Raw genomic sequence first — 72089 nt, forward strand, 5'->3', positions numbered from 1 at the left:
TATTTGTTCATATGTACTGACTATTGTATTTTATAACTGTGCTTATCTGTAATGTGACATTTTGTAATGTGATATTTTGTATGTGTTATTGTTTAATGTGATACTTTGTAATGTGATATTTTGTAATAACTTGTAAGTCGCCCTGGATAAGGGCATCTGCTAATAAATAAATACTAAGAATAATGTTGTATCTCACAGGCGTCATGCTTCACATCCGACTCGCTGCCGTGACTGATGCCACATTCTTTGTAACACAATTTAAAAAACGCCGCATAGAGGCAAACAATTCAATCAAAGAACACGCCCTAAACTAGTAGAGTATGCTGTTGCACCGCAAGACAGTACACCAACAATATACAGAATTCCCTAACTAGAAAATCAAAATCTCATATTTTACGCCGGGTTTGTCAACGTTTACTCTAAAAATCAGGACAACTGGGGTCCCGACAGTATCGCGATCAGGACGCGGGACAAAGCCCCTAATATCGTCACGATCCTTATTTTATCTGGTCACCCTACCTGAAATACAAGTCAATCAATCATTCCTTTTCCTTAATCAAATACAACCCTTGAGCAGTGGTACTCGAAAGTGGGGGTGCTGAAAGCCATTGAACAAAATTGTAACCCCTGCATATGATGGAAGCCATGCAAAGACAAGGGGGTGCTACTGCAGTTCCAACGCCCCTGCCCTTGAGAATAAATTCTTGTTTGCACTAACGCCTGTTACCAGACTGTGCCTTGTAGAAAGTGCTAAATTTGTAGCCCAGTACGCTACCCATAATGGAATATACGTCATATGTACATATATCTTAGTATTTTGCTTTAAAATATCGTTAAATGCACAGATGCCCAATCTGGCAACACTGCCAGGCAGTTACGGTGCCATATGTAATCTTAAGAGCAATACTCAATACGCACAAATAATGATCCGCAATTATGACATTGAGGGTCTCGAGGAGCGCATTGGTCTATTTAGCGTCCACAGAGAGCAGTCGTGGCTATGTATGACATTTGTGGAGCACAAAAATTTAAAGCAAAAAATATATATATATGTCAAAGGCAGAAGGAAAAAAAAATAAACGTTTTTTGAGAAGGAGCTGAGAGTCCTTATGGCTGAGGTCACTCAGCATGAAGTGGAATTGTTTGGAAAAGCCTCAGCCAACATCAGTTATGTGAGTATCCTTAGGAAACGATATGTATTGGCCTGCCCTTTACAGAAATTTCCATAGCACTCTGGAAAAAGGTGGATTTGGCTATCCCTCCAGACATTCCAACTGTGGTCTGAAAGGAACCAGAGGATAATTAGTGCAGAGAGCACAGCACTTTCACATGTGCAGGGATAGCGGTCCCTAGCTTAATGCAGGGGTCTAGCTCATCCATCAATTCAGCTATTAGGTCTACGATGACCTGTAGTGTAAGACAATAATGCATTAGCACAGCATCCTCCGGCATCCCAAACCAAGTGGTCCTGGGATTGAATATGCAGGATCTTCTTCATCTTGCCCTTCTCCTCCGAACGTGTTCCTCCCTTTCATCAACAAGAGCCAGATGTCGCAGCATCAGGAAGTGTACCACAGCAGCCATCCTGAAGCCAATAATAGGTCTCTGAAGGTGTGTGCTTTTATACAGCTTTTAATTACTTGCTTCTACAATGGTTTGCACCTTGTGAGAAGAGGTGTAAAGTTTTTGGAAGGCAAAATCCTTACATCACATTATAATGTTTGCACCTGCTTAGTATCCAGATCCTGCCCAATTCCATGCTCTTTTCTTCATTTGAATGCCTTTCAACATAATTTTATAATAGATTAATGATGGCAAAGTGCAAATGATAGCAGGTGCAGAATGCCAGGTGAACACTATTATTTACATATGCAGCATTTGCAACCGGTCAAATCAGACTTTACATCTGCTAAACACGATTTACAGCAGCACTATGGGGTTTTGCATCCGTAAATCAATTTGTAAGTATCCTTACATCACCCCCAAAGTGCGCAGGCATTTTCAAAATGCAGCTGTTTTAGGTAGCCTAGGACAGTGACTAGGTGTTGACTTTCCTTGTCATGAATAAATATAATAAACCAATATATTGATACTTCAGTGCAATAGGCTATATGTATATGAAGTATTTGTGACCTGATTTCCATGTACCAGTAAAATGATATTGCCATCCAGACCATATCCATATACTACTGCTGAAGGGAATGATGTAATATTAACTAAATATTAGGCTATATTAAAAGGTTGTTAAATTTGTGGAAAATAGAGGCGGTTGGTAAAGATTAATAAATGGGAATTACACAAAAATGTGATTGCAGCGTCCAATTACAGATTAGATTGCAGATGAAAATGGCAGCCCAGACCATTTGGAACAAGATGATCATCCAGGTTTACTTTGGCTTCACAAATTAAAATGTATTCAAATTCCAAAGTTCACATAAGCCCCTACAAATGAGATGAATGAGAAATATACTCTTGTCCAAATCGCAATCACAATATTGGAATTCCAACAAGAATATTAAATTGAATGTTACATTTTGTCATCACGAGAACCATCAGGGAAAGGGTTGTCTACCACATCTTCAATAAAAAATTTTTTTTTAAAAAAGACCGAAATCAGTTTAATCAAAACTAAAATGATGTAAACAACAGCACAAGTGCATTTAGAGATTCATTTCAAACTGTAATATATTTAGAATCAGAAAGTGATTAATTGGATCCTGCATCCTGCTCTAAAACAGCATAAACACTGTCACAAAACTAGCCAATATTTAAGAACATAAGAACATAAGAAAGTTTACAAACGAGAGGAGGCCATTCGGCCCATCTTGCTCGTTTGGTTGTTAGTAGCTTATTGATCCCAAAATCTCATCAAGCAGCTTCTTGAAGGATCCCAGGGTGTCAGCTTCAACAACATTACTGGGGAGTTGATTCCAGACCCTCACAATTCTCTGTGTAAAAAAGTGTCTCCTATTTTCTGTTCTGAATGCCCCTTTTTCTAAACTCCATTTGTGACCCCTGGTCCTTGTTTCTTTTTTCAGGCTGAAAAAGTCCCTTGGGTCGACACTGTCAATACCTTTTAGAATTTTGAATGCTTGAATTAGGTCGCCACGTAGTCTTCTTTGTTCAAGACTGAACAGATTCAATTCTTTTAGCCTGTCTGCATATGACATGCCTTTTAAGCCCGGAATAATTCTGGTCGCTCTTCTTTGCACTCTTTCTAGAGCAGCAATATCTTTTTTATAGCGAGGTGACCAGAACTGCACACAATATTCAAGATGAGGTCTTACAAGTGCATTGTACAGTTTTAACATTACTTCCCTTGATTTAAATTCAACACTTTTCACAATGTATCCGAGCATCTTGTTAGCCTTTTTTATAGCTTCCCCACATTGTCTAGATGAAGACATTTCTGAGTCAACAAAAACTCCTAGGTCTTTTTCATAGATTCCTTCTCCAATTTCAATATCTCCCATATGATATTTATAATGTACATTTTTATTTCCTGCGTGCAGTACCTTACACTTTTCTCTATTAAATGTCATTTGCCATGTGTCTGCCCAGTTCTGAATCTTGTCTAGATCATTTTGAATGACCTTTGCTGCTGCAACAGTGTTTGCCACTCCTCCTACTTTTGTGTCGTCTGCAAATTTAACAAGTTTGCTTACTATACCAGAATCTAAATCATTAATGTAGATTAGGAATAGCAGAGGACCTAATACTGATCCCTGTGGTACACCGCTGGTTACCACACTCCATTCTGAGGTTTTTCCTCTAATCAGTACTTTCTGTTTTCTACATGTTAACCACTCCCTAATCCATGTACATGTGTTTCCTTGAATTCCAACTGCGTTCAGTTTGAGAATTAATCTTTTGTGCGGGACTTTGTCAAAAGCTTTCTGGAAATCTAAATAAACCATGTCATATGCTTTGCAATTATCCATTATCGATGTTGCATCCTCAAAAAAATCAAGCAAGTTAGTTAGACACGATCTCCCTTTCCTAAAACCATGTTGACTGTCTCCCAGTACCCTGTTACCATATAGGTAATTTTCCATTTTGGATCTTATTATAGTTTCCATAAGTTTGCATATAATAGAAGTCAGGCTTACTGGTCTGTAGTTACCTGGTTCAGTTTTGTTTCCCTTTTTGTGGATCGGTATTACGTTTGCAATTTTCCAGTCTGTCGGTACCACCCCTGTGTCAAGAGACTGCTGCATGATCTTGGTTAGCGGTTTGTAAATTACTTCTTTCATTTCTTTGAGTACTACTGGGAGGATCTCATCCGGCCCAGGGGATTTGTTTATTTTAAGAGCTCCTAGTCCCTTTAACACTTCTGCCTCAGTTATGCTAAAGTTATTTAAAACTGGATAGGAACTGGATGACATGTGGGGCATGTTGTCAGTATCTTCCTTTGTAAAAACTTGTGAAAAGTAATCATTTAACATATTTGCTATTTTTTTTTCTTCCTCTACGATTTTGTGTTCAAAATTGTGAGGTCTTTATTCTGCCATCATGTTGAAGATTTTATTTATTTTTTCCCAATAATATACACAATATATACTTTAATAAATAAATATTTTAATACAGCTATGTTGCCGTTCCTTAATACAGACCACATCATCATCCATCATCTTACCATCTGCAATGTCCCTTACAAAGGATCGCTGGAATTTAACACCTGGTTAATGGATTTCCTTATAATTTTGTAGAAAGTTGTATCATAAGTTCTACTCTACTACTTTGATGCCAATTATGAACCACTTTTTTAGACTTACTGAAAAGACAACAGAAACTAAATTTGTACCTGATTTTTCAACAGTGCGTATTTTGGATCATAGGTTTTATTGTTATAAATTAGTGGTTAAATGTAAAAATATGCAGACAAAGTGAAATTTTGATTATGATCCATTCTTATGCTAAGACATTGTGGGTGGAGATGGGCTTCATGATCACACTACTACACAGTAATCTCATAGTGCTTTGACTGTCTGGAGCTGAAATTGTCTACAGAAGGTAATCACATTTCATATTAAAAAGTGATCAGATTATTCTACACTAAGTTATTTTAAAAAATGGTCCCAATTACAGGCTGCAACTGTTAAAAAAAATCTTCTTCTAATCACCTGGCTTTAGAATTTTGTTGACAGATTAATAGCCGAAGTGTCACGACTGCAAAATGAGGCTCATTAAAAAAAAGGGCCTGACCTCTGTGTGAAGTGCATTTCAAGATGACAGACAACATATTTTGGAAAATATGACCTGGTATAAAATAGTGTAATTTACAAAGGAGTAACTAAACCTCAGGCTACAGCTTTATAGCAATGAAGCTGAAACTCAACCTTGTGTTAGCCCCACTGAAGGGAAATAACACCATCCTCACTTTTCCTAATTGAAAGAAATTCCACACCTTTTTGTAACATTTGTAGTCTGTATTTATTAGCTGTATTTCTTTTTTTTTTAAACTTTTATTTTGAAAACAAATGATATGGAGTTGATCTGATCAACTTATACCCTGCCAGCCTAAGCCATCGATGGATTTTATTGGAGTATTTTACAGCACTGGGAAATCACCCTTGATTGATTGCATCAAGCACACTCTGGTTATCCCAGGCTTACACCTGAGAGAAGGTGGTTGATGAACTCTATTGTGACCCCCCAGTGCTGTTATATGCTCCTATACAATCCAGCTGTGGCTCATCCCAATGGGGTGTATGTTGATAAAATCGACCCTTGAGGAAGTTTATGATTTTATTTTGGCCATAAAAAGAAATAACTAATTACAAAATGGCCCTTGATAAAATTGAGTTTGGAGCTCAGTTGGAATGAAAACCAGCAGACACAGGGGGTCCCCAGGATCATGTTTGAGAAGCCTTGGAGTAGATAGATAAGACAAATAGAATGGGGACCATAACATTGCATAAGAGTTGACATACAGTATGTATGGAGTGCAGAGTCCACTGCACAATGATCACGTATGTGTGAAGCAGGAAGTTTTACAGCAGGAAAGAGGTAACCACCATGTGACAATAAGATGTTCCGTGTTTAAGAACTCACTGCTCACTGTTTATTTTTTAAGATAGTCAAGAAATCACTATTACTTGAGAAATGAGAAATGATGTATCAAAACTAATTTTAGGACTAATTTTATATTACCATACTTAAGGTAACATTAAGTACTGTAGTTCAAAATAATGTTAACCAGAGGTTAATGAGATAAACAACCTATTAGTATAGGCTTAGTTTAATTATATTATAAGATGTATTTGAATACATTTTATTTTATTTTTTTTCTACAATGAATAGAATTGTGGACTGACTACTGTACACATTGGATGGATATACTGAATCATTTTCTAGTCTAGTTTATATGTATCAGTGTTCCACTGCAAGAGATGCACAACTCCAGCCCCCTGGCTCCTTTTTTTAAGTTAATAATTGAATAATTACAGATTAATACCTGAATTGAGGTGTAGCTGGTTAAATAAAGTAATTATGGATATGGAACAAATATCTGGGTTAGAAGGATGTTCAATGTGGACCACTGCTCCACTTTATAGAAACTACCATGTAGAATAATAGTTGTTAATTTGTGAAGCCAAAGTAAACACTGTTCTAGTGTTATCACATGCACTTATTGTTGTGTCATGGTTCGAGACCCCCCCCCCCCAAAGTGATCCAGTCAAAACTGAGATCAAAATCCACCTCAATGTTCATTTTTGTAGTTTGTCTCTAGATGCCCATGAACACAGTATCAACACAATTATAGGTGCTAAGAACATAGTTAGTAGAATTCTGTCATTGGATTAACTGCTTTCTAAGATGTATAATGGTCTATGGGCCATAAGGCTCCTATTGAAATACATGTATGTGTTGGAATTGACATGAAAGTGAAGCATCCAAGCAGCATGGCTCCAATATTCTAGTTCTTATTGAATTCTCAGATGACCTTGACCTTGACCTTGAACTCTGGACAAGATAATAATTGACAAACAAAAGTTTAGGGTTAGAATATGTACTGCAGCCAAAAATTTAGTATTTGTGTATTGTATATTGATTTCTGGGATGACAAACTGATTTTTAATGATTCTGATGACTATAGCTCATTGGTTTGCTTGCAGTTTAGGTTAATGTGTAAAGATATAACATATATAACATAGACTGAGAAATAAACATTTTATGATAAAAGAAAACCATGAGAATTGGCAAGAGACCAATGTTATATTAATACTTAAATAGCAATATTTATTTTTGTTCCAAGATTGCACATTAACAAAAACATACATAGTTATTTCACAATACAAGACATAACTGTTTTTAGAGATGGTTTATAGTTAAGAGAATGCTATACAAAAAAGCTTTACAATACAAAAATAAAAAAACAAAACAAGCAAAAAAAAAAAAAAAAAAATACAAATAAAACACACAATTTATTACATTATATACAGCATTTCAATTCCAGCTACAAAACTTAATAAACACACACATGACAATTCTATAATTCTGTTGAACCATGTTTTTTTTTTTTTTGTTGTTTGTTTTTTCCATTTAATAATAACATGGAATAAAATAAATAGGTAGTTTAGGTCTGTTTCTCTGTGTCTTCATTGCAGTAATGAAACTATTTCAGTAAAAGGCTTATTTTAATTATATCAGCGCTTTCATGGTGTTACAAACTACTATGAATTGCATCATTAACAACACGTTGAAACAAGTATATTCAGAACTGGCTGGCAAAGATTAAAAGAATTATGCTCTAAACACAGAAGATTGAAATGTTATTGTATGTTATGGCTCCACAGAGTAAAAGTTACTTCCGACCATAACAGGCTAGAGAGGTCTGCGTTCTTTCTCTCTTAGATCATGCATTGATCTGATAAGCCAGAACTTCAAATCATATTATTTGTTTTGGATGATTATAAATGAAGCTCATGACTGGTCTGCAAATGGAAGATCTGTTTAATTAAATGTGGGTATTATGAACAAAACTCATATTGGAGAGGGGCATCTCAAAGACCTTTGTTTTGTACATGTTTAAATACCTGTCACTAAGTATCGTTTTTAATTAGATTTTGACCATCCCACTTGGTTCAAATACCTTTGTATATCACATATTTTAGACTAGTGGTGTTCATAACCTCAGCTAATACCTCATAGCACCGTAAAAGCTGTAAATCAAAGACGTCAAATGACTGACTGTCGGGGCCATAGGTACACACTACCATTCAATCACATGTCCCATTAGGGTCCCACATTTGGCAAACCAGTAGTGTTAAACAAAAAAAAAAATGTTTTTGGAAAAATCCAGTTTACAGAGTGGTTACAGTCACAATTCAGTTTTTTTCTTCCGGTTCATGCCAGCTAACTTTGTGCTTGCCCGTCTTGCCTGATCTCTTCTTCCCTGTGCGACTATGAATGGGCTTCGGTGGAGACGACACCTCAGAATTATGCCTGGACTCATTGTGTTGCCTGGAGTACCTCTTACACTTGCAGGATGTGACCACAGTTATTTTGTACGTTCTTGTGCTCCCATCTTGGCACTGGAGTTGGATGCGTTGGGTGCGGGTCTTGTCTGTGATGCAGCGCCACTCCTGAGCGTTTCTTCTGCTCCAATACTTTCTGCCGTAGCCACCACCAATCCAGTTGGGCAACATCTGGGCAGGCAGGCACTCACCAGCACAAACTAGCTCCTTCACAGGGTTAATGCTTGTGCATTGCCCATCTGAGATGTACTTGGTGGATCTGAGCTCTCTGCAGCCAACCTGAGCCTCATCTGTGGAAGCCAAACAACAACCACCTTTACTCCTTCAAATTGAAACTGATAAATCAAAGATTATTGACAGATTAGATTAATATTCAAACCACTGTTACCTTAAATAAATATCATGAAAGTGTTCAATATGTAGTAGAGATAATAATTAAATAATGAGACCATAGCAAAGACATAGCTTAATGAATGACTGTGCAGAGTGTGTCACTTCAAGATGCATTCAGCATTCAAAATACAACCTGTTCACAGCCTTGTTCAGATTTAAAGAGATCTAAACTATGCAAGATTTTTATATATTTTATTACATTTTACCTACTATAGCTATATATTATTCTTTAACCAGAAAATAGCCAACAAATACTATAATCCTGTTATAGTTTAGCTGGCAATAGGACCAACAACATCTTGAGACTTAATAATTGTTCCCATTATGTTTTGAAATAACAGGGCACCATCCTTGAACGCTGTACTTCTATATTATATATATATATATATATAGCTATATATATATATATATATATATATATATATATACTTTCACATTTAACTCATCTAATTGAGTAATTCATAATGACTAATGGTTAACTAGCCCATGTGTTCAAGAACGTATGCTTTTTAATCATGCAACAGCCCTAAATAAAATAGAATAAACAGATGTAACTGTTTTTTTGTTGTTTTTTTAACTACAGTGTATTTAAATAAAGTAATGTTCTGCTTTGTCTGTATTCAAACTGCTGATATCTAAACTATAATACTATGTTCTACACTTGGAATAAACTGTGAACAAAATTTAAAAAGCACATGTCAAAATACGTATACATTAAAGACATCCGTTGCAAAACAAGAACAATTCACACAGTCAGAGTATAGCTTCGTTTTATATTTATATCTATTATCATCACAGTAAAGAATAATAATAATCAAAATAAAATTAAAAAATTACCATTTTGATCAGTTCCATAATCTCCTAAATGTCTTCCTCCATTTCTCGCCTGGTTTAATGTATCGTTATTAGAATTTTCTTGCACAGGATTAACCACGCGTGGATATTTAATCTCTGTAGCATCGTTTTTGAAAGCCAAACAGTTTATCAGCAGAACACAAACTAGGATTAAAATGTGGCATTCAATACTGTGCAGAGGCATGGCTATTTCCCTGAATCTAAAAACACAGAAAATGATCAGCAGCACACGTTTTCAGATTGCAATTGCTTGCTCTCCTTATATAGACCCGCGGTTGTTTTTGGCATTCATTCAGGTGTAATTTGTGGAAAGTTAAAGAATGAAAGTAGGCGTGACCCCCCTTACGACCACACCCACAAGTCAGTCGTCAAATCAGAAAGGCAACTGCAAGGATGAGTACCTGACTGCACAGTGCCAGTACACTGTAGATACACCTTCCAAATGGCTGAAGTACACGTCTTAAATATAACTGTAATCCATCCACTGACACACTGTGCTTGTATACCATGGACAAAGTCACAGGTTACTCGAGTAATGACATCCTTGTCTCCCTTTTCTTTTATTGAAAACCTGGTTATTTGCTTGTGTTTTATAATTAAATGACAATGCCATACTGTACTCTAAATAAAACGCTACTGCTTATTCAATAACTCAAAAGGCTTTGGACTTATTTATTTATTGTAAATTATATGTTTGAAAAGGTTTTTAGTAACATTTACTGTTGTCTAAATCAATTAAAAATGAAATATACACCAAGCCTTTCTCATTGCAAAGCAAAATACTTCTTGGAGAAGTACAAGCAAGTCATATTTCTTTCAAGGGCAATAAACCCTCTATGGGATTTCTTGTGACACCACTTATGATAAGTATTCGCTAGCTGTTAATATGTAGAGCTGCAGTGTAGGAGAGTCTGAAGGGCAGTGAATTTGTATTAAAGTTTGACAAACTATTGTACCATAACCACACAGCTGCTCTACAATAATACTAACTATAATAAAGTGTGCTTTACTGATTACAAGCTGTAATCCGATAGCTGAAACAGAAAACAGTGAGTCGAGTGTCTGTATATTTTGACACTAATTTATAAAGACATATAATAAAAGCTTCAGCGGCATTCAAAAATGCAAAAAATGTAATTTATAGCTTGAAAATGAAAATGACACTCATAAAAATATTTTACTGCATGTACAAATAAATCATAGAATTTGTATCGTTTTAAAGTAAATAAACCCCACTCACCCATAAAGAAGAAACAAACAAACAAACAAAAAAATAAAGGTGTTTTTTTTTACAATTTCCAAGCCACAAACTATGACTTCTAGTAAATTAACTGTTCTGGGAATAGTTATATAAAACTGTCTCTGGCAAAAGTGAGAGGACATGCATAAGCTTTAGGTTCTAGACTGTACTGTTTCCACATTCTTCAGGAGAGATATTTACAACTTCTGACAACTCAAAAGATGTATATTTTTTTTTTAGTCAGCCATGAAGATAATTGATTGGCAGCTGGAATTAAAGAGTAAATAGCAGGGTTCCAAAATATATAACATCCCCACGTGTTGTACACCTGTTTAAATAACATACCTGTACTTTTTCTCTTCATTGTTAACATCCTGATAACTTTTTACACTATTAACATTGTCAAACAGGTGACACAGAAATAACCATCCATCAGCACTTGTTGTAATGTTACTTTTTCCTGCAGTGATTTAGAAGACAGATCTCAAAACCCAGTGCACAAGAGCACACATCTTGAAAAGTTAGAATTGTAAAATGTTGTCAGGATGTTAACAATGAAACGAAAAATGACAGGTCCATTCCCTAAACAGTTGGAGCAACAGGTGGGGACGTGGAACACTAAATTTAATAAAAATTTAAAGTTACCTCACCTCAAAGACAAGTGGCATTTAATGAAAGTAGAACATACATGTTTATTCTCAAAAAAATTTTTCCTGAAATTGGTAGTTGGAACATTATGCTCTCTAAAATAATTCCGGTTTTCACATACATGCATTTTGTACTGTGTGTCTTGAATCTGTCACCTTCTAAAATATGTTACATCATAATATAGTATCAGCATTGTATTTTACAAAAATACAAGAAAAATAAAAATTCATGAGAAACACCGTAGTTGCTATGTTTTTGTATCCAATAAATACAAACGTTATGAAAAATAAACCGACACGTGAACTGAATTTATCTTTCTAAGGACTCCTCACTTCCATACTACTTACTATACTATGCAGGAGCGCCAGAGATTTGGGTGAAAAGTACCTATAAGGTCTTGAGGCTAAAAAAAGTGGGTTATGTGACAACATAATCATTTAACACGGGTGCCCACATAACCCATATGTTCAATTACAATTCAATGATAATTGTGGTTAAGTAATTTTTGTTGACGAAGGTCAGGGCAGCTAAGCAATGTCGTTTTTCACGCTGATTACGTTCTGCAGATCCTTGATCTGAATTATTCACTAAAAGACTCTGTGCCGTTCTTTGATTACAATGTTTTTTTTGTTTGTTTGTTTGTTTTTTAATGTAAACACATTACACATGAATAACACAATCAACATTTACAAATAATAATTAAAAAACATGATCAATACTCAATTATAATAAAAGTAAAATATCAACTTTACTGTACAAAGTAGTATTTTACCCACCCCCTAAAAGCTGCAGTATGATTGCAGTACAGTGTAAGTTACTCTACATTGTTAAAAACATTATTTCATAAGATAATTTATATGCTTTTTGACCTGTTGTGGCAAAGTGGTGTAGAGGTGTAGAGGTGATGCAGTGCTTAATAACAACAGTCCAACAAAAATTAAATGGTGAAAACAAAGCTTTATTTATAGCTTTAAATAATAAGACTGATTATACACTGTGTAAAACCAATCAAAACCATGGGGTTCAATCCAAAAATAATAATAACACACACTATACACAGACACGGTCACGAATCCCAACAGTGAGTGCTCCTTGTGTAAGTGGTGAATTATACAGTAACAGTGAAACAGTAGTGCAGTGCAGTCCAGAGGTGACGCTGGCTGATTAGCGATAACTCCCAGATTTAGTCTTCTATTAATGATTAGGGTGACAATTAATAGACAGACAGACACAACACGACAAAAACTCACGGTTACTTTAGGCTTTTACAGGTCTTTCACAACCATAAGAAAGGAACAGATCGCTCGGCCACATTCCCTGATATACGTTCAGTCACGCAGCCTTTGGTAGCGAGTGCAATCACATCTCCTCCAATCTATAACTGACACATCGCCTACCGCAGTAAAGTGCTAACTTCTGGTATTGTGGCTCTGCCCCCTTCCTGGATGACCAACTTCTGACTGACCCTGGAATGAACTATCAAACCAGCCAGTCTGGGGCACACTGTTCAAGTTATATCGTGTTCTCACAGGTCAGGAGGGAGATTATTGGCTCAGATTAATTTGCTGTCTGTCACACCTGTGTACTGCTATATCAAATTAACATGATCTCTTCCTCTCAGATACATGCCTTCTGTATACTTTTGGACAAAAGCTATTTGCATTTGCCTTTCTACTGGATGTTTATACAAAAGATCTCAAATCAATTGGAAACTTTATAAAATGACTGTATTTTCATTTGTAAAAGTGACATCATTTGGAAAATAAGAGGATTTGAGTGTAAAAGCAAATTACAGTCCTTGGCTGGCTCACTCCTACCAAGAGTCCCAATGTTTTTAATTCTTAGTTTAGTTAAATGTATTTCATTAAATTGGCATTTGATTACACTTAGGGGCAAGTCAATCACATAGAAGCAAATCATTCTGCAACAGAAAACAAATGGGCAGCTTCAATATCTAACTCTTTGAAACAGAGGCATCATTTTCAAAGTTTGGTCATTTAGGTTGAGTAAATCTCCATTAATAAAGCTCTGAACCCAAAAAAGTAAATCACATTTTTGCATATTCACTTCAACAGCATAATTTAACTGAGCAAAACAGGGCATTACATTTCTGCTGAGATACAAAAGCAAACCAGACGTATACTTTTGAAACTGGTAAAAGTGAGGAATCTTTTCTTACTACAGAGGTCTGCAGTTTTGTGTGGTGTTATTATTTCTAGTCTGTGAAACATGCACTCTTCAATATAATTTGTTATTTATAGTGTACATCATATACATAGCCTAGTCAAGAGATGCACCTGTGTATATTTGTGAATTAGTAATACACTGAGCAGGCTGTCTTCTTTGTGCTGAATTTATATAACACAAACATATTCATTATTAATACAACAGACATTTTTCCCTGCATATTTTTCATTTTCACCAGCAGTGCATCACTGCCCAGTATCCACTAACCTTACAGTGCCCTTAATGTGACCTGAATTTTAATAAATACTCCAAAATGTAATCCACATGAATGCCCTGTATGAGACTGTAATAATATTGTCTATTTCATGTGAGATTTCATAACACCCCTGTCTAATCAGTTTTTTTTTTTCTTTTAAAGAGCTACCTTTCCTGAAGAGACTTATATTTCAGTGAAAAAGAAAACCACAATCCCAAGGGATGATGTTTGAATTTGGATGGAAAGGCTTTGCTGTAAAAGCACTGGGATTTTTTTGGGGGTGGCAGGATTAAAAGAACAATCACACTGCAGTATATATGATACGCTGCAGTGTCAATTTGTACTTCTCAAAAACCGGAAATATGAGATTGTCTTTTTAAAGAGCTCAATAGCTACAATGACTCTGTAATGTTGGTCTAGAAAGAGAAAGATAATAGACTGCTAGGTGACAATGTCTGAGTTATGGATATATTGACAGGATACATGGCATAAGCGTGTCCATTACCAGGAAAGAGCATACATTGCAATAGAGGGTGGAGCTGCTTGATGAGAGCTAGACAATAGAAAGTGAAGCATAAAGAACAAAGAACAGTATGGCCATGGGCTCTTGGAACTCTGTCTAAATCCCTGAGGAGCCTTACTGTAACACACATTCCAGATAATGAATGTGCTTCAATGTTGAAGTGACACATGGAAGTGTTTGTTTGAAAATCTCTCTATCCTGCATTGCCCAGTTAAGAAGTTGGCTGCCTCCTTTTTTTTATAATTAAAAATGTGTTTTTTGCTATAAAGCACAGAATATTTATATGAAGAAAAAACACACACACAGGTTATCTGCTTCAGAAATACTTTTTATTCAACATAAAGATGAATATATTATTTTATTAACATATTATTTGATTCAGTGAAAAGAATGTTAATCTTACAAAACTAACAAGAAGCAACACAGATAATGTTACCCGGTCTTAAATGGTCCCAAAATGTCTCTGTGCAGTTAAAATTGGTGTTAATTAGGGCCCATTTATAAATTAATTACAAAAATAGATACTATATATATATATATATATATAGAGAGAGAGAGAGAGAGAGAGAGAGAGAGAGAGAGAGAGAGAGAGAGAGAGAGAGAGAGAGAGAGAGAGAGAGAGAGAGTACTAATGTATTCCTATGTAATAATTATTACTGAAGGCATAAGTTTGGGTTGTGGGTTTAGATTTCTACATGTATGAATGCTAAAGATATATTTGAGAATATGTTTGTATTATAAGATTGCACGTGTGTTATTTAAAAAAAAAAAGTATAGAATATTTATTAAAAAAAAATAAAAATACACACATTCATAAAAAAATAATTGATCCTAACAGGAAAAGCGTTAGCCCCAGTATCCCAGCTTCTTCATTGTGAGTCTGTTGAATACCCATACCAGACTATAATCTGTCCAGGACAACAAACACTCCTGGACTTCTTCGCTGAACACCAAATAAACTTATTTCCAAAGTCATACTGTATATAGTGTTATTGTGTTTGTTATTTGCTTAACTAATCTGCCTAATATTGATTCCTGCAAACCTGATTTGAGTTTGACATGTAAACTGTGCACATTTGTTTTCGGATTCAAATCAATCAAATTATAAAATGACCTATTCAACATAAATGTAAACCTTGTAATTTAGGATAATAAATGCATGCATTAACTGTAATCAAAGCAGATGTGAAAGAAATCAAAGGATGTGGGGCAGTATGTAAAAGCTTTACATAAAACAAATAAAATTAAATAAATGTAAATAAAAACACCTAAAGGGTAGCAGGGGCCCCACATGTAGGTATGTAGACAGCACAATGTGTGCATTTGATAATTTTGCTAGATGCACTTGAGATTTACACCTACTGAATGCACTGTATGGAGATGTACTGTTAACGTACCACATGAGCATGTGTTTCTGGTACAAATTACATTTCTATATGAGCAACTGTTTTCTAAAATGATTAAATAAAAAAATCTTAAATATGTAAATAGAAGTTACAGTAAAGTTTAATAATGCAAAAAAAAAAACAAAAAAAAAAAACATTTTGAAACATCACTGACTTCTTTATTGAGGTAATCGCAAAATCGTTTGGAAGAGAAAGTATGCCCTCTAGTGGCGAGCTTTATATGTATGCTTAATATTTTTCTTCAAACAGTTAAAAAAGAAAAAACAATAAAGTGTTCAACTATTCCTACATATAACTACACAAACAACCCAAGCGCATTTAAATTTTAATTGTTTAAATATATTGCAGCGTATACGCTACCCCTCATACACCCCTCGAAACCAAGTAACACTTAACACATAACCTGACATACAGTGTAGACATAACAAGGCACGTTACTGGAGCCCACAAACAAAACGAGGCACAAACACAACATGATTGGACAGCATTCACACTGGAGTCATGACTGCACCCACCCCTCGACACCCCACGCCACCCCACGCCACCCCACGCGTGCACTGTCTCGCTCACAGCAATCCCTCCGTGTTTCAGGGCCAAACTCGATATTTATTAAGCCCGATAAAAAAAAAAAAAAAATCATCAAATACATTCTAACAAGTGTTAAATAACAATAAAACCGGTCGCTGTGGGGCACGACCTACCCCGCTAAACTAACTAATACACAACAAGGAATCTCTGGGTGGAGCTGCGCTTTCAATCCTTCTTCAACAGCCGGCCACAGCCGCTCCCTCCCCTGTCACTGGCATTTAGCCATAGTTAGTCCCGCCTCATCCCACTCTACGGCCAATCACCAGCAGCTTCGTGTAGTCCGTGCCTGTCGCCCATTGGCTGTTTGGCCTCTTTGATCGTGTGCAACGCCCCTTAGTAACTCCTGGCGGACCTGCACCCTTGACAGACCTCACAGAAAGCACAATATTGTACATCATTGAAGTTATACAAACAAATAAATAAATACATTCAAACAACGACGCATGCAACTCACACCTTTGTAGGTCTACGTCTTTTATATACGCTAAAACAAATGCAGACATTTCATGTGCATCGCGTTTTTTCGTGTTTGTTATGAAACAAAGGTGAAAGGTGACGTTTCCTGGCAACAGTAAACTTGAACGCTACCCGACAGGTCATGGCTTCGTGCGAAAAGGTTGGGACAGAATCATTGAAATACAGTTCAAACACTTGTTGAGTCAAGCATTGTAGAGATGTGAAAAAGTGTAAATATAGCAAAGGCTTGCTACTAGTCACGTTATCTTAAATTTACTTTACAAAAACAAAGCCAGCAATATTACCGTGTCTTAATATTTGCAATGTATGTCCATTAATTAATGGCAACCACACGTTACACTTTCTCATAAAAATCAACATACAAATTAGTGTCACGGTCTCCTTTTCCAGGTAATACAAGATCAGCTGCAGAAGTACGGCTTCAAAAGAGAGGCGGACCTCAACGAGCTGTATCTTGCTACCAAGTAAGTAGAAGGGGGAGGTAACTATGGTTTGTTCATTTTGCTCTAATCCTTCTCAGTCGAATATACTATGTTTGTGCATGCTAACAAGATGTTTGTGAATGTCTGTAACGCCTGCAGGTGCACTAATCCCCTTCTTTGCATGCTCTATATTTTGGTATACCTTAAAAACTTGCCTTTCAAGGTCTTAAAAAGGTCTTGCCTTTCAAGTTATGTTTATTTTTAATTATTCAAATGCTGCTGATTAAAAATACAACATAAAACTTTATATATATATATATATATATATATATATATATATTATATATATATATATATATATATATCAACCAAATAGTCTGAATTGTGCATGCATCTAGAGTATTAAATACATTTAATTATTAATTTTATTAATTTCTTCTTTTAGAGGTCTAACAGATGTCTCTGATCTCTCGAGATTTCAGATGTTGAAATATTTATGGCTAAATAACAATAAGGTAAAGAAAACAAAGCTTTAGCTCTGTATTTATTTAACAGCATTTCTGTAAAATTGGTTGATATTTGCATTGCGGTGTACAGTAGATCCCTACTGGTTGTTACAAGCAGGTATGTAATTGTTCAATTAAGTAATTAAGAACCTGGTTTAAACAAGGTCTGGATGACCACTAATGAGGGCCATTTTTTCAATTTGTATTAGACAAGTATGTATTATCTGGTGTGATATTTTGCTAGTCTTTACATTAATGGGAAAAGCAGATACCTGTGCAATGAGAGATATTTTACAATGAGAGATTTGCAATTTAGGGCTATAATAATAATAATAATAATAATAATAATAATAATAATAATAATAATAATTAGACCATGGCTGTAAAAGTCTGGACTCACTTTACTATAGCAGCATACTCATTATTAATGAATTCAGACCTGGATTATTTCTTCTTCCAATCAGTGTAGATCCTATAGTGAAATGTCCATGATAGATCTGATAAGAAAAACTCTCCAGCATGTTTATCAGAAACAAATTGCAAAAGATTTGGACAAATGGAGGCTTAATCTTCCAATTTATTTTACAGATTAAAAAAATACACTGCTTGAACTATAACTATCGGCTAACTGAACTGTACCTCCACAACAACGATCTTACTAATATTACAGGTACATTTTTAGCTTTATTTGTTCTGCTTGTAGTATAGGTTTAAAGGACACAGCCGCTTCCACCTGTTACGTTGTTGTTCCTCAAAGCAACAGGTCACATTGGCTTGATAGCCACCCTGATGCAATATGTTGAAAACAGTTATTGTACTTAACGCTCTAAGGTACTGTACACTATTTCTCTGAAATAAATTATTAAGTATTACTTTAGAATGTTCTTTTACATCCTAGGTTCTTTGAGCCATTTGAAATCCCTGCAGGTTCTGATGCTTCACAACAACCAGTTGACAAAGCTGGTTGACACTGTGTCAGAACTCAAGGGGATGCAATTTCTGAAGACACTAAGTAAGCGTTCACGACAATGGATTCATTTAACTGTAAATAAATACGGATGTAAATAAAGCCACAGCAAAACAAATGATAGTTTCACAGATCTCCCAGCCTTCAAATGTTTAAGAAATGAATTGCTTGTAGGCATTTATTTTCTAATTTATAATATTTCCTTAATGATATAGATGCAAGTTCAAATGTGCTTGCTGTAATTTTACTTGTACATCTAATTTATGCTTTTTTCAATATGTTTAAATCACAGGAATCTGCATTGCTGTCTTCCATTTTATTATGTAATGATACAATAACATTTAATAATCAAAACACAGACATTTTTGTTGGTTTCATCTGACTGTATATAATTCCAGCATTATATTGTTTAGTTTCCATTAATAAAATAACTTACCTGATAGATAAAATATCAGGTATAGTACTTACATTTTAACCCTACCTCAACTTCTGTTTAAATACCAAATGACTCGTCCGTATAAGGAAAAAAATACTGCAGTAATAAACTATCCAGTTCTAAAAACACATTTATTTTCAGGTTTATTCTTGAATCCTTTGGCACAAGATTCAGGATACCGCCTTTATGTCATTCATTATGTACCATCTCTGCATTTGCTTGACAGAAGAGGTTAGTTTAAAGATAAAATAAACCTTTACCAGTAAAAATAACATACAGCCCCTTCCTTTTCCACATACTTTATTCCACAGGCTAGTCCTTCTGTTGTACAAGTGTAGTCTTATTTGGCTGGTCAGTGCTTTTCTTCATGGGAGGTTAGGTGATTTCTCCACCGACTCTGAGCTACAGTACAATTTAACATTTTTTTTTTGTTGTTATTTATTTTAAATGTCTTATGTAACTTGTTATGTGAACTCTCACATAAATAATTTGCCCTCGAAAGTTTGCTAGTGATTGCTGTCAGGATATATACTGTATTGTAGTAGTAGTATTGAAAGTTTCAGAAGGGGACCAGCAGTATATGTGTATGCTACAATAATATGCCACAGTTCTGAATCATGTACACAGTAGTGAGACTAGCAAAGCAATTTACCATTTCATTCTTTTTCCAGAAGTAAAGCAAGAAGAGAGAAATGCTGCTTTCAGCCTGTACAATGCTGAGCGGGCCCGTGTCCTTAAATCGATAGCATTTGGATGTCGGGTAAAATCACCACTGGTAGCAAAAGCCAGAGCTCCAGCAATAAGGTCCCTCACTTACTGTGGTGAGTAGTGTTCAGATCGCATACGTTATTCTTTTTTTGTTGGTATTTTGCTGATGCCCCATGTTATTTTCAATTTGTGACACTTAACTATGATCACTTGCATACAGTTAACATTGAATACGTAAAGACTTGGGATAAGATACTGGTACCATAACTGAATTACGGCAGCAACATTTTGAAAATCTCAGGATAACACTTTCATACAAAGCACTGGATCAATTTAGTTGGTGGTTGTGTTATTTATTTATTTTTTGTATATAATCTTTGAAGTTCATACAGCTTGGACGACACCAGTTCGCGTCCGGGTCATACAAAAAAGCCAAACTTTGCTGGGGCCTCTGAAGGGGGCATCACATTGGTCTGATGCTCCCAGGACAGGGTGGATGGGAAACCAGGAGCGACTGCATCTCCTCATTGCATAACAACTAACCCTACTGGCCAGACACCACGCACATTCAGAGTGGATAAAAAGCAGGGCTGATCTCCGTTCTCCAGGATCAATAGCCCACCCAGCTTTGCTCTGGCTTGCTCGGCGTAAAGGCCCTCATAATGTCTGTGCTGTGTGGGGACTCGCTACGGTTAGAGAAAAAACAGAACTGGACATTCCAAATTTGGGGTGAAAATAAATACAAATAACTGATCACCCAAAAAAAAAAAAAAAAAAAAAACTTTTGAAGTGGAAAATCTACTGCTTTTTCTATAGCAACATTTGTTCGTATGAATACACCTTTTTGATTTTTCTACGAATACATATTTTTGACTAGCAAAAACCTAAAAGATTTAAAAGGGGTCAGTCCTATATATACTTCAAGTTCAGAACAATATGGGAGCTGTCAGTACATTAGGTCTACAAACAAAAATGCTATCCCTCTTTAATTAGAAGATCGGGTAGCTTTTTTGTTTACAAAAATCCCTGGGTATAACATATTCATTAACACTGAATACCTTGGGCATTTAAATGCGAGTTTATTTAAATTAATACCCACATTTTATGTAGGAAAGTGATTTAGATGCTTTTGGTCTTATATGCATTTTGGCAGTGACTTGGATAATTCTATTTCAGATAAATCTGGCTTGAGAAGAAACCAAAAAAAGTAAGTGTACCAATACTTGTTTTACCCTGTTTGTTGACATCATAAATACAGAAACTGAACAATGCCCTGGGGTGATACAAAAACTAAATAAGGGACATGTTTAGGTCTTTTATCAACAAGCTATTTGCACAGTATTTCCAGTCACAGAAAATGCTCCATTAACAAAATACACATCTGGCAGCATTATTTTAATCTCCATAGATTATATGACATTTTGGGAGGGCAGTTCTATACCCAAGCACAATGTTTTTTAAACCAGTAATAATATCTTTGTGTCTGTATATTTAGGGTTCCATTACAGGACCGAGATGCGGCTGTGCTGAACAGGGCCATGCAAAGATCAGTGATGCAGTTCTCCTCCATTGACTGGAACACAATACCTTCATCACAGCAGAAACGCCTGGAAGATCAACCTTCTGACTCACCTAAAATAATTACTGTTAAATTCAGATGATATGTTCACAAACATACTCCAATCCTATCCCGTACTGTAGGCATGTCACCCAAATGTTATTGCTAACAAAATAAAAAGGAAATAAAATAAATAAATAAAAACTTGAAATGTGTCATTTTATTTTGATGTAAAACAATTTCTAGGGGGAACTGAGGATATACATACTTTAACATAGGTTGTTGGTTCAAATCCAGCTAAAGTTGGTAACAATGATCCCCCTCAAACTCATACAAATCAGTTCTGGTGTTCTAATTGGTTACTATTCCACAGGTGTCCACATAATATATTGGAGAGAGAAAAACACAACTACAGTAATCATATCTGACTGCAGTGGGACCTGAGTAAGGGTGGATATGTAAAAAGGCAGATAAATGAATCCTGTTTTAAATACCGTTCTACTCCGCTGTAACAATTGCTATAATCACATAATTTATTGTTTTGAGATGCAGCTTTTATTAGGCAGCTTTCCTAAATCCCTTGTTTAAAAAGATAGAGTATTAATGCTTGTGACAGAGTAGTCGTCTGCCGTGTCTGTAGGTGCATTCGCTGTGGAGATCGAGACGGAGGTCGAAGTTGACATGCCGTGCAGGGGAACAGGATTTATTTGCTTATCAACACACTGAATAGCTCACGTGACACTACCAGCAATGGCAGCGCACGGAGCACATACAACAGTTTATGAAAACTTTGGTAGGATATACAATATCTGAACTAATCTGTTCAATAATAAAATTAAAGTTGCTGAAGAGGTTGAGCATGGGGGAAAAAAACTGTTAGGGCGGATATGCGACTGATAACTGTAATTTGAAGTCCCAATAAAACTGTTTTATTTGGACATTTTGGAATAATAGACCAGCCCAGTCTGTAATCCATGGTTTTCAAAATATTTTAAGAGGCATTTTATATAGAAGAGGACATTAAGATAAGAAGGCACAAATATCTCTAAGAAATCAAACTGTCAGATGTCAGTTTTCTAAATTATGGAATAAAAGCATTCAACAGAAAATTACATTTTACAATAAATCTGAACACAACACACTTCAACTTTGAAATAAAAAGGTAAGTGCAAGTACAAAGCTCACCTTTACTTACACTTTTAATATGAATGGTTCAACAGAATACAGCTAGTCAGACTTGCACCAGACCTGACATTATTCAAACATTGGAAAGCTAACAATTGTCATATCACTGTATATTATTTGTAATTAATGTAAGACTCTTGGAATAGTTACACTCAACATGTACAAATACAAAGCTTAACACCATTTTATTTGGGGAAAAAAAAAAAAAAATTCTATAACGACATGACTCATGTACAAACTTTCAAATACATCATTCCAAAATTTCAATTTCTAATCTAATAGAGACACGTATTTGGTAACGTTAACAATGATTTTTGTGACAAGTGAAACAGCACTCGTTTAAGGTCACTTGTTGAAAACAGCTTTCTCATGTGGATTTGTTTTTGCTTAATTATATTATGTGGTAGTTTAAATAATGTTTCAAAATGAAGCTAAGAAATATATCTTCCACGATGGTTTATAAAACAACCAGGTGCTAAGCACAACACATGTTTCTTGTAACATTGATTAGTATGGCTTAAGAGACCAAATAATGAAACAAAGAGGCCTATTTTGTGAGTGATTTTTTTTGTTGTTTTAGCATGTATCAGTTTATTTATTTTTCTTCAAAATAGTTCCCAAAATAAAACTAATGTCACCTTACAATAACTGATTTTGAGCTTAAGTGTTAAATAATAAATATTGAACAGAACGAAATTTCAATGTACCATTTGTAATTCAGTAACATGAGACAATTGGTCAGGGGTCTGAATACTTTTGCAAGGCACATATATATTACTAACATACTTTGTAGATGCAATATTTGAGCAACAGAAAGAAATCTTAAAAATGGCAAGATGCCAAGCTTAGCAGGTTCAGCACAGTTCATGTGGAATCCCATTCATGAACTCCACTGCAGAATAACTAGCAATGTACTTCCCTGCGTTTTCCATGTAGCACTGGTGGTATGTGACCTTGTTGAGCACAGATTAAGTGTTCATGCATTACCAGAAATGGACTTTGGCCAAGCTTGTGAGGGCAACATCACTCTTCAGAAGTCTGTTCTGTTTCAGAAGCTGCTGTACTTATCCCACTCTCTGAAATGCTTAAACCTGCACATTCACCACATTGTGTTTTCTCTTCAACATTATGGCCATTGCTGGGTTCTTCCTGAGGAACAGAAGTGCCTTCTATTGCTTCCTCAGATTCACCTAAAAGATTAAAAGATGATGAAAAACATCAATCAACAATGACATTTAACAAAATATGCAGGACATCCAGACACTTGTCATCAGACAGCACAGCTTCAGTAACCCTAGGGAGCTACCTGCAGTTATAACAGCTACACCACATTCAGTATTTTGTTCAAGCTGTAAAAACCAAAAACAGTAAAGCCATCTTGAAACTTGACATTGTAATAAATCTGTTTAAATAAATAACCTTTGTTTAGTTTAGTTTTTTCTTGTTTTTCTTTCTGTTTAGCAACCTCCGCTTCATGCTTTTCTCTCTGATCTCGTAGCTTCATGCAGACTTTCTTGTGTGTGAACCAGTGTTGCTTCTGACAGTCCTGGGCGCAATATATCACCTACATTAAAAAAAAAAAAAAAAAAAAAAAAAAAAAGATTCAAACTTGCTTAATTGGTATATTATTCATTATCCTTCTTGTCAGCACCTTTTACATTTTTACCATACATTTTAACTGCAACTGACACCATCAGATTCTAGGTATTTTTCACATTATAAAAAGATACATAATACAATACTAAAATATTATTCTAGTGTGTACTGTAAACTAAGTCATACTAGATTTGTGTTTTACTACATATCTTTGTTTAAAAGATAATGGACAACAGCTTACCATTTTGCAAACAGAGCACCTTTTATCAGCTCCTTTTTCGCCACAGGTCGTACAAAACTCACCATCGATAAAACCAACCTGGCCAGTAATGGCTTGGGTAAGCACAGAGAAAGCGGTGGGATCATTGCCCTAGAACGAAGACATTTTTTCAGTGATCTCAAATTCTACTCTTATCTGAATTTGACCAGGACACTGTTACACCCCTGCTATTATTTCTCACGGCTTTACGTTCACTAGGACAGTTTAGGGGCCTTATTCTTAAAATGTTCCTAAGAAAAATCTATTTAAATCCACATGTTTCTTAAGTCTGATCTTAAGATTCTTAGTATTCTTCAAAGTTCTTATTCCTTCTTAAAATTGTTGTTACATTTAAGATAGCAAAATTCTTGTCTAATTGCTAGGCCTTATTAGATATGTAGAAGAAATATTTAAAGTAAAAAAAATAAATAAATAAAACAACCCAACCTCAGAATACCGTACGTGCGCGGAATAAAGCCTAGTCGACTGTCTGCCTTCATTTTAGTGCTCAGTTTTACTGGCAAAAGATTAATAAGCCCACCCCCAGCCCCCTTCCTTTTTCAGCATCTTAATTATGTTACTTAAGTCCAAAACGCTTTTCTTTCTTAACCCAATACAACTAATCAAGTATTATTGACACATACTACACACAAATTTTACTATAATAAAACAACATTTTAAAAAGTATTTTGCCTAGTGATTCTAGCTGTTTCATGAAGTAACCCCTGCTTTACATCGTAAAAATACGTTATTGTATACGTCGCACCGGAGTAAAAGTCGCTACCTCCTTTTTGAGACTTCAATTTTAGGAAAACGTCTTTTTTTGTGTTTAAAATACTTTTTTTTACAATTTATTTTCCCCCTACACGCTCAACACTGATAAATAAAGAAAAACACACGTTTAGTTTCGAAATAATCCTTGTTTGCAACATTTTATGCCATTAATAATTTTAGTGTTTTTCATTTTTAGTTAAACTGCTGCAACTATTCAATTTTTCAAAATTTCTAAAATTGAAAAAAGTAACAATTAACAGAGTGTAAAAATCAAGTTATAAATCCCACATCACATCTGTGTTAACCTATTTTATTTTAGCTTATCAAGTACCCAAACAAGTTCAAGAACTTATCATCTTTGCTTTACTGAACATTTATTTCCAAAACCATACTTACAGTTCTAGCTGCATTGGCTTTTACATATTCATTGTATTAGTTCAAATTTAAAAGGAAAGCATTAAACAGTACTGCTTGCATCAATTAAAAAAAGCAATAAATCAATAAACTAAACACTGCACCATCTAATAACCAGTGAACACAACGTTTTGGTGTTGCATACAGTGCAGTACAATTGCATTCAACGTCCATTTGTACAAATACATTCATTTTGTTAATCAGAACCATGACCAAAACACTGTGTTTCACTGACATGTAGAACAACTAACAGTATGTATTAAAGGCATTCAAAGTTCTCAATTCAAACAAAATGTTTTCTACATCTGGCTATAAACACTTTCCTCCTATCGGCTCATTTTTTTTCCGCCATTTTAAGCTTGCACACATATTCTTTTCAGTTGTTAATTAAACTCAAGTATTTAAGTACATTTAAGATAAGGTACACCTTGCTATTATCAGTTACTGGAATTCTAATGTTTGTTCTTGATTTTGAAAAAATAAAAACCAGATGTTTTTTGACTCTGTGTTTTAAGAACAAAGGTCTACAGTAACGGTTTATGTATTTCTTGGCACATCAATCTTCAAATTCTTGTAGTTTGTAGACAGTAGAATTCAAAGATTTCAACAATTATTTTAAAAGTATGTTCATGTGCGGAACTAGGTATTTGTGATTTATAATATTCTATGCTAGATATTTGATAAATCCATGTATGATTTTTATTATTTACGACAATTGTAATTAAATTCGAAGCACACATATTCTTTTCAGTTGTTAATTAAACTCAAGTATTTAAGTACATTTAAGATAAGGTACACCTTGCTGTTTATTATGCAAAGCAGTATGTTTAGTTACTGGAATTCTAATGTTTGTTCTTGATTTTGAAAAAATAAAATGTTTGTCGATAGATGCGTATGTGAATCGATTATGAAATTAGGTTGCCGATTGCACCACTATATTTAAGAAGTTAAGAAATTTAAGAAAATCCTAAAGAATCTGGAGAATTGCACTTAGATCTTAAGACTTCTAAGAATACAGTCCCAGGACTTTAAACACCCATTGCTATGTATTTTATCAGAATGCATTTCCAGAGAACATAGACACATGCCCTGCTTTCTTCATAAGAGTTTAGTATCTTCCACACAAATCCACATGAAGATTAAGGAAACAATTAGAGTAATTAACCATGACAAGGCAGTACAGCGTGCTACTTACAATCTCTACAGGGGCAATGCTCCTGACTAACTGCTGCAGAAGGGTGGCATCACAGTAAGGAAACTTCCTTATACACTCTCTGATCATCTTCTCCTGGTATAAGGGAAAACCATCGGTGTCTCTTCCTTTTAATAAACTGTTGGAAGATGGTTTTTAAAAAAAACATGTATAAAAAGTCTCACACAGCCCAACTCAATACAAAACTAGAAATGGGGAGTTTTTGTGAATAAAAACCAAGCATCCCCAGTAGCTTAATCCAAGAGGCTTGCAAAACAGGATTTTACAATGGAAACGTGAAACAAACTAAAAGGCTATACCATTAATATATCCAGAGGTTAAAAACTGTGTGGCAGTGAAAAGGTTAATTTCTACTGGCTTTATTGATAACACCGTGTAACCATTTTTTTTATTTTTTTGGTTCCTGGGTAGCAAGTTATTTCCTAATTGTTTATGCCTCAAAAGTATAGAAAATGGCTATTAGTCCCCACAGACTTTGCTTCTGTGACGAGGACAGTGATATTTTGAAATTTACCTATTCCAGATAGATTCAGTGCTGAGTAAACTTGGAGTAACTTCCAGTAATATAAACAGTAGTATAAATACAGGGGCCTTAAGCCCACCAGTTCAGTTTAGTTCCAGCTTCCTAAGTGGATACATATCTGCATTTTTCTGAGATGGCATCAAGAGGCTGCAATGGTGGCATTCCTGATGGGTTTCCAAGGTGGTTTTACCAAGTTTCCCTGCTATCTTTGCCTTTGGGACAGCAGGGACACCAAGGCGCACTACCGCAGGCGGGACTGGCCACAGCGGACCGAGTTCTCTGTGGGGAGGAACAACGTCAAGTGGGAGCCACTGGTGGACCCCCGGAAGGTGCTGATGCCACAATTGCACATCAAATTGGGCCTAATGAAACAATTTATCAGAGCTCTAGATAAGGAGTCGGCAGCCTTCCCAAGTACCTTCAAGACTTCTTCCCTAAGCTGTCTGAGGCAAAGGTCAAAGCCGGTGTCTTCGTCGGACCACAGATAAAGAAGATCCTGGAGTGCAATGAATTCCCCAAGAAGCTCACTAGTAAGGAGAAAGCGGCTTGGAACAGCTTTGTCGCAGTGGTTCGGGGCTTCCTGGGCAATCACAAGGCCGAAAACTATGTGGAGCTGGTTGAGACTCTGGTGAAGAACTACGGCACAATGGGCTGTAGGATGTCCCTCAAAGTCCATATCCTTGATGCTCATCTTGATAAATTCAAGGAGAACATGGGAGCGTACTCGGAGGAGCAAGGCGAGCTCTTCCACCAGGATATACTGGACTTTGAATGCCGCTACCAAGGACAGTATAACAAGAACATGATGGGAGACTACATTTGGGGGCTGATTCATGAAAGTGATTTACAGTATAATCGTAAATCTCGAAAAACTACTCACTTCTAAATCTTTTGTGGTCATTTTTGTATTACTTTAGTATAAATATATGTTAATTTGGATTCATATGTTGTTTTTTTCTGACTTTATGTGAACGGAAAGACACAAATTCTCCCGTTTTCTCACTGGAAATAGATAAATTTAAAACTATCACTGTCCTGGTCACAAAAGCAAAGTTTGTGGGGAATAATAGCCATTTTCTATACTTTTGAAGCATAAGCAATTAGGAAATAACACTTACTACCCAGGAACAAAAATTGTGTTACATAGTGTAATCCTTGAATACCGCTTTTAATGACACACACTGCAAACCCTAAACTGGAATGAAGAAGACATGGGAGACTATTTAAAGTATGCAAATGTATTGCAGTTTCAATGTTATAAGTTATTCATAATAACTCAATTTTCTTTTAGAAGTCACACAACTTTGCTACTACCGTTGTTAGTAACAGCTACACTATTTTTTTTTTTTTTTTTTTGAAAAGTCCAATTCGTTAATAAACCGAGACCTGAGTTTACTAATCAGATCAATGCTGAAAAAGCATTACAGTGTAAAGTAGGACACAAACCTTTTAATAAGGCCATCGAGCTTATCCTCACGCTCCTTTAGGAAAGTAACACACTTCTGTAGAATGAAGCTGATGTAGTGCATTTTCATGGCCAGCACCTCATTCATGTCCCTCTGTTTAATGCACTTCTCACAGATCAGGTCCAGGACTCTATAGCATTTCTCCAGGGCAGCCACATCAGCCAGCAGAGCGCTCTCTCTCACCATCATCACAATCTGTGTAAACCAGGAAAGCAGCAAACAGTGCAAAATAAAGAACTGAACTACTGTACATTGTCCATTTGCCTTAATACTTCACATGCCGAGTTTCAAAAGGGAAGATAACGGCAACAGCACTTCTACATAAAGTCTAGGAAACATACATCCTTTTCAGTATGTGTACTAACTTTTCAGACTGCAGAGTCCAATTACACTACCTTCAACAGGACACTGCAAATATATTGAATAAACTCTGGTGAACCCTGACTGAACAATTTTCTAAAGCAACTAATGGACAGGGAATGGGTAATCATAAATAGTTCTATATGACTGGTAACAAAAACATCAACACCATACCCCATTCTTGTAAAAATATACATTTCTTGTATGGGGGAATGCAGAATGCTTTTATTAGGGGGCTAAAGTTTTATTGATGAGCTTTGCTCTTGGCTAATGTGGTTGACTTTTATAGATAGGAATAGGAATCAGTTGAACTGGAAATAATGCTGTGTACAATTCCAAATAACAGCTAGAGGGAAAGCTAGACTGGAATGGCCTTTATTGTGAACAAAAACAAAGCATCCCCGAAGAATAATGTAAGGGGAACAGCATATCGGAATGGTTTGTAAATGTGAAATAAAATGGACACGTGAAAAAGACTGTATCATTGATATGTCCACAGGTTAAAACAATGTGGCAGTAAAGCAGTTCAGTTCTGGTAACTTAAATGAAGAAATAGTACAAAACAGCACTGTACCCAATATTAAGAAAATAATCCAATGAGTATATCCAGTCTCTATAGCCAAGAAACTGAGAAAGTAACCCGACCTCTAAATGGCAGTCATATTTAGCTAGATGTCAATGTCACCAATACATGTAGCATGCAAGGTTATACCTGTAATTGTGAAGTCAATACCTCAAATGGTGTTTAAGAACCAATTATTACCAATGCAAAGGTTTTATTTTTGTGAGATTCCCACGATTTAACTTGACCTAAAAGCCACAGTGAAGGTGACATTAGATGTTATCCTCAGTTGTTTAAACTCGTGAAAGGCTTTCAGTATGCAGTCACTCTACCTTTACAGGGTGCAGGTTAGTCATCAAGATGACTTTATGCAAGGGTCCAGCAAGCTTGGGAGGAAGCTTGGCCTCTTTATCAAGACCTTGGGGTTTTGTATAATAATCCAGTCTTTCTCGGGGAAAGAAATTGTTGATAACTGTCACACAGTCATGTTGACCTGATAAATAAATAAATAAATAAAAACATAAAAAGAACAAAGCCAGATTCTCTCTCAGTACACCAGAAACTAAATCATTATAACAAAGTTAATAAATACATAACATTTCCTTTGGCAGAGAAAGTGAACAATACCAATTTGGAATGGGGAAAAAAAAAAAAAAAAAAAGATAATCCTCCATATTTTCTCAGTTTTTTAATATGATTTCTTTGTAGAGTAGGCCTAGAAAACTCAGGCTGGAATGAGGCCTATCAGCTTTTGTCACCCCCCCCCCCTCTTATTTTTCAAAGCCAGGCTGAAATGCGAGCGTTAACCAGCTCAGTCCAGCTTACCGACAAAGGCAGCCATCTGTGCTGCTGTCCGTCCAATGGAGTTCACTACATTCGTCTCAGCTCCAGCCTCCAGCATCATCCAAGTTATGTTTTTATTACCTACAGTTTCACAAATAAGGTTTGTAATACAGCAGCCATTAGAATTACATTAGCCATTAGAAATAAAGATGTTTATTTAAGCCAGAGAATGACTTCTGCACCTTAACTGATTTCTGGCAAAACAGGCTGTGAAATACATAGTTGTATTTTTAATTAAACAGGGTTTGGAACACATTGCTCTGCTGTATGTCTGTGTAAGGGAGTTTAAAGGAACACCAAATATTTTTGGGGGAATATTTTGGTAGCCATAAGCAACCCTGTTTGTAACAAAAAATGTACCTGAAAATCCTGCAAACATAAGGGCAGTGTATCCATACTCGTGCTCATTGCAGTTTACATCAGCTCCATGTTGTAGTAACAATTTGCACATGTCCTCTTTCCCTTTGTAGGCTGCATGCATCAGTGGAGTCATCCCATGCTGGAAAGGAAATTTGTTCATTATCGTTTTCCCATGTGCATTCCAAAGTTGGCTGCACGGCGTCATTCATACAATCTTTCCCAGCATTCTGCTTTAATACTGGAGGGGAAGTTGTGTAGAACCATCGCAAGGTTCGACACAAGAACCTTAACTCAAGAAACCCGTCCAGGCTAAGCCACATCAACTGAAGGATATTCATATCTGTTTCATAAGGCATATGAGAAACATACATCATACCAAAAACATTTCACACGTACAAAAACAACCAAGCAATAATGCGATCAACTTGGTCCCACTATTTTTTGTTGCAACAGTAAATACAAGCAGCATGAACGCTAAGGGGAGGCCAGTGTACTTATACGCTGTCTCTTTTTTTAGATATCACATCTCTGTATGGCTGGTCCCAACACAAAATAATAGCAGGTCACCATGACCCTCAGATAAACTATTTAGGTGGATAAACCGCCATGAACAGTTTCATTAAAACTGCATCGTTTACACAACAAAATGTATTAAGTTATCAAAAATGCCAGCTAGAGAATCAAGTCAATTATGAGCGGTTTGTTTTTGTTATTAACAGTCCCCATCCCCCCCCCAGCTGTTTTTGACGTCCAATCAGTTTTCAGCAAAACAAAAATTCAAGTTTAAAACCTAACTCCATTTGAGCAGAAAAGGGAACGGTACCATTATTACACACGTCTTTTTTTTAATGGTAAGCTCAATACAGTAAGTAACAAGTAAGCTCAATACAGTGTTACTGCATCACTCGTATCACATATGTATTCTACAATTAGACACAATGTAGAAACAAATAAATAATGTTTTAATAGACATTCAACTTTGTATATTATTTTTCTAGTACACTCATTGTCACCATGGTCGTTTGCAAGTGGCAAATTACATGCTAATCACATCTGAGTAATACTGCAGCTTGTGATATACAGATAAAGATATATATGTTCACTTTATATGCTGACTTTGAGCAAAGCCAGAAATAAAAATTAAAATAACTTATTTTGGGCTTTGCACGGGCAAACCGCGGTCTGCCCACTGCGTCTTGGGCAGAGCCCAAATCACTCCCTCAGTTCTTTCATTCCTGTTCCGAGCGATAGGCAGACTTCTGAACAAGGAATTAACACAAAAAACCCCATTGGCACTTGCATAGTACCATCCGCAACAGCCGGATAGTAATCGAGATATATATATATAAAACCTACGTCACACTTTGGAAAAATATTACCTGCAACATCGGTACAAAATTGAACATGAGAAATCCCATTGACACTTGCATATATTATTAATAACAACAAATAACAATAATAATAATAATGAGTTGTAATGAACTGTACAATCAGAGAGATGGATGAAGGTACTGGGTTGAATGTGAATGATTCAAGTATGACAGTGTTTATGACAAGTGATCTAAGAGTTGGACAGCGTGCTCAGCAGAGTAACAGAGTGTAATTTAAGTAAGTAATACGTATCTAGATTTTAATAATTAGTTTAAAATAAATTTGTCTTCTATCTCATTAAATATTTTGTATAGTCATGTCGCCAATAAAAATTTTTTTAAATATATGCCTATTTTCTGAAACCGGACTTCCTGTGTAGTTTTTATGAATGAGATGAGTGAGTGAGTGAGTGACGCTACTCAGGTAGATGGATCAAACAAGCTCTTCAAATCGTAAATCTGTCTCTATTTCCTGAAAACATAAAATGAAAGATCTTTGACCCCATTCACACTTACTGAGCGGGCCTTGGTCCGTGTCTGGGCCACCTCAAGCGATAACACGGACAAAAAGGAGACAGCTGCGCTCAAAGAATATCACGGACATTTGCAGGGCTTTTTGATATGTTATAGTAATAAAATAATGACTTGGATCGCATTATTGATGTGTTTTGTGATAAATCAGGAGAGGGTTAATCCATATGCACGTCTATAACGCGGTATGTGAAAAATACAGCGAACAAAGGGTGGGACTTGGCTGGCGATACAGTACTGAGTGTACTTTTGTGATTCAGTGACTTCTAAACCTGTTTTACGCTTAAAAAAATAAATATTTAAAACAGTGTGTGTAAAATAAACAGTACGTGTGAAAACATATTGAACCTGAGAAGCCTGACAAGGGTTGAATAAATGGACCGCTAAGGATTAATTTCTGCATCATCCCAGTTGCTACCTCTTAAAACTGACGTTGTTTGATCTACTACACTCGACCTAGTGGCGGAGTGGTTTGAGTTACGTCACTGCACTGATGTGATAAGGACGGCCCAGGGCCTGCATTGGGTTTACACATACAGATGGGCTGGCCCTGAGGCGGCATTGCCTACTTTAGGCAGCATCAAAAAGCTGGTCTAAATTTCATTTTCCTGGACCGGCCTAAACCGCAAGTGTGAACGGGGCCTTTGAGATTAATTTTGGACTTTGACCGGGCATTGTTGGGCCAGAATGAAAGATCTTTGTGATTAATTTCAGACACACATGTACTGAGTGTTTGCGCATACCTGCAGTGCGAGTAGCACCGTCACCTTTCATCAACAAACCGTACTGAGGGCTGTCACAATCAATCAGGTATGTCTTGACATTACTTCTGATTTATGTTACTTTATTCCAGGAAAAAAGAGAACTAATATGAACCGTCTAAAAGCAGCAAAGTGTGCGATGAGCTATCAAATACCCACTGACAGTGCTGAAACTACCAATGCTTCAGTTTGGGAAAATCAGAAACATTGCATCTCTGCTAGTTACATTAATAAAAAAAACAACACTATAGTTAATGTACTGCATCAATGTTAGGGTCTATATAGCTTATATGTAACGCTGGGCTTTATATTTCTATAGCAGTGGCTGTCAAAGTCAGATCAAGCAGAGTGGACAAGAACTGAACAAGGCTTTCTCATCTGATTGTGACAGGCCCACAGAACGATTGGCAACAGCTGTTCCCAACAGAATTCTCAGAGTCCAAATCCTCTAGCAATCACTTGTTATTATCATTCTAATTGTGAGTGCAATTTCATGACTCTTACAGTCCTTGCCATATGCTTCAAGATACATTGAAGATTGTAAGTGTATGTTATTATTTGCATTGTGTTCTTACATGGCCGACAGAAAAACCTACAAATATTAGACAGCATAATTTATTTATTTTTGACTTTTATATTATAAAAAAAAGTAGCAGAGTAAAAAAAAAAAAGGGATTATGAAATAAACAAGCATGTTAGTAGCCCTCATGGGTGAAAAACATTTAATATATGGTAGAAAAGTATGATCCTTATATTTCATATATAGAAATGATCCCCTTTTTAATATATTTGAAATATATGGGATATATTTAAAATATATTTTTAGTCTGTAATCCATATATGTATTTTACAAATTGAAAATATGTGGTGCACCACATATTTTCATTGTCTGTAATCCACATAAAATAAATATGGATTACAGATTAAATTATATTTTAAACATATAAAAAAGGGTACAATTTATATATATGAAAAGTATAAGGATCAAACTTTTCTACCATATATTAAAAATATTTTTTGTTCCATAAGGGTGATTACATCCCCAGTACGAATTAGGGTGACCAGCATCATGAAAAGTAGGTCATCAGGATCTTCATCCACTATATGAATGCAAATGTATTTAGACTGGACGCAGATGTATTCAGGGATGCCAACTTTAGATAAACTGTTCCAGAAGGGTAAAAGAGGCAACAGATAACTCAATCCTCCCCAAATACCATAAAACAGTACTGTTTTAATTTTTTTTTTTTTTTTTTTTTGGTATGCCTGGGTATACATACCAGTGTGCAAAGTGTAACCCATAATTACAGTACAGCACATTCTGCAACATTACACACAAACGTAACAGACTTCTGCCTGTGGAGCCTGGCACACAATAACATGTTTAAAATCAAAGCTAGAAGAGATTGTACAGCAGTTATAAACAGCAGTAAATCTGCTGTGCACTAAGACTATAATTATTTATTTTTTATTTTTTTAGATAACAAAAGTTGTCATTATTATTATTATTACAGAAGGGCCGGAACATTGCGTGAAAAGTATTCCCCATTTTCTGCCTCACCTCATCCAAACAGTTGACACGAACACCTTTGCATCCCAGCACTCTTGAAGCCTCCTGCACATTTCCTGTCCAAGAAATAAAGTTAATTATATGTGTATGAAAATATATAGTTTATTTATGTTGCTATATTTTTTAAATGAAATCGCTATACCTGCGTACTTGTGAAGTACAGAAAAACAGCATGCATTATGCTACGACTGAGAAAGCAGAATGTATGTGAGAAAACAGAACGGTATCTCACTTTCAAATAGCAGCAAACCGAACGTTCTTTACAGGTGTTTCTTTGTGTGTGTGTGTGTGTGTCTATATATATATATATATATATATATATATATATATATATATATATATATATATATATATATATATATACACATATGTCTTCCTGTATATCGGTATCGTTTTAGGCCTACACAAAATAAACATGCACACTGAAAATGTCAGATAAACACTAGAGTTACTCACTGGCTGTAAATGTTTAATGCACTGTTATATTTTTAAACTACAAATATTTTAACTTATGCACAGTATAGGTATGATAATTGTATGTAATTTGATTGAAAATCACTTAATGCACACACCTTACCTTCTGCAATAGCGTGCACTAACTCTTTCTCTTCATCGGTAAGATCTCCTTTTTTCGGAGGGGCCATACTTTTATTATTTTAAAAATTACTTGGAGAACTAGTCATACGCTTGCGATATTGTGTATACAAAACCGAATGTGTTAGTAAAACAAGACACTCTCCCTTTGTATCCGGTCAGTTCACAAGCAATAGTGCAGCTCGGCGTGTTAAGCCTTCATCTGGTATGTTTCATTTGGCAACCAGAGAGGGGGGTGGTAATATATAATTGTTCAATTTTAGCACTTATATAAGCAGGATGAAATAAGGCATATACGTTTTAAAAGTGTGTAATAATTATAACTAACATAGTAAAAGCAGTTTTCGACAGTTATGTGTTTGATTTATCTGAGGTATAATCTGACTGTATAGACCAGCATCCCCATTTAGTCGTGTACCGTTAAGGTCCTTTCTATTTTAGTGAGCTGAAGAGTACAGTGTCCATGTGAATTTTATCTGCTCTTGACTGTTGTAGTGTCTTATACACGTCTTGTCAACGGCAACAACGGAGGGGTAAGTATTGTATGTCATACCAAATTGTTACTGTTTGCTGGAGATGGAGAGTTGTATTAAGCTTGATACTCAGAGGTATAAATATTTTTCCAACAATAATATATGTGTATGTATTATTTTATTTGGATGATAGTGACTTTATTATTGGACACGTTGAATAGTGTATACAATATTAAATGTTGACTATAAGACACTATAGCGGTGCAACAATTACCTAACAATAATAATAATAATAATAATAATAATAATAATAATAATAATAATAATAATAATAATAATAATACAGCGCTCTTTTACCCAGATTAAACCATTAATATGGTGTTTTTTTTTTTTTTTTTTTTTTTTTTTTTGTGTTTGCACTATTCAGATTACAATATTAAAACATAATGTATATTGAAATATGTGTTGCAATTACCAATTGTCTCTAGCATGCAACAATTGTGGATTAAAGTATAAACAAGAAAAAGATCATGCTTTATCGTAATCATTGTGTTTACTTTATGATGGGTTGGATTTAATAACACTGTACACATTAAGGTACTGTATACCTCGTTAGGGTAATGTCTGATCGCCCTTTATGCTTTATATTATAACTGTAGAATCATTTAATTTCTCTGGTTGTTCAATTCTTTAATTTCTCTGGTTGTTCTAGTCTATCCTGTTTCAATATTATATTAAACCTGTAGTATTTTTGGTTTTTCTTTTATTAAGTTTCTTAAACAACAGTTATGAAGGGATTTGTAACTCGTATTTCACAAACCAAACACAGTTTATAAAGTGTTGTTCGTTATTTAATTTATAAGTAAGATTTTTAATTACTATAGATAATATATATATATATATATATATATATAATGCACCTTGGTACTGTGGTAAAGCACTTCGCAAATGACCAAATGTGACTCCTAAACGTTATTCTGAACCAGTGGGATGAAAGAAACCTACCACCTTTTGCTTTAATTACATTACTTGTGCATGTTTTCACCTGGCTGTGGCTTGTAGTTTTTTTTCTGCTTGATTTATTTATTTATTGTGCTGTGCATCTTTCTATTTGGAGCTATTCTTTTGAATTATACAGTACTGTATCACTTTTTTCAAAGTAATGTTTTTCTTATTTTCATCAGCTATACTTCCTTTTACTGTAGACTGTACCCTTGTTCTGGGTGAATGGCCTCACTGCCCTGTATGTGTAACAGTTATTTTATTTTAGTATATTTGTTATACAACACGTGATTACTTTCTGATCTTCTCTATCCCACTAATGTAACTAACACTTTTAAAGACTAAACAGTCAGCTTGTTTCCCAAAAAACAGAACAGTTATGGAAAATTCCTACAACTTCTAAAGCGGTTTTATCATATAATATTCAAAAGATAGGCATGTGTTTACATACAGGTTATAGAAAGTGCAGTTAAAAATAAACCAACCAACAATGTAACATAAAAAGAGTATTTGGGCATGCAGGTTTGATTTTTAATCATGAGGTACTGTAATCAATTCAGTTGGCCAGATCCTGCTGGTGCCTGGTTATATGTACTATATTTTGCCTGTACTGTTGGAGTTCTTTTGGTTTGTTTAAAAGTGTATGTATCAGGAATGTGTTGCATGACATCTCCTTGTTAAAGAGAGTCTGACCAATTAGCCAGTACATGCTTATCTGGTTCAAAGCTGCCAGACGTTGCTTTTAAAATGTCCTTGCTGTAATTCTAGTTTCAAGTGAGTATTTATAATATACAAATCATATTCACCCTAAATAGTACCATTAATGCAGTATACATGGAATACATCATGCTGTCAGAGCAGAGTTCCATATTTCACTAAATCGTTGATAAATTTGCCTTTAATTTTGATAATCAAATGTTTTTCCTATCAGGATTTTTATTGTCAATATAGTTTAAAACATCGCTGAAAAGAATGGCGTACTGCGTAGTGGCAACACAACCTCATTGATAAATCTGTTGTAAGGTCCATTTATTTTGTGAATATTGTCTTTTGGACCATGTATGTTTAAAATGATGCAGAAAGATTCATTGCTGTTGTTTTTGTTGTTGTTTTAGTTTGTAAAAAAAAATGTTCTTCGATTTTAATTTACAGAAAATTACAACAAATTCAATTAATGGGAGACAATGTAATTGTTTTAGTTCTATTCATTTGTCTGAATCTAAATGGCACACTGAATCCTATTACATTTATGTTCGGTATGCCTTTAGTACCGGTATTATTTAATTGTTCACCATCTGTTTAGATAGATTGCATGTGTTTTGACGACCAGCTTTGATTGCCACTGTTTCCGTAGTAACTGGGTCTATATGTTATGTGAATATTCATCAATTACCAAGCATGGACAGTTAAGTCATTTTACATTGTTAATGTTTTGCATACATTATATAATGCACAAAGCGAACAAAGTGATTCATCATTATGTGTAAAATATTTTTTTTTTAACACTTTGACATTTCAAGGCTAAGAAATAAACAGAACCAAAATGAAGCCTGCATCTTTATATACCAATATTAAGATACTGCACTAATGTGAATGCATTTGCATGTTGGATAACATACATAAGTTGTATGTACAAGTAAAAATACAAGTGTGACATAAACATGTGGACAGACAGGTTCTTCCATATATCATCAGATTATTATACTCTCTATAAATTATGTTTTGACATAACTGGAAATGTTTTTTTTTTAATGAGCCGGGGTCTCCCTTTATCCCCTAATTCAGTCAACAATGTGAGCTAAGGAATATTTCACCAAGTTCATCTCAACTAGGTAAGAGGCTCTGTATGTATAAATGTAAAGAGTGAAGTAAAAACACAGACTGCTAATCTATACCGTTCATTACAGGGAATGTTACACTATGCATGGCTTTACTGGATCTTGCTCTACCTTTAGTAAAAGGCTGTACAGCTTTAAATGACATAATGTTATGCATTTGCTTGTTGCTTATAAATCACAAGAGACAATACAGTAGTTGGCTTTGTTATCCAAAGGGAGTTAAAAAAAGAAAAACAAGACAGCAGGTTGGATTTCTATGTGATAGTACAAAACAACAGGACGTCATGTCTCCCCTCCAGCTAGCTACCCATATATATATATATATATATATATATATATATATATATATATATATATATATCTAATTATATATATATATATATTAATATATATATATATGTATATCCTGTCTCCTGAGTACAGTCTAATTCTTATGATTTATATTTTTTGTAAGTTAATACTTTTTGTGTAGATCACGCCTCTAAGGGACAATCTACAATCTAAAATGTAATTTTATAGTATACTGTAGCCATAAACATTGCTTTCTATATTTGTAGGATTTATTTAAAGCGCCTGACTCATCAACACCAGTTCTGACTCAGTTTTCCCTTCACAGTCATCCAGATAGGGATGATAGGTGGGGGGGGGGGGGGGTGGGGGGGGGGGGGGGGGGGGGGGGGGGGGGGGGGGGGGGGGGGGGGGGGGGGGGGGGGGGGGGGGGGGGGGGGGGGGGGGGGGGGGGGGGAGCACTGTCTTGCTCACAGTGTATATGATTAGTCACTGTGGATTTTTTTAAGCTATTTTGTGCTTGTCATTTTATGTGAACCATGACAATGTTGTCTATTACAGTACATTTTCCTTTTTTTTGTATAACCTGAGGCAGAGTGGGTGGTCCCCAATCCCATATTACACACTGCTGATGCAGATTCTAACAGCAGCAGATTAAATGAGGGTAAGACCTCTGTAACAGTTGGTACAAACGGGTCTGATTGATACACTTTCATGGGACAAGCTTGTTCAATGGTTCATGACTAGTCCCTATCCTGCGATATTAACAGGCGATATTAACATTCAGAATTAGAGGAAAAGCCACTCTAAATGATTGTAAACATCATAGAAAGAACCACAATTAGATTGCCCATTCATCTTTGCTAGATTTAATATTCAGATACAGCAAAGACGCATTGGTGCAGTTCTTTCTACAACGTGCCTAGCTTCTATAAACATTGTGCGAACTACATGCTGTTCACATGGCTTTAATACAGTAATATAACACTTGCATAAAGCCTGGCCTCTTCTCTGAAGTTAGTGTGCCATGGATAAAGAATCTATATATAGATGGGTTCAGAGCCAGAGTTTGTGAACTATGTTTTCTGGAAGAGAAACGTGTCCTTGTTACTGTTTAAAGTGGAACCTATAATTTAACATATACATGTATAATTTCATAATCTACCTTTGTGGTTTGAAACATTTCAAATCCGCACCCAGACTTTGGTCTCTTTTTGAGACTGGAATACTCATCTTAAGCAATATTCCCATAGAAAGTGCAGGATCAGTGCCTGTACCGATGCCACATTTCGTTTTCTAAATTCACCATTTACAATGGTTTTAATTTAGCCATCACTTGCTTTTTATTACGCACAACACATTTCATTAACTTTTCTACTATTGTGGAATATACATTAGCATCTCGCACAGTTCCATAATGTTGTACATTTATCCCTTCTTCTGCTTTGATGGTCAAAAGCTTCCTTACTTCTTTTTCGGACCAACTACTGCCTCGGTCACTTGCCATTTTGTTGGAAGTTGTGTTTACTTGGGGGGGAAAAAATCAACCTTGAATGCAAAATGCAGTGCCAGTGGCAGCATTTCCATTTACACTGAGAAAAAACTGTTTCAGTACCAGCACAGAGCTGTCTCTGAACCTCCTCAAAAGGTGATTCAGTACTGGCAGAGAGCCGTCTCTGAACCTCCTCGAAAGGTGATTCAGTACTGGCATAGAGCTGTTTCTGAACCTCCTCGAAAGGTGATTCAGTACCAGCACAGAGCCATCTCTGAACCTCCTCAAAAGCTGATTCAGTACTGGCAGAGAGCTGTCTCTGAACCTCCTCGAAAGCTGTTTCAGTACTGGCACAGAGCTGTCTCTGAACCTCCTCGAAAGGTGATTCAGTACCAGCACAGAGCCGTCTCTGAACCTCCTCGAAAGGTGATTCAGTACTGGCAGAGAGCTGTCTCTGAACCTCCTCGAAAGCTGATTCAGTACTGGCAGAGAGCTGTCTCTGAACCTCCTCGAAAGCTGTTTCAGTACTGGCACAGAGCTGTCTCTGAACCTCCTCGAAAGGTGATTCAGTACCAGCACAGAGCCATCTCTGAACCTCCTCGAAAGTTGATTCAGTACTGACAAGGAGCTGTCTCTGAACCTCCTCGAAAGGTGATTCAGTACTGGCAGAGAGCTGTCTCTGAACCTCCTCAAAAGGTGATTCAGTACTGGCACAGAGCTGTCTCTGAACCTCCTCGAAAGGTGATTCAGTACCAGCACAGAGCCATCTCTGAACCTCCTCGAAAGTTGATTCAGTACTGGCAGAGAGCTGTCTCTGAACCTCCTCGAAAGCTGATTCAGTACTGGCAGAGAGCTGTCTCTGAACCTCCTCGAAAGGTGATTCAGTACTGGCAGAGAGCAGTCTCTGAACCTCCTCGAAAGTTGATTCAGTACTGGCACAGAGCTGTCTCTGAACCTCCTTGAAAGCTGTTTCAGTACTGGCAGAGAGCTGTCTCTGAACCTCCTCGAAAGGTGGTTCAGTACCAGCACAGAGCCATCTCTGAACCTCCTAGTAAGTTGATTCAGTACTGGCAGAGAGCTGTCTCTGAACCTCCTCGAAAGCTGTTTTAGTACTGGCACAGAGCTGTCTCTGAACCTCCATGAAAGGTGATTCAGTACCAGCACAGAGCCATCTCTGAACCTCCTCGAAAGGTGATTCAGTACTGGCAGAGAGCTGTCTCTGAACCTCCTCGAAAGCTGTTTCAGTACTGGCAGAGAGCTGTCTCTGAACCTCCTCGAAAGGTGGTTCAGTACCAGCACAGAGCCATCTCTGAACCTCCTAGTAAGTTGATTCAGTACTGGCAGAGAGCTGTCTCTGAACCTCCTCGAAAGCTGTTTTAGTACTGGCACAGAGCTGTCTCTGAACCTCCACGAAAGGTGATTCAGTACCAGCACAGAGCCATCTCTGAACCTCCTCGAAAGGTGATTCAGTACTGGCAGAGAGCTGTCTCTGAACCTCCTCGAAAGGTGATTCAGTACTGGGAGAGAGCTGTCTCTGAACCTCCTCGAAAGTTGATTCAGTACTGGCACAGAGCTGTCTCTGAACCTCCTCGAAAGCTGTTTCAGTACTGGCACAGAGCTGTCTCTGAACCTCCTTGAAAGGTGGTTCAGTACTGGCACAGACATGGCAGTTTGCTTCTGTGTAAACATGCCTTGACTCACGAACTAAGCCAGATTCAAATCCAGGTCTTTGCCACATAAATCATTACTTACATTCATTGTGGTCAATGCGGTTCTTTCCTTGCCTTTCAGGAAGTTTATGAATAAGCAGCAGAAGCCAGTGCTAACGGGCCAGCGGTTCAAAACCAGGAAAAGGGGTATGTGCAGCTGTTGCTAAGCAACAGTTATCCTATTCAGTTTTAAATGTTTCATGTTTGCTTAATTAATATAACCAAACTGCATTTAACTGATCCAGAATAAAATTGTACTCCAACTATTGATAGCCTCTTAATTAATATCATACCCACTAGCTGTCTAATACAGTATGGGTTTGTTTATATAATTGTGTCCCATTGAGCTGCATGTGGTTGTTTATGTGTTAGTCTATTAATTGCCTGTTGATTTTAATCCAGTTTAAGAGGAACAGAGTTAAACACACTATAGCTCTCTCGAAAATCAACACAGTAAGGTAATGCTATGCAACCACACAATCTCTGTCACAAAGATATTATTTTTTTCATTACCCTCACAGAACCATTGGGTTTTCTGTTTATCCTATTGTGCTGTAATGTTTTACACTCATTGGAAAAGTTGGAGCTGGCCAACAAAAAAATGTAACTTCAACACACACCCAAGCTTTTTAATGTTGGAAACATTTTTTTTTTTGCTTCTGCTTTCATCAGCAAGGAATGGAAAATGTCCCTCAAGGCACCATAGTCAAACAAAACAAACAACATGTTATCAAGGGACAGGTGAAGCATACTCTATGGGTTTTACTACTAATTAACATGATCTAGTTCCACAGTGTCAAATGTACAATGTGTTCTTTGTGAAATAAATACCAGGAATTATTATTGTGTTCTAAATACCCAACGGTTTTAAACCACACGACTTGAGCAACTGACAGCCTTCGGGTCCTACAATTGCCAGCTGTGAAAGTTAACTTTTTGTATTGTAGTTGTGCATAGTACTTCCTGCATAATTAAAATATTGGAACTGCTTAGAATCTGTCCAGGGGACTAAATGAATTGTCACTGAAAACCAAGTATCCCAACGTTGAATCATGAAACAGCTTTATGTTAGACTGCAGTTGCAAACTGTACAATGTTGTGTGATGCACTGCTGTTACAAACTGACTCTAGCTGGCAAGATGAGGTCATACCTCGATGAGCCTGACTGATTTAGGCTGTGAGAAATGCATTAATTAAGATGCGGTGTGGTTGCTGGATCACGCCCAGCCTCCTTCTTGCTCATTAGTACTTTTAGGGTTGTGTGGTATTGTGGCGGGCAGTCAAGGCTGGTCAGCAAAAGAAATAGCAAACCCAGACACAGAACTTCAGCGCATTGGCACACTTTATTCACAAATAACAAAGGTTTAAACAAAACTCTTAAATTAAACAAACTATCACAAATAAACAAAATGGCACCCAAGCTACAGCTATACCGGTGCAGGGCAGAAAGCCCAATCTGCTGCTCTCAGCCCTCCCCCCCCCAGACAAACATGTCCTTGTCTTTTTATAGGGTGTAGCCAGGGGAAATTGGCTTAAATCATTCAATTGCCACCTGACCACGTTCCACGCTTTTCTAATTAACGAATAAAACAATTGTGCAGGTAAACAATGCCATATGGCTATGCAAGGGTGGCCATTTTGCTTCCAGCTTCCTTCACCATGATGGCTACCAGCCACCAAACTCTCACACACACATGCCCCCATGTGCAGAGCCTCTGCTCTGTCATAGGTTGCATAAAAACTAATAAGACTCTACTGATTCTGATATGGAAAATACTGTCTTCTAATAAGTACGTTACAGAAAAAGACCATGCCTTTGTCTAATTTCTACATTTGTGCAGATGAAAAGGAGAAGTTCGAGCCTACAGTGTTTCGAGACACCATCGTTCAGGGTCTCAATGAGGCTGGGAGTGACCTGGATGCTGTAGCAAGGTTTCTGGATGTCACTGGATCCAGACTAGATTACCGTCGCTATGCTGACACCCTCTTTGACATCCTGATTGCAGGAAGCATGCTTGGTAAGCAAACTGCTTGTATTTGCATTAAAGTATTTCCCCGTATGGTTTTAAAAATATTGCATACCATCACATGTACTGTACTTTTGTGAAGAGTAGGAGCTGAAAGGGAATCATGTCAGATCCATACCAATCCGGAAATATCAATGGAACAACACATGACTTGAACTTTTTTGAATCTTGGATTAGTTGCTGAGGGAAGTAAAAAGAGCTCATGAAAGGTTTAAAGTTTATTAATACAGGAAATCCGTTTAAGCAAAGTGATTTCCTCATTATACAATGCTGTATAATTATACAAAGTCCTATACCCCTGTGCACAACACATGCAGTGGGTTTTTTAATGTTTACAAAACATGTTAGTTCGCTCCATATGGCCCCACACTTTGCTAAAAAATGTAAAGCAGTGTAACCTGGCATGGAAGTCAATTCCTATTAATCCATCCATCTCAATAAATGCAAGCAGGTTGGAGTGAAACTAAATGCCAATACAAGGTTAACAGTTGCATGTCTCCGTATCTCCAGCAAGGTAGCAATATAACCAGACTGGTTCGCTCCAAGTGTTTTGCATAAAGTCATTCAATTTAGAAAATGATGACAAAATGTCACTTCAATTGATATGAGTAATCTGATTTCCAGGGAACTTTTGCTTACATTTCACAGCGTTTGCATCTTAACATATTACATTTGTTTTGTATGAAATGAATCCTCCTCGTCTCCACATGCCTGGTACAGATACAATTCTGGTTATTATGTTCCAGTATTATGGCATTTCTTGAGAGAAAAACATTTGCAAGCAAAATGAGTAATATGAGCGATAACTGTATTGCCATATAAAGCCAGTTCTCCACATGCATATTTTTGTTTTTCGTTCTACTATTCATACTCTTGACTATGGAACATGTCATCTTGGCTTTCTGTTTTAACATATGTTTTCATGAATAGATAATGTGTAAGCCAATGATCAATACTAAATCAAAGTTTTAGTATTAGCTAACATTAGGATACCTTCCAGAGAAGGACATTAGATGTTAGAGTAAGAGAAATCCAAGTGGGACAAGTTATTTGTTTATACATGGCTCTTCCTGGGGCAGTAAATGTAAATTTGATTAAAGCTAAAAGGGTTAGTGTAAATAAACCTATATAAAGAACTTACAGTGCACTAGCATGTACTGTCTGGTCTCTAATCCACTATAAAACTACTCTGCATGCAGGGCATTTGAAAGCACAGTGCTGAACGCATGACATGACACATTCCTGTATTTAGAATTGACCATTTTTTTAATAGTACATAAAATGGGTAGACCACAATTAGAATTGTCCATGTAGACAGTGAGTTCTAATTGTATTTAGAAAAGCAGATGTTTAATCATTCTAATGTATTGTATGTTTTTTCAGCTTCTACATTTAGTGTGACTCTCCTACAACTGCTGTGCCCTAAGTGGTATTTCTGTAACAATGCCATATCCCTGGAAAGCCACTGATAACGTGAAGTCCTCTTGACATTCCTGCTAAGTTTTTAATTGCCATTAATGTGAAAGATTCTGGATGTCGCCCAAAAGTTTGCTTGTACAACTTGAAGGGTTTTCTTTATGACTTTCCAAGACGCCGCCATTTCCACCAGAAAGATGGCTTAACGTATCACAGAATTTTTGTTTCAGGTGTCTTAATTTTGTACTCTGAAAATCTTGTCACCACGTTAAAAGCAAATAAGAGACCCTCCTCAATTCTTTGGATCCTGTACAATAAACCACCTCTCTACTTTGCTTCAGCCCCTGGTGGAACTCGTATCGACGATGGAGACAAGAACAAGGTGACTGCTCACTGCGTCTTTACTGCAAGTGAGGATCACAGCACACTCCGCAGCTATGCTCAGGTGAGGCAGTAGAGCTGAGAGGAGGAGACGCACTGCAGCGATAGTAATGGGTGGTATAAAAGCCCATTAGAGCTGCTAATACCGTCAAATCCTCTCTGTGGTGACCTTGTAGCAAGAGCTTTGTCATTTTAATATAATCTCTTGAGGATAACTACTCCAAGAAAAGCTGCCTGACACACAATGAGACATTTAGGGAAACCTGTGACCCACAGAAAACCGTAACGTTAATATGAAACAGTTTTGTTATCTTATTATGAAGTAGGTTGGTTACCTACCAGTTGCTGTTAATTTGGATGACTGTGTAAAGCAAGTGGCATGCAGTTGTATGAATGTTCATTACTAATTTTATGATAAAGTAACCTCTGCCTAGCCTATTTAAAAATATGAAAAGTCACTGTTCTGACATAAAACTTGTGATGAATTCTTCTATGCCAGAACTGTGAGTTATCCCTTTTACTGGCATGGCATGTCTTTGAGAATTTGGGTAAAACTAAATGATCTGCTGATGAAATGCTTACAGTTCCAAAAATTACTCAATATAGAAGGTTCATTAAACATGTATTAAAATTAATTCTCAAACTTTCCCAATTCAGTTTCTCATCAATCTATTTTTAAAAATTGAAAACCCATGCAGTCATATTACTGCTTATTTAAATCTAATTGTTTGCATGCTGAGATACAGTAATGATATAATTTTTATTAGGGGTGGGTAACGATATGGAAATTGTATTTTGAAGTTGTGCGCGTATTTCGATATTGATAATATCAAAGTCTTCCAAAACACAGCTATAATAACACAATTGCAATATCAAACATATGTAGACGTTAACTGATATTTACATAAGCAATAACTAACTAAGTGGTGCTTTGCTTCACAATATCCATGGAGAAAAACAAGATCTTGTTATATAGTTTTACTATTCCATCATCAGCCACGTCAAAACCGAAATATTTCTGTACTATACTGAGCACAGACTTTAGCCAGTCCAGTAATTGAATTGTAAAAAATAGTAAAATAAATATATTTTTGTTGAATTAAAACTACTGGTATATGATTTTACGTATTTCCTTTTTTTACTGTAGCATAATTAGTGCACAGTTAACAGAAAACAGAAATAATATTTTTGAAATTTACATGTAGAAAAGTTGACAGTGTAAAATTTGGCAGCTGTTTTTACTTTGTTTTTGTAGTCTTTTCCTTCCGTTTTTGACATTCAGATTTCAGTTTCTTTTTATCTGAAGGTTCCAGAGGTTCGACAGGTTTCATTTTTGATGGTTTAAAATCATATAATAGGCGTTCAGGCGTTATTATAATGATAGACGTTATGTCAAAGGAAAAGAGAGGAAAAAAGGGGGGAGATCTGAATGATCGATGCACTGCACGCATACAGTTTAGTTTAGTTGAGTGAAAACAAAACGTTTCTGGTCCTAAAGGCTGCTGGAATAGGATAGCTGACACAGAAATGGTAGATTTACTCAGTATTTCGTTTTATTTCTGTGTGGGCACCCCTCTGTCGTTGCCCTGGTGCTGACGCCGGACCTGGCTATTATTTAGATATTTGCTTAGGTGCTGTGACGTGATAGATGTTTTACTGAGAAGTTGCAAAATATTAAACTTAAGTTACAGATCTTAAACACATAATTATTTGTAAAACATTCCTTTCTCTTTTCCTTTTTGTAACACAACAGCTGTTGTCATTAATTTAGAATTTCAACAAATGCAAATTATCGCGATAACTTCGGAGAGGCTGTTGCTTTTTAGGCAGAACAATTTTAAAACATTTACTTAGTATCATTACAGCTTTTGGCAAGAAAAAAGGCAACAACCTTACATTGTCAGGCTAGTCGCTGCACTTTTCGATGCCCCGAAGCAGGAAAACTTTCCTTTAAGTCTTTGAACTTCTCACATAAACTGCTATTTGGGTGCCCCCCCCCCCCCCCCCCCCCCTCGTTACTGTGAATTTATGTCTTTAAATATTTTTGTCACATTTTTCTTTGAATATTTTTGTCATATATCTTTATGCACATGAAATGAATGACGTTACTGTTGAATTATGAAATGGGTCTGTTAACTACTCTGTCCTGATTGGTCAAAATAGGTCACATGAGGTTGTGACTATTACAGCATATTCCCATTGGTTGAAACTTTTTCTCAAAAAGGGGTGAATCACTTGTAGATATCCATACGTCACTAGAATTTTGAAAAAAAAAAAAAAAAAAAAAAAAACGGTAAATATATAATTCTGAGAGGGAAAAAAAAAAAAAAAAAACATAGCCATATTTAAATTTGCAATACAGATGACATGAGGTATATAAATTTCAGGAAGCCAAACTCTACATGAGATTTTCAATGAGTCGGACATCAGATGATAGCGCTAGGCATCAAACTTACTTAAACACTGCTTGTGGACATAGAAAAAGAAAAGGAAAAAAAAATGCACGGAAGTCTACTGCCCGGGCATTGGGTGTTCTTTTTATGCCAATGTCCCAGTATCTGAAAATGCAAACAACATCTTTGTTGCCACTATGAAACAGTACCGCAAATCTGGCATGGGTACTTCCTGTCACTACTCCTGTATCAAAAAGGACAATGTAAATAAAAAATAAAAAATAATAATCTTCCCCAACAGTGTCACCTGACACTGCAGCAGGTCTTGTGAGAGGTTTGTTTTGATGTGCAACTAAATATGGCCAGACGTGGCAAAGAAGGTCTGCGAGATCGTCCAGCAGCACTTCCTCGGACAACAACAAGGAGTCAAACATCATGTTGCTTGAAATTGCTTTCTGCAGCTCCACCTACTGTTCAAAATAAGCATCTAAGAAAAGGGCCTGTAAATAAATCTTTAAACCTGCAATTTCAATGGCAGTGTTCAATTTAACATCTATAAATAAATAGTGCTTCTTGGGTTTAATCAGTTTAATAATAATAATAATAATAATAATAATAATATAATAATAATAATAATAATAATAATAATGTAATAATATTAATTAAAAATTTTTTTTTAGTTTTAAGGGACATTATTTTAGGTCTGAGGCGGAAGGATATTTAATAAAAATTACTTTTTTTGTTAATTAAAATATGTTTTTTTTTTTTTTTTTTTAATGATTATTTAGTTAGTTGGTTTGCCTTGTGACTTATAACGCGCCCCGGGCATGTGGAGTAGCGTATATCCCACACCCTGCCGTGCCTTCTTGCTTACTTAAGTTGTACTGTGTTGAATGTGAGCATAGGGACACAGCCGTGATCACTGCAGTTTCCTTCTCGTCATTGATAGTTAAACAAAAAGTAAAAAGTAAATATATATATATATATATATATATATATATATATATATATATATATATATATATATATATATATATAAAAATATTGTCATTTAGAGCATTTATTTGCAGAAAATGACAACTGGTCAAAATAACAAAAAAGATGCAGTGTTGTCAGACCTCGAATAATGCAAAGAAAATAAGTTCATATTCATTTTTAAACAACACAATACTAATGTTTTAACTTAGGAAGAGTTCAGAAATCAATAGTTGGTGGAATAACCCTGATTTTCAAGCACAGCTTTCATGCGTCTTGGCATGCTCTCCACCAGTCTTTCACATTCATGAATAAAAAACAAATAAAAAACTTTATGCAACTCCTGGCGCAAAAATTCAAGCAGCTCGGCTTTGTTTGATGGCTTGTGACCATCCATCTTCCTCTTGATCACATTCCAGAGGTATTCAGTGGGGTTCAGGTGTGGAGATTGGGCTGGCCATGACAGTCTTGATCTGGTGGTCCTCCATCCACATCTTGATTGACCTGGCTGTGTGGCATGGAGCATTGTCCTGCTGGAAAAAACAATCCTCAGAGTTGGGGAACATTGTCAGAGCAGAAGAAAACAAGTTTTCTTCCAGGACAACCTTGTACTTGGCTTGATTCATGCCAAAGCTGCCCAATTCCAGCCTTGCTGAAGCACCCCCAGATCATCACCGATCCTCCACCACATTTCACAGTGGGTGCGAGACACTGTGGCTTGTAGGCCTCTCCAGGTCTCCGTCTAACCATTAGACAACCAGGTGTTGGGCAAAACTGAAAATTGGACTCATCTGGGGGTGCTTCAGCAAGGCTGGAATTGGGCAGATTTGTCTTTGTGAAGGGCGCATGCAATCAAGCCAAGTACAAGGTTGTCCTGGAAGAAAACTTGCTTCCTTCTGCTCTGACAATGTTCCCCAACTCTGAGGATTGGTTTTTCCAGCAGGACAATGCTCCATGCCACACAGCCAGGTCAATCAAGGTGTGGATGGAGGACCACCAGATCAAGACCCTGTCATGGCCAGCCCAATCTCCAGACCTGAACCCCACTGAAAACCTCTGGAATGTGATCAAGAGGAAGATGGATGGTCACAAGCCATCAAACAAAGCTGAGCTGCTTGAATTTTTGCGCCAGGAGTGGCATAAAGTCACCCAACATCAATGTGAAAGACTGGTGGAGAGCATGCCAAGACGCATGAAAGCTGTGCTTGAAAATCAGGGTTATTCCACCAAATATTGATTTCTGAACTCTTCCTAAGTTAAAACATTAGTATTGTGTTGTTTAAAAATGAATATGAACTTATTTTCTTTGCATTATTCGAGGTCTGACAACACTGCATCTTTTTTGTTATTTTGACCAGTTGTCATTTTCTGCAAATAAATGCTCTAAATGACAATATTTTTATTTGGAATTTGGGAGAAATGTTGTCAGTAGTTTATAGAATAAAACAAAAATGTTCATTTTACCCAAACACATACCTATAAATAGTAAAACCAGAGAAACTGATAATTTTGCAGTGGTCTCTTAATTTTTTCCAGAGCTGTGTGTGTGTGTGTGTGTGTGTGTGTGTGTGTGTATAATATATGTATATGTATATGTATATATATATATATACATATTATAATATATATATATATTTTGTAATAAAACGTATCAATGCAGCAAAGGAAACGATGTAAACAACAGGATTTCAAATACATAAACCGCTCATTCACCAGAAATTGAGATACTGGTATCCTGAAATGTGACATCACTTGATGCAAATAGGGTATACTGTGGTTGAATAATAATACTTTAGTGTGTGGTGTTTGCCTACAAGATTGACCGTGATTGGCATGCATAGGGTTTGTTGTATACTAATAGAAAATAAACTTGATTATACCATGTTTGTATTTTTAACAGTATTACCAATAAACAGTATGTCTCTGTGAGTGTAAGTGAATATTGATTTTTTAATCCCACAATATCGCGATATGGAAATTTATTTTCACTCTCAAACGATATCGATATCATGTCAAAATATCGATATTGATGCCCATCCCTACTTTTTAGTTAAAATCTCTTCACTTCTGTTTTTTTGTTTTTCTGCTTTGCTTATGAGTTTTATCTCCTCAGGTCTTCAATAAGCTCATTAGGCGATACAAATATCTAGAAAAGGTGTTTGAAGAAGAAATCAAGAAGGTATTGTTATCTTTAGATATTTCAGTTTAGTCTGAATCCATACGAATTTTGTTACACCCCTTAGTTGCAGCAGCACAATGTGAATAAGATGAGTCATTACAGTCTTCAGTATGTTAAAAACTGCTATTTTTCATGTATTACCCCGGAATGTAAACATTCCTATTACTAATATTTACATAAAGGAAAATGTAACATCGTCTTGGAACTGATATATTTATATTTTTTTTTTTTTTTTTTTTTTTTTTTTAAAGTTAACAAAGTATTTTCATAATAACAAACTTTGTTTAATGTCTTATTTTTTCAAAATTGTAAATTGGTGTAAAACACTCTTATGTTAATTTAGGACGACCAGTCAGGTCTTAATAATAATAATAATAATAATAATAATAATAATAATAATAATAATAATAATAATAATAATAATAGACATAAAAAATACACATTCTGGCTTACCAGCTGTTAAACTCTCCTTTCTATAATTTTTTGTTCCTATCCAGTTTGCTAATGCATGAGGTTTTACTACCTTTACTTCCAGCAGGAACAACGTAATCATTCCTTGCCTTAAATTCAAAAGTGGAAAAGGGCTGTATGTTTTTGTGTGCAATCCTGACTTACAGTATTTGTATGCACATTTTTTTTCAAGTAAAATTACAATGCATATAACAGATAGATAGTAATATTCTCACTACAGTTGTGTATCGGAGCGACCCTTACAACGTTGGGCTTCCCCAAAATAGATCTTCAGTCTTGGTGCTCTGTATTAACCAACCAAAATGATATAGGGTATTGACAGTGACACTTCTTGGAATATTCTTTAAATCCCTTTGCCTTACCCTGCAGCTTCTTCTGTTCCTGAAAGCTTTCACTGAGTCTGAACAGACCAAGCTAGCCATGCTTACAGGAATCCTATTGGCAAACGGAACACTTCCTGCCACGATTCTTACCAGCCTTTTCAGTGACAACATAGTCAAAGAAGGTAAGAAAACCCCAATAACCCACAACATAACCCTTCATCAGGAGGATTGGCTTTACTTTGAAAAGGAAAAGGACACCTACAGCTATGGACAAAAGTTTTGCATCACCTAGAATTTTTGAATTTCAAAAACTAGAATTTTTGTAGAACAGTTAATGCGAACATTCAGAACAGTCTGGTTTATTGTAAAAATCAAGCTGTTCCTTTGATTGTATGTTTCAGTAAATGTAAGTAGAGTCAGCTACAGGGCCTTAAAAAGTATTCAAAAGAATTTGGTCTCTGTCATTCAGGAATTGCTGCGTCCTTTGCTGTCAAGTTGTTTAAAGCATGGATGATCGAGAAAGATGCCAATGCAGTTACCTCATCTTTAAGAAAAGCTAACTTGGACAAAAAACTACTAGTAAGCATAAGTGTATTTTAGTTTGTTAACAGGGCTGTGATCACGCTTTTTTTAGGCAGTCCTTTGAGTATTGTTATGCTGTATGAGTGATGTAATCCCACATATGACATATGAAACAAACAAACACACAAACCAATTATTCAACGATCCAACATTAGCTGTCCATAGCAAACAGGTGATGACACCTAAGTGAGGGGCAGTTGATGAAACAGCTGAATAATCGAATACCAGTAATCTGTTTAATGCATGTCTAATGAAGAAATCATTATTTACAGTAGCAGGGATCCCAAGCAATTGTACCAGATTCCCTCTGTGTTTAGGCCATTGCTATAAGAGATGTTTCAGTGTCCTTTCAGCTAACTCTATAATCCCTATTGCAGCCCTTTCTCTTGGGTAGAAACTCATTCACGGACATCCCAAAAACATTTCAGCATTATAGATACAGATATAGATATAGTTAGACACAATATAGTTGGGCATTGCGGTATCGGAAGGGAAGAAGATGAATCCAACCTCTAAAATGTGTCCAATACTGATGTTGCCAGCTCTCCTTGTATTGTCTTTGAGATAAAGGAGGAATATCTGCTCTTTAAAACAACCAGGATGGTTTACAGACGAGAATAGGCATTGAGTATTTGTAGCTTAGTAGATAATATAAATGACCCCTTTTAGTGTTTTGTAATGATCTGATGTACTATATATGGTAAGGCCAGCAGTAAGTAAGTCTGTCTTTTAGGAATTATTCCCGGCCAGCAAGCAGAATGTGGAACATTTTTCCAAGTACTTCAATGATGCCGGTCTGAAGGAGCTCTCTGACTTTCTGCGCACCCAGAAGTCCCTGGGAACCAGAAAGGAGCTGCAGAAGGATCTCCAAGCGCGTCTCTCTCAGGAATGTCCCATCAAGGAGGTAAGAGAGCTCTGCTAATGGTCTAGAGTTTTCATTGTAAGGGGTCTATAAAGAAACCAAGCCATTAGCAATGCCAAAGCTAATTTTGAATGGTGGGGTGCAGAATGTATCCAGTTTTATGAAGATTTTGGAATTACCTTGGAGATCTTATCTTGATACATTGTCAACCACTGTAACTGATTACTATTTGTGAAAATCTAATGTGAAATTTGAAATAAGTAAAATAATTCCAATCCAAGACTACTTTTTCATTGAAAATAGCCTAATTGATAAATACTTTTCTCCTTCTCTCTCCCAATTTTACAGATGGTTCTTTATGTTAAAGAGGAAATGAAGAGGAACGAATTGCAAGAACAAGCTGTTATTGGGCTCCTGTGGAGCTCCATAATGCATTGTGTTGAATGGAATAAGAAGGAGGAGTTGGTTACAGAACAAGCACTGAAGCACCTGAAGGTAAATTATATATATATATATATATATATATAAATCCATGCTTACGACACACACGCTCTATATATATATATATATATATATATATAGAGAGAGAGAGAGAGAGAGAGAGAGAGAGAGAGAGAGAGAGAGAGAGAGAGAGAGAGAGAGAGAGAGAGAGAGAGAGAGAGAACGTGTGTGTGTGGTATGCATGGATTTTGTATTTTAGGGAAGCTATATTTAGGTTTTTAACTGATGACATCTTATTTAAATGTAAAACCCCTTGCATTTGTAGTAATCAGATTTATATAATATATGAATAATATATTTCCTTTTTTTTTCAGCATTACGCACCGTTGCTTGCTGTGTTCAGCACCCAAGGCCAGTCAGAGCTTATTCTTCTCCAGAAGATTCAGGAATACTGTTATGACAACATTCATTTCATGAAATCCTTCCATAAGATCGTAGTGCTCTTTTACAAAGGTGAGACTCCCTTACAGGTCAACTTCAATCTTAGGTATCGAACAAGAGCAATGAAGAACAACGATCAAGACAACACACTTTGAGATGGTGAATGAATTTAAAATACGATGCTGTTGTCTGTGTTATTTGTAGTAATGCACAATGACTGCCATGGTTTATAAGATACATTTATTATATGTTCTCTGAGACCCGGTTGCCTGCGTGTGAAACCTGACCAAAAATTCTCTGCATTGCAGCTGATGTCCTGAGTGAAGAAGCCATTCTGAAATGGTACAAAGAAGCACATGTGGCCAAAGGCAAAAGTGTCTTTCTGGAGCAAATGAAGAAGTTTGTGGAATGGCTTCAAAATGCTGAAGAAGGTACTTATTTAGTTCAGTACTTTTAAGCTACTGGTTGTTTTTCCTTTTTTTAGGCATGTACTGTATAGTTCCTTTGAAAATAAAATAGGCGTACATTGTTATCTTGTGTAACTAAACTATTTTACCAGGTTTTACTCCTCCTCTTTACATGGCACCCTAAGATAATATAATATTTGCTTAATGTATGATCTAACTTGTGTACATTTATTATAAACACAGGTAGATGGTTACATTCAATTAGCCGTGCCCTCTTTCTGTTGTTGCACAGTGAAAATGTCATCCTAAATGAAATGAAATAGAAATGCTGCCATCTCTAGGGGTGTGTAGTTACTAAAAATAGTCCTTATTTACAAACTATTGTTATTACTTTATTATGTATTTGTTTGGCAGGTGCCTTTATCCAAGGTGACTACAAGTGTTACTGTGCAACACAGGTTACAATGCTAAACAATATTTGCATACAGTATAGTTTACAGTACATGCAGATTATACTGCTAAAATACAGTATAAGATGAGATGCAACAAGTTAGGATGCTAGGACAGTGCTTCGACATGATAATTCTCACAGCTGGATTCACAAGCTAGGTACCTGATATTTAACTGCTCAAAATAATTACTGTTTACATTAGAAATTTCATGTAAACACTATAGTAGGTATCCTGATAAGATTGATTTTTTATTTTTTTACCCTGTTCAGCACACAATTATTAGTATTATTAATTAGTCATTTATCCAAGCGACTTACAGACTAGGGGGTGAACTGAGAGAGACTCACTTGCAATAGGATTTCGGTTTTATCATCCGCAGGACAGAGCACAAGGAGGTTAAGTGACTTGCTCAAGATCACACAGTGAATCCGTGTCTGAGACAGGATTGAACCAGGAGCCTCTTGGTATCAAGCCCTTTTCTTTAAGCACTGGGCCAGCAAGCATTTATATAGTATTTAATTTTGAGACATGGAGTACAGTATATATAAAACAATGCAGAGATATTCATGCAATGCTTTATTCTCTTTCATTTGCAGAGTCTGAATCAGAAGGTGAAGACTAAAACAATAATCATGAAGACAGTCTAAAGCAGTCAACATCTTTCAGTTGCCTCTTGCAGCAAAAATTATTTCAGTCTAGCAGCTGAGGAGAAATCATAGGCTAGTCTTTTCCTTTGTATAGCAGAGTAAAGGTTGTATATGGAGCTCTGTGGAATCAATTGCATTCTGTGGTCCTCTACCTCTGGCTCATTGTGTTCTATATTAGAAAAAAAAAACATTAATCTAGGAGCCGGATAGAGGAAGTGAAATTAAACTACAGACTCCTTTTCATTAGCAATCTTTTCATGTACTATGAGAACACCCGCGTGTCTATTGTAGTTTTTTTGTCTGTATTTTTCTAGTTCAATATTGATTTGTGTATGTTACTTGACAATTAAGAGTTTTTTTTTTTTTTTTTTTTTTTTTTTTAATAAATGGGTTTTATATATTAAATCCCTTCTGTCTTCTGCAGTATCTGTCACCTCACAGTTCCAATTTTATTGTTCCTCAACAAAACATAGTTCTGTCATTTTATGTTTAAGACTTCCTGCCTATTGTGGACAATTTTTATTTTATTTTCAGGGTTCAAGAGTTCAAATGTAAAAGCTGCTACAAGTAAACTTGAAAGCCTGTCACTTCTGGTCAACAAGAGCACCCTGTACCGTTTCAACCTGACTAGCTTTATTGAAATATCTGTCGTATATGCAAGGTCACAAACCTAACAACCTAGCAGTAACGCGTACTTCATTGAACAAATGTTGTATTTATTATATCATTTGGCAGTTTCTGGGGGAAGGTACTGGTGGCTACTAAACTGAATTTCAAGGTTTAGCTAATGACGTATGGCAGCCAATGTCTAATTATATCAAAATAATGTGATATATGCTGATGCGAATGTGTCCTTATATACCTTTATTTTAAACACCTCAGAATTGGGATCAAATTGGATTAACTGTCCCCTCTGTTGTTGTCAAGACTGAAATGCCCTCTTGAAAAAAAATTCAATAGAACTGCTGCCATCTGGTGGTATTTCCTAGTTACTAAATAAAGGACCAGGAGAAAGCTTTGCTGCGTGTGTCCAGTTGTGTGAAGTGCAGTAAGGTTTGTCTTGCTGCAATATTTAGGTAGAGAAAAAATGTTGTTTCAATTAAGTTTTTAGTTAGGGCTCCCTGTTTGAAACTAGAGTTTATTTATTTATTTATTTATTTATTGTTTATAATTAAAGGAGAAGCAGCTTCATTATTTATTGTTCGCAATAAAGCTTTGAAAGAGACTTTATCATCGACGTTCTTTCCACCACTTATTAAATAACTGTATCATGAATATGCCCTACCCCATCCTGACCACTAGGGGCACCGTTTCACAGGGCCCTATTCATAAAACTTAATGAACTTTTTGAGGAGTTTTCAAGAATGGATCAGTGCTACCTACACCTTTAGTGCATCATTATTTTTTTTGTTATTCTTGTTATGATATTCCTTTGATTTTTGATTGTTATAGGTTCATTTACTTATCTTTATTAGTGTGCCATTTGTAATAACAATCAATGTACAGTACATGTTGTATTGGAAGGGTTAATGGATATGCAATGCCACGTATGGCCAAAACATCAGCAAGTCATTCCATCCATAGATTTCAAGGTGAGATAAATTCCGAACTGAGATTCTGTAATAATATTCACTCGCTAGAGCTCAATACAAAAACGTACCGTGGGTGCTGCGGTTTGCTGTTGCTAACATTGAGCCAGTAGCTGATCAGCCCACATTACATATGGCAGGCAAACTAGAATTGAAGAGCAGTTCCTGATCAGAGGTGAAAGCAATGGAATGAGTCAGTGCAGGAATGGATTTTAACAATGCCAGTGCTACACCATTAAGTTCATTCTGGAATGCTGTCTTTCAAACTAAACCACAACGTTTATTTTAAAGTAAGTTTTGTGGAGCATACTTTTTTTTTTGGCTCAAACTTATAGCTATTTCTTACAGCTATTAATTGTTTCCACATTGCCTCCTGACTCCCCTTTCTTGCAATGACACATTTGAATATTGTGTTACATGTTATGTAATGAAGTAACAGCCCCCGGTTTTCTTATAGATTCAAGAAACAACCCTTAAAAACGTAACTGACAGCATGCTAGGCAGTGTTTGCTTGATTTCTCGGGTTTAATTAACCTGCAATATGAGGGACTGTGGTGAATTAATTATCTGTGCTTTGTTTACTGTTAGCTTATCCAAGTGCACTTCAGTTAGTGTTTAAAACTTGTCTGTGCTTTCTGTAAGTGCAGTACAAATGGTGGCTGATGGATGGCAATGTTTATTGAGAGAAAAAAGAGGGAAATCATTTGAGGTTCACAAATATTCTAACCAGACAAAACACCTGAACAACTTCCCCTTGGCAAAAAGATATTAACTATTTCATATTATCATAGTACTCTGTTATTATGTTGAGGATTTTTTTTTTTGCAACATAATTACATTTACTCATTCTGCAGTATGACAAAGGGTGTGCTTTTTCTACTCTGCCAGAAAGGGGTGCAGTTCTCAATGCAATATTTAGACACAATCTTACTAGTGGTAACTTCTATGTTTCGGGTTATCATGAACGGTGCTATGATTTTCCTATTTAAATGTAAATTATACTTAGAATTCCATGCATTACATTTGCAGTTCTCCATAATTCTGTAAATTCCTCTCATATCATTCAGTATTTATCCGTAAATGGCAATGCAAATTTTAGAAAAGGAAACACAGAGACTGGAAAAACACCACAGTTTTATCTAAAATATTTAAATCAACAGAGGTCTCACTGCTAGTTTAGAAAGTATTGAATTCAATCCCTTGGCATTTGCCTTTCTTGTCTTGTCTTTCTTCAGATATAGTGCAGAGAAAAAGTTTGTGAACCCCAATGATAATTATGAAAATTCCTTAGCTTTACCATGATAGCCTTCTTGAATCTTTTCTTAAATATCCAATAGGGTTTATATTAACCAATTCCATGTCTTTTGAAACTAAATGATATATGAACTGGACAAACAATGAGTAATTAAGATTCAGGGTATGTGAAAAAGTAAGTGGACCCCTGGTTTTATCAGCTCAGTAAGGGGATACTTATAATCAGGTGTTTAAATAATTAGGTAGATCTTCAGGGGTGAATTTAGGAGGGCCCATCCTATATAAAGATCAGAAACTTTGTGAGTTTGGTCCTCACCATACAGGTGTGTGGAAACACACCATGCCACAATCACAAGAAATCTCTGAGGACCTCAGAAAAACAGTTGTTGATGCTCATTAGTCTAGAAAGGGTTACAAAATAATATATAAGGATTTGGGGCTCCACCAATCCACTGTCAGACAGTCTACAAATGGAGAAAGTTTAAGACCACAGTCACTCTACGCAGGAACGGTCGTCCTTCCAAAATCTCTCCAAGAACAAACCAGAAAATCATCAGGGAAGTCACAAAGAACCCCAGAGTAACATCCAAGGATCTGCAGGCCTCTCTCGCCTTGGCTAATGTGAGTGTTCATGACTCAACTGTTAGAAAAAGACTGAACAAGAATGGTATTCATGGAAGGATAGCCAGGAGGAAACCATTGCTCTCTAAAAAGAACATTGCTGCCCATCTGAAGTTCTCCAAAGAGCACATAAATGATCCACAAGACTTCTGAAACAATGTTCTCTGGACAAACAAGTTAAAGGTAGAACTTTTTTGGCCTCCATGAGAAACGTTATGTTTGGCAAAAACCAAACACTGCATTTGAACAGAAGAACCTCATCCCAGCCGTCAAGCATGGTGGTGGGAATGTGATGGTTTGGGGCTGCTTTGCTGCCTCAGGACCTTGATGGCTTGCCATCATTGACACAACCATGAATTCTGCATTGTATCAGAAGATTCTATGTCTGGCCATCTGTCCGTGAGCTGAAACTGAACCGAAAGTGGGATATGCAGCAAGACAATGATCCTAAACATACAAGCAGATCTACAAAAGAATGGCTGCAGAAGAAGAAATTCTGTGTTTTAGAATGGCATAGTCAAAGTCCGGACCTAAACCCCATTGAAATGTTGTGGCAGGACCTGAAGCAAGCTGTCCATGCAACAAAGCCCTCAAATGTCATCGAATTGAAGCAGCTCTGTAAGGAGGAACGAGACAAAATTCCTCAAAACCAATGTGAGAGACTGACCAATAGTTACAGGAAACGTTTAGTTGAAGTCATTGCTCTCAAGGGGGTGCCACCAGTTACTGAATCGTCACATACTTTTTCACACATGGATATTGAATGTTGAATCATTTGTGAATAAATACATGTTGAAAAAGCATCATGTTTTTGTGTCATTTGTTAAATCAGGTTATCTTTATCTATTGTTAGGACTTAAGATCTAATAACATTTTAGGTTTGAAATCTGTGCAATATGTGAAAATCCTAAAGGGTTCACAAACTGTTTCTCGGCACTGTAAGTAATGTTCAGTATAATGTGATGTGCAATATAATCCCAGTCCTTGCCTCCACTCCACTGTAATCTGGGGTGTTTGCATCCAAACACCAGTTTTCTTTCCAGGTGCACCAAAAAAGGTCCCCCTGAGGAAACTGTGTTTTTCTCAGACTGGAGTGCATTCTGTCCAGACTAGAATGAGGTGTGGAGCTCTGCAAGAAATACAAGCACTGATATATTCCAGCTGCGAATAATTTGATTGCCCTTCCTGTTGAGCATAAATGATTTTTAGGCATAAATGTGCAGGAACATTTCAATAATTGATCATGTAATGTTTATATGGGTTGATTAGTTCTTTTATTAATAATATTTCATTGACATGCTACAAAGATCGAGCATTTACTATAAACACATACATGCACAGACTCAAGGAATGTTTAATCAATAGTATTATTTTATTAAATACACAAATAATAAACAGAAAACAGAAAAGTCAGAAAGTAAATCTCTTAGTCTCTAAGCACAAAACACAATTCAAAACTCTCACTGAACAAGAACAATATGAGGTAGATACTTATAGTTACTTCATCAAGTTTCACTAAGTTATTTCACACCCAAAGGGTGCAAACTAAATAATTAACAGTTCACAATGAATTGTAACACATGTGAGTGTGTTACAATTCATTAATTTAGTTCCATGAAAGGAAAATGCAACTGGAATTATATTCAACGGTTCCTTGAAGCTTATTTGGAAACTCAATCTGTTGAAGTGTTCAGTACAAAAGACTCTCCTCTCAGCAACAAAGTCTTCAATCCCACATTGGATCAAACTCGGCAACAAAGCTTTCAATTCTCTATAGAATCAACAAACAGCTGCAACAAAGTCCTTAGTCCTTGGTATAGGATCCACAACCGTGCCCGTCCGCTCTGTCCTCTTCGCTGAATCTTTAGCTATGCCGGTAGCAGGGCGCAGATTCATTAATAAATCCAGTTACATTTCTAATACAAGTTCATGTTTGTTTGTTTGGTTTTTTTTTTATCATATTCTGGAAATATGTCCCACATCATCCCTCCTTTTGTTTGGGAACTTATTCCTGAAGTTCAGGAACGACAACATAAACCCCACTTTCAAACTTGTGTCCTCTAAAGACATCTAACATTTCAACTTCTGCCTTGTGAAAAATCAGTCTCCAAGTAATAAAGGGTTAAATCTCCAATATGGGCAATCGCCCCCCTCAACACCGTGAGTAGTACAGGGTCTGCTGGCAGTTTAATAACTTTAACAGTATCATGCTGGTCATACAGCAGTGTAAACTCTTGTTGCGGGGTGCTCACCAGCCATTGAGCATTAGTGATTTTGGCTCGGGCTTTCGCCTGTCCCCCTGGCATTTTCACAGTAACTTTACCTTTTTCAGCAGTAGCAGCTTTCCTCAAACCACACACTATCTGAGCCATATCTCTAATAAAGGGTTTGCTAGGGCAGAGCCAATGAATGTCCTGAATAGTGCCGCACATTTCCTAGTTAGGCACCAGATAGAGAATAGGACTGCTATCTTGATACACAACCCCAGGTGGTATGACTAACTGCACATTCTTATGACCCTGCCAGAACCTGACTTTCAAGACTGCTTTCAATCGATAGACATTCACTGATTCCACCACCGGCAATTTAACCAAACAGGCAACTTCTCTAGCCCTCGTATCCACATGTATTGGGACAGCACTTGCTAAACTGTATGCTAATTGCTCTTTCAAGGGCTGTACAATTTATTGTGCTGTTGGCTGTATGGCTGTGAGTCATCACGGCATCCTGTTCTATGAGAGAGAGAACAGGACCTGGTTTTGACTCATTCCTGCTAATGTACTGTACTTGAATCCATTGACAGGTTTTAGTTTAACAAATCTTTTCGTTCCCCTTTTCCAGGTATTCAGGACAAAGTCCCACCATGGGAAGGGTCAATTCAAAATCATAAATGACTCACCCCCTACCATGTCTACGTTGGTGTCACATATGTCTCTAACCCTTACCTGCAGTATGCCTGGTCAATATGTGCCCCTATCCTTATGAAACAGTCTGCTCCGACCACACTGATTACTGGCAAGCCTCTGACCACATGCACATAATGTGTAAACATCCTATCTCCAATCCCAACACTGACAGTGCTATACCTATGCTGAGGACGGGGTGCTTATTGTGGGGGGCATCATTTAACATCTCTCTTTTGTTTACCTGTACCAGCTGTGGGTAAATCTCCTGAATCTATTCAAACAGATGCTCACTGACCAAAGTGTTTCTAATACTGTGGAGTTACAACAGCATCAGCCACTTCAGAAGTCAAGAGGGACATGCATCAGCCCCGAGCCTCCTTCGGTCCCATGCCTGCCTTCAGTCCTGTCAGCTACGGATACTGGAGACATTAATTGCCCCTGCGGGGTCTTACTGTTTCTTTTGGTTTGGGGGGTGGGTCTGCTCGAACTGTTTGTCTATCAGGTCCGCCAACTCCTCTCGTATTGGAAACGAGGGCTGTAGGGGACCATCAGAAACAACATTTAATACTGATCCTTCGTTTTTTAAGTGCCTTTTTCTAATTTTTTTTTTTTTTAAACTTCCTACTTCACTTGCCAAACCCAGTTTCTTGTAGGGTCTTGGTTTCTTTATACTGGCCCACAACACATTACTGCTACAATTGATCAGGGGTCAAAGTCTCATCAATAGATCCGTCTCAATCAACACGTTTTCTTCAGCTGCGCTTGTAATATACACAGGATGGATAACTCTGAGTTTCCCAAACTTAAAACAGACTGTGGAAATGTTGCCAGCCCCTGTGTGTATTTTGTGTTGTATGTTACATGTTGTGTGTTACTGTTGGTGTATGTCATGCGTACACGGGATATAAACGGGTCTGTGTAACACGAGTGTTTAAAATGTATATTTGAATTTAGGCATGAGGATTGCATAGCACTTCACGTGCAAGTAAAATGTAATAATATGTGAGCATGGGGAATTGCACTTTATTAATTCACCCGCAGTTGTACCGCGACTCCAATTGAATGATTGATTAGCAATCGAGTCTCAGTATAGCTGCATAAAAGCTGCATGTTTTCACTCACTCAGGGTTGTGTGTTCGGTGAGTGGAGAACGGGATTGGAGACGGAGGTTATAATAATAATAATAATAATAATAATAATAATAATAATAATAGTTAAAATACAAGCTCACCGTGTTTTGTCTGTATAGTCCATTTTGTTTGTCTCTTTATTTTGGCGTAAGTGCCATGTTCTGTTTTTGTTTGTTACAACCTTTCTATTTACTGTTCTGTTCCTTCATTAAATGCTGATCGCAAATAAGTGCTCAGCTTTCCCAAAACTCCACCTCTCTGTTGTTTATTTCCTCGTTCCTGGTTTCTGGTCTGACATCACCCAGTACAGCCGTCTTTGTGACACAGACCCAGCTAATTCAAAGGGGATGGATGCAATCATTGGTATAGCTATGAAGCTCCTTTTTGCTGGGTGTCAGTCTCACTTGTTTATTTGAGTCTCATATTACCTGATGTAAATGATCAAACATCTCTTTAGTCATTAGTGTAGCATCCTCACCTAAATCCAGTTATGACTTGCAAGTTACAGCTCCCTGCATCATGACTGAAAAATATGGTCGATTACCTTTGATTATGATAGCTCCCAACTTTATTCCCGGTATTGTAACACCACCCAGGTCTTACGCAGTATGCATTTCCATGCTTCCCACCTCACTTTCTGTTTCAGTGGCTCCTCTCTGCCTGACTGTATTTATCTGGGGAGTCTGTATTTGTTCCCCGTCTAGTCACATGGAGGTAGCTGTTGGTGTTATAGCCTGTGTTTTCTGTCTTAAGCAATTCCCTGAGTTCTTTAATCTCTAATTTAGCCTGATGGTTCTCTTCTTGATGTGCAGTGTTTTTAAACTTACCCTTGTTCTTTCTATTCTTACGGTGTTCTTTGTTACTACCCCAGTGCTGGCTAGCTTGGTTCCTGCCAGCTGAACTGTTGCTGCAATTATTCTCGGACTGCTGAGGTCTTTCCTCCTTTACCTAGTACTGTGTGTTTATTTATTTTAGCGGCTGGCAGTTCTGATCCCTCTATCTGCAGGGTCAGCTCCTCGGTTGCTACTGCATAAATCATATCTGCAGCTGCTGTGCCTTTCCTATGGAAACTCTCTATTTTACGGTACCAAATTTCTCATGCCTTATCCATATCACATCCTTTGGGGAAGCAGAGTTCACAACCAAACTGGCTAACTCTCCTATCACTGTATGCAAGCTATTCAAATACAACTGTCTAAACTGTATCATTTTATCGGGATCCTCACCAAGACCACAACCAGCTTGGTATGTGCACTTAAGCGCCTCATAAAAATCACAAGGATCTTTCTTTTCCCTACATTTCATGTTGTAAACCCTAGTTAGAGCTACACCTGTGTTGGAAAAAGGGGATTCGTTCTTTATTAACTGCTGACATAATTTCTTAAAGTTATTTTGTGTTTCCGCTGGTAAATTATTTACCCAAGGCAGAATGCAATAACCTTTGTTTAAGAAAAAATGACTTTTGCTCCTCTTCTACAATTGCAGCTGATTTAATAAAACCTATAGTTGTAGCGATGAAGTCTTTTATATGATTACCCTTTTTTGATGGGTTGAACTGTGGAACATTTACAGTAATGCTTAACAGTTCACTGAATGTCATTCTAGACCCAAACTGTGTTCTGTGTGTGTCTCTTGTGTTCGGAAAGTCAGGTGTATTCGGGTGCTGGTCTTGTGCTGACAGCACTGACAAGTTAGGCTCACCTGTGCATGTACTACGGATATTGCTGGGTTATTGAAAACCCAGGGTGCTTGCCTGGGGGTTTCGGAGAGGCAGGGCTGCAAACTCAGCCATGTCGGCACCAGCCTTAGTTCTAGCCTAAGTGACCACTGCTCTCTCATGTTCCAACTCTTCAATTCTATATTTTAAAGCAGCCTTCTCAATGATCAAACCACCATTCTCCCCATTATTCCTACGCATTGCTTCATTAAGCTCTGTGTTACACAGTTGACACCTATCCAGGCTAATCCTCAGATCGTGAATTTCATGCTGTTTCATCTCTAAGCTTAGCATGCGCTCGACTCAAAGCTTGATTTTCTCCAGTTACAGCCTGAAGCTCTCCAATCAAATCCAGATTTTTGCTCCTTAAAATCTGACATCTCTCCTGCACCACCTGACATTTGTCCTGTGCCAAGACCAACCTTTTTATTGATAGATACACTACAATAGCAATTGCACTAATAGGTCTCACAGCCTTAACTTGAAGTTGCTGAAATATATTTTCCTGAGCCCTCCTGAGATTCAACTCTAGATTGGGAGCCCCTGGTGTATCCTGTTTAATCACCGCTACCAAATATTCATATAGCACCTGCTCGGAAGCAACTTCCAATCTAGGCATCTCCACCATTGGCATCAGTGTCTGAATCTGAAACTACAGACATGGCTATACTTTCTAACTTGACTTTCAGTCAAAATTATACAACCTTCGGTTATACACCATTAAAAATACACAAGAAATCAACCGACACTGCGGCAATAAATATTGGCTAAATGTGTTTTGCGGAAAGATTACTGCTGTAATTTTTTGTTCTATCAACGATGTTATACACTGTTAGAAGGGAAAAGCAACTACTTTACAGCACTCTGGTTTTCGATGCCAACCTTGTTTGTTATACACCATTGGAAGGGAAAATCAACCATTACAAATTAAATTCCAAGTTTAATTCTTTGTGTCTGTATGTTCATAAACCCGGCACTTACTGTGCAAAATCAATCTTCTCACGTCGGGGGTCACCAATTAATGTAGGAACATTTCAATAATTGATAATTTGATTAGTTCTCTTGTTAATATTTAATTGACGTGCTACAAAGATCGAGGATTTACTATAAACATACACGCGCAGACACAAGGAATGTTTAATAAATAGTAGTATTTTATTAAGTTCACAAATAATAAATAGAAAACAGAAAAGTCAGAAAGTAAATCTCTTAGTCTGTAAGCACAAAACACAATTCAAAACTCTCACTGCACTCATGCTGTCTAGCAGGCAATTGAAATATGACACTGCCTGTCTCCTCACACACAAGCAGCAGCTGGAGCAAGCCGTGACTAGCTAAAAGCTTGCTCACATACACACACACGCCCACATATGAGCACAGCCTCAACTGAGATGATGCAGACAATCTTAAAATATATCACATTAAGCTTATTAATGGTATATAGATTAAGGATATGACAAGTTTACTTTTACAGAAATTATTTATACAACAATATGAGGTAGATTACTTTTATTTACTTCATCAAGTTTCACTAAAAGCTATTTCGCACGCAAAGGGTGCAGACGAAATAATAACAGTTAAATTCCATGTGGATGTGTTACAATTAATTAATTTAGTTTCATGAAAAGAAAATGCAAGTGGTGTTATACTTAACGGTTCTTTGAAGCTTAGACATTTGGTCCGCTGGTTTGGAAACTCAATCTGGTGAAGAGTGTTCAGTACAAAAGGCTCTCATCTCAGTAACAAAGTATTCAATCCCATGTTGGATCAAACTCGGCAACAAAGCTTTCAATTCTCGACAGAATCAACAAATAGCTGCAACAAAGTCTTCAGTCCTCGGTATAGGATCCACAACTGCGCCCGTCCGCTCTGTCCTCTTCGCTGAATCTTTAGCTATGCCGGTAGCAGGGTGCAGTTTATTTCGGATACTGTGGTTTTAGGTGTACAGCAGACCAAGACTGGTTTGTCTGATAACAGTCGCTGTAAATTTTACGGCAGTCCTCCAGCTGGGCCACGCTCTCGTTTCTTGTGGTAGTGACTCGCTTGCAGCTTGCTTCCTATTCTTGGGTCCGTTTTTAGGCAGAGTCCCCTCTTGGGTCAGTTTTTAGGCAGAGTCCCCTAGTTGCACCTTTGGTTAGCAGAGTGACAGCACCTTGTTTAACATTCACTGTGGAGTGTAAAATGTTTAGTTTTGCTTGGATTATAGTCTTTTCACTCTGCTAAATGGCCACTTTCATGAGATAATTTGTATATTTTGCCTTTTTTAAAACTCACAGTCCTTTGATGTTTTAATGTCCTTTTCCACTGGGGACATCACTAGTTTATGTCTTCCTTGCGTCAAAACAATTGCTGTTGCGGGTGTGAATTATTTGTCCATAATTCAACTGTTCCTTTGGCCTAATCCAGTCCAGGTGCTGTTCACCTAACCAGTAGGTCACATAGTTCAGTATGTCTGCAAGCAAGGGGCTCCCTTCTCAAGACACAGCAGTTTGCCTTGTTTCTCAAGACACACAGTTTCATTAAAGAATCCAATTACATTTCTAATACATGTTCAAGTTTTTATTTATTTATTTATTTATTTTTATCATATACATAGGCAGATATATAAAAATTGTAATATTGTATAATGCAGAAGCACATGTACAACAGTATCATAAAAAAAACAAAAAAAAATTAGCAAACTAATAGTTGTAAAGGAGGGGTCCCCGGTACGTAGACTTTTTTGAACGTTGAGTAACTAAAAAACATTAGTACACTAACTTACTCTTATTTTGTGTACGAATAAAAAAGACGTGACTCAAGACCAACAAGACTTAAGGAAATATTGTTAACAATCTCCATTGACACTTTAATCGAATGTTGATCAAAACAACTATGTTTAATATATATATATATATATATATATATATATATATATATATATATATATATATATATATATATATATATATATATATATATATATACACACACACACACACACACACACACGATGGGGTAACGTCACAGCTAAGTTGTGTTGGCCCTGCTCAGTCCTCCAAGATTCTAAGACTGAACATGTGTTTACTTTGCAAGGGCAGGGTGATGTATTATCGTGTTAATGTTCAAATTGCAGCCAAAAAGCAGTGCAATGTATCACAGTAAGGTCAAAGTTGTATGCAATGATGGTAAACTTTTTTTTTTTTATTATTATTAACCTGTCAGACCTCTAAATATTCTCTTTAAATATTGTAGTAATACTTGTAAAATATGTTGTATGTAGGAAAAGTTATTTCTCATAGTTTTGTTTTAGGTTCCCTTTAGAATATTTGCCTTTGTACTTGATTCAAAACAGGACGTATTTTGCTCCACGGAAGTGAACCCTGACCATTATCAATGATAATTATTCAGTCGAAGCTTATCAGTCAGTGAAAAACTGAAAACAAAGGAAATTAGACAAGAACTTGCAATGTCGACTTTAAAAACTTAACACATTTTGATGGAGGAATGAAATAAATATGTACTGTCTTTGCGTTTAAAAAATAATTGCAAAATCCAAGTTTAATTTGTTGTCTCGCCATGTAAATACCGGCACCGGCTCCAATTACACCATATGCTCATGTAACATTAATCACCCTATTTGAAACTCAGAGGAAAAATGATCAATTATTAACCAAGTGAAACTAAAGGGGTGTGACCTAATAAAAAAAAGAAAACAGCATTACATTACTTGTGTATTTTCCCTGTACAGTTTAAGAAAAATGCTCCACTGCTGTTAATAATTTAAAGTACATCTGATCAGGAATGCTAAGCACAGATTCAGAACAGTGGCAAATGACATTTAATAGAGAAAAGTGTATGGTACTGCACGCAGGCAATACAAATGTGCATTATAAATATCTCATGGGAGATAATGAAATTGAAGAAGGAAAACGATCTAGGAGTTTATGTTGACTCAGAAATGTCTTCATCTAGGCAATGTGGGGAAGCTATAAAAAAAAAAGGCCAACAAGATGCTCGGATACATCGTGAAAAGTGTTGAATTCAAATCAAGGGCAGTAACGTTAAAACTGTACAATGCATTAGTAAGACCTCATCTAGAATATTGTGAATAGAAACACAGTGACACACTTCGGCGATAAAGATCTCTTGTCAGGACTGGTGAAAACATCGATCGTATAAATAATAACACGGATGTTTTAAGGAGGGGTGTCTCTAAATAAATCTAAGTGAATCGTGTTTAAAAATTGAATCTTTTTAAAAAGAGGAGGTTTGGAATAGGTAATGAGGCTGATTTTACATTATTTTGGTTTCCCATGATGCACCTGTTCGACGGGGACGGCAGAGAAGGGGAGTTGACTATCTTGTGTAGAAGGTCTTTGACCACATGCACCTCTGCATTGATTTGCATATTGAAAGAAAATGCCACATTAGCGAATCAACGTAACGTGGATGTTTCTGGTTGCGCTGTCAGATCTACATAACATTCTCTGCAATACGTTATCTATGCAGGCGTCTGTTTTAAAATTAATGATAGGTTTTTGAAAAGGCTGTCATTTTTTTCTTCGTGTGTTAAAGTAATCTGCTATTCATTCATCTACGCTTTATTTGGAATTGTCACAGCATTCATTCACAATGGTTTGCGGCGGGTTTACCTGTTCTAAGAATTCCCTGTGCGCGCTGAACATTCTCTACGTTGTGAGTATACTATAAGTAATGCTTAATAACGTTGGTCAGGTGAGCGTGTGCTTGCTTCTTTTCAAAGTGTAATCATTAACACCACCCCTGTCCAAATGTCTCTAAGCGGGGGCCTGCTCAGCGTGTGTACCATACGTACAGTGAAAGCTTGTGAAATTATTCTAGAAAGTATTGCTAAATGAAACGTTGGAATAACGTAGCCAAAGCACCTGTGTGAGATGTCACCTACAGCGCAGAATATTTGAGAGTTGCAGTTCAAACAAATAAACTGCATGAAATGACCTCCGTTTTTGAAGTACTGTATGTTAAAAAGTTTTTTTTTTCTTCTGTTCTTTATGTATAGACGTGTTAAAAATGAAGCAGTACCAAAAATGTTTTGTTTCATCCACTAAATTAATTTGCAGGTTTTTTTTTTTTTTTTTTACTTTCTGATATTGTGGGTATATGAAAATACAGTGTGTGTGTGTGTGTGTGTGTATATCACACACTATATATATATAATATATAAATATATATATCTAATATATTAATAATATATCAGGATTACTTAATTCGTGGGTATTTTGAACCTTGTTTTCAGAAGTGATATATTTATTACGTTAACTGAAAAAGGTTGTGTATTTGTTCAGTTAGTTATTCGTCAGGTCGCAACGCTTCTCTGCATTTTAAATACAGCTCAGCCAATACTGACAAAAATGACTTTAAATGATTTTTTGGAGAACACAGTCAGTCAGACAGCCAGTTGGCGTGATCAAAACTCTACAAAGTAAATAAAAACTTGTATCCCTGCAGAGGATGGCGCACAGTTAATGAGTGTGTCAAAATGGGGGCATATTTGGAGGTGACTGTTTTTTTGTTTTGTTTTTTTTAATATCTTAACATTGTCACAGCTTGGGGTATGACCTTATGTTCTTTGCAGGATCAGACTAAATGTTCAATGGCTGAAAAACCGGTTTACATGGATTGTATTCTCTATGAGGTTTAAAAGAGGTATTTTAGTGGTAAAGCAATATTACTCTTTTAAACACAAGTTTTCATTATTTTCCCTCATATTAGCTAGCAATATCACTGCTCCCCTTAGTGTGCTAAATATTTGTGTTCTCTGTTTTATTTTCTGTAATTAAAATGGGTTTAGAACATTTACACTTCATTCCTTCTGTTATGTAAAATTCCATGGTCTGCGTAAAAAGTAAAAATAATTGAAGAAAGCGTTTTTCACCCCAAAGAAAGGGGATCAGTGGTAATATTGCAAAATGCTAATACAAGGTAAGAGACTGAATTTGAATGCCTGGGTTATCACTCCTTTAATGTCATGTTAGCATGAATGGAACAATAAGCCCATATATTGAGAAAAATATGAACAAC

The 72089-nt window shown here is 36.4% G+C and overlaps 5 protein-coding genes across 7 annotated transcripts in view; 3 read left to right on the plus strand and 2 right to left on the minus strand.

Annotated features, from left to right (window-relative positions):
• Window positions 1-7430: 7430 nt before the first annotated feature.
• LOC121313884 (sclerostin domain-containing protein 1-like) lies at window positions 7431-9959 on the minus strand. Its single transcript, XM_041246667.1, has 2 exons — window positions 9711-9959; window positions 7431-8770 (listed from the first exon to the last, which is right to left on the minus strand). The coding sequence occupies exons 1-2, from the start codon at window positions 9910-9912 to the stop codon at window positions 8331-8333; spliced, it is 642 nt and encodes a 213-aa protein (XP_041102601.1). The 5' UTR covers window positions 9913-9959; the 3' UTR covers window positions 7431-8330.
• Window positions 9960-16903: 6944 nt separating this feature from the next.
• LOC121315062 (leucine-rich repeat-containing protein 72) lies at window positions 16904-22452 on the plus strand. The gene is made up of 9 exons (XM_041248957.1): window positions 16904-17192; window positions 17444-17517; window positions 17921-17990; window positions 18570-18651; window positions 18880-18993; window positions 19526-19615; window positions 20056-20205; window positions 21269-21299; window positions 21588-22452. Exons 1-9 carry the CDS (start codon window positions 17175-17177, stop codon window positions 21751-21753), a joined length of 795 nt encoding a protein of 264 aa, XP_041104891.1. The 5' UTR covers window positions 16904-17174; the 3' UTR covers window positions 21754-22452.
• A 1075-nt stretch (window positions 22453-23527) lies between these two features.
• Window positions 23528-36242, minus strand: LOC121315064 (ankyrin repeat and MYND domain-containing protein 2-like). The gene is made up of 10 exons (XM_041248958.1): window positions 36015-36242; window positions 35429-35493; window positions 31206-31344; window positions 30828-30926; window positions 30335-30495; window positions 29061-29275; window positions 27074-27209; window positions 24673-24801; window positions 24255-24399; window positions 23528-24025 (listed from the first exon to the last, which is right to left on the minus strand). The coding sequence occupies exons 1-10, from the start codon at window positions 36079-36081 to the stop codon at window positions 23859-23861; spliced, it is 1323 nt and encodes a 440-aa protein (XP_041104892.1). The 5' UTR covers window positions 36082-36242; the 3' UTR covers window positions 23528-23858.
• A 222-nt stretch (window positions 36243-36464) lies between these two features.
• bzw2 (basic leucine zipper and W2 domains 2) lies at window positions 36465-57196 on the plus strand. Of its 3 annotated transcripts, none has more exons than XM_041248959.1 (12): window positions 36465-36564; window positions 42916-42980; window positions 44675-44851; window positions 46618-46721; window positions 52139-52204; window positions 53045-53180; window positions 53468-53577; window positions 54314-54484; window positions 54791-54937; window positions 55258-55396; window positions 55633-55755; window positions 56780-57196. In XM_041248959.1, the coding sequence occupies exons 2-12, from the start codon at window positions 42923-42925 to the stop codon at window positions 56803-56805; spliced, it is 1257 nt and encodes a 418-aa protein (XP_041104893.1). In that variant the 5' UTR covers window positions 36465-36564; window positions 42916-42922; the 3' UTR covers window positions 56806-57196. The 3 variants fall into 3 exon arrangements, with proteins under 3 accessions (XP_041104893.1, XP_041104895.1, XP_041104894.1); XM_041248961.1 differs by lacking the exon at window positions 36465-36564 and adding an exon at window positions 39219-39338; XM_041248960.1 differs by lacking the exon at window positions 36465-36564 and adding an exon at window positions 40112-40296.
• A 13185-nt stretch (window positions 57197-70381) lies between these two features.
• The window catches only part of LOC121315066 (tetraspanin-13-like), a 9973-nt gene continuing 8265 nt past the window's right edge, over window positions 70382-72089 (plus strand). The window contains exon 1 of the mRNA XM_041248962.1: window positions 70382-70724. Within this exon, the coding sequence (XP_041104896.1) occupies window positions 70662-70724 (63 nt within the window). The 5' untranslated portion in view covers window positions 70382-70661. The remainder of the gene's footprint in view (window positions 70725-72089) is intronic.

Source organism: Polyodon spathula, chromosome 4 (genome assembly GCF_017654505.1).
Source record: "Polyodon spathula isolate WHYD16114869_AA chromosome 4, ASM1765450v1, whole genome shotgun sequence".
In the NCBI taxonomy this organism is placed as follows: domain Eukaryota; kingdom Metazoa; phylum Chordata; class Actinopteri; order Acipenseriformes; family Polyodontidae; genus Polyodon; species Polyodon spathula.

Bases quoted from the DNA above. Each gene is read 5' to 3' on its own strand.
- LOC121315062 (XM_041248957.1), top strand. The intron at 18,652-18,879 runs GTACATTTTTAG...TTTACATCCTAG, and splicing joins CGATCTTACTAATATTACAG to GTTCTTTGAGCCATTTGAAA. The intron at 18,994-19,525 runs GTAAGCGTTCAC...ATTTATTTTCAG, and splicing joins GCAATTTCTGAAGACACTAA to GTTTATTCTTGAATCCTTTG.
- LOC121313884 (XM_041246667.1), bottom strand. From the start codon at position 9,912: ATGCCTCTGCACAGTATTGAATGCCACATTTTAATCCTAGTTTGTGTT. The intron at 8,771-9,710 runs GTAATTTTTTAA...TGGCTTCCACAG, and splicing joins TTATGGAACTGATCAAAATG to ATGAGGCTCAGGTTGGCTGC.
- LOC121315064 (XM_041248958.1), bottom strand. From the start codon at position 36,081: ATGGCCCCTCCGAAAAAAGGAGATCTTACCGATGAAGAGAAAGAGTTA. The intron at 31,345-35,428 runs GTGAGGCAGAAA...TTTCCTTTCCAG, and splicing joins GTGTCAACTGTTTGGATGAG to CATGGGATGACTCCACTGAT. The intron at 24,400-24,672 runs GTAAGCTGTTGT...TTTTTAATGTAG, and splicing joins GGTGCTCTGTTTGCAAAATG to GTGATATATTGCGCCCAGGA.
- bzw2 (XM_041248959.1), top strand. From the start codon at position 42,923: ATGAATAAGCAGCAGAAGCCAGTGCTAACGGGCCAGCGGTTCAAAACC. The intron at 42,981-44,674 runs GTATGTGCAGCT...ACATTTGTGCAG, and splicing joins GTTCAAAACCAGGAAAAGGG to ATGAAAAGGAGAAGTTCGAG. The intron at 52,205-53,044 runs GTATTGTTATCT...CTTACCCTGCAG, and splicing joins TTGAAGAAGAAATCAAGAAG to CTTCTTCTGTTCCTGAAAGC.